The 72,089-nt window shown below is 38.4% G+C and overlaps 4 protein-coding genes across 4 annotated transcripts in view; 1 reads left to right on the top strand and 3 right to left on the bottom strand.

The window, feature by feature from the left end:
- Nucleotides 1-3,540, bottom strand: part of LOC146467235 (uncharacterized) — a 7,693-nt gene extending 4,153 nt beyond the window's left edge. The window contains exon 1 of the mRNA XM_085126290.1: nucleotides 3,489-3,540. The gene's annotated coding sequence lies outside the window, so the exon portion shown is untranslated. The remainder of the gene's footprint in view (nucleotides 1-3,488) is intronic.
- Nucleotides 3,541-18,154: 14,614 nt separating this feature from the next.
- On the bottom strand, nucleotides 18,155-42,894 carry LOC146467234 (uncharacterized). The gene is made up of 3 exons (XM_085126330.1): nucleotides 42,818-42,894; nucleotides 35,174-36,213; nucleotides 18,155-20,275 (listed from the first exon to the last, which is right to left on the bottom strand). Exons 2-3 carry the CDS (start codon nucleotides 36,203-36,205, stop codon nucleotides 19,379-19,381), a joined length of 1,929 nt encoding a protein of 642 aa, XP_084982456.1. The 5' UTR covers nucleotides 36,206-36,213; nucleotides 42,818-42,894; the 3' UTR covers nucleotides 18,155-19,378.
- A 623-nt stretch (nucleotides 42,895-43,517) lies between these two features.
- LOC146467233 (protein NDRG3-like) lies at nucleotides 43,518-48,466 on the bottom strand. Its single transcript, XM_085126291.1, has 3 exons — nucleotides 47,879-48,466; nucleotides 46,198-46,636; nucleotides 43,518-45,358 (listed from the first exon to the last, which is right to left on the bottom strand). The coding sequence occupies exons 1-3, from the start codon at nucleotides 48,407-48,409 to the stop codon at nucleotides 45,291-45,293; spliced, it is 1,038 nt and encodes a 345-aa protein (XP_084982417.1). The 5' UTR covers nucleotides 48,410-48,466; the 3' UTR covers nucleotides 43,518-45,290.
- Nucleotides 48,467-48,667: 201 nt separating this feature from the next.
- On the top strand, nucleotides 48,668-66,954 carry LOC146467232 (uncharacterized). Its single transcript, XM_085126331.1, has 11 exons — nucleotides 48,668-49,199; nucleotides 50,672-50,678; nucleotides 50,805-50,906; nucleotides 54,409-54,439; nucleotides 55,141-55,239; nucleotides 56,177-56,244; nucleotides 56,957-57,051; nucleotides 57,514-57,544; nucleotides 57,996-58,104; nucleotides 63,832-64,032; nucleotides 64,910-66,954. The coding sequence occupies exons 1-11, from the start codon at nucleotides 49,027-49,029 to the stop codon at nucleotides 65,110-65,112; spliced, it is 1,119 nt and encodes a 372-aa protein (XP_084982457.1). The 5' UTR covers nucleotides 48,668-49,026; the 3' UTR covers nucleotides 65,113-66,954.
- The last annotated feature ends 5,135 nt before the right edge of the window (nucleotides 66,955-72,089 follow it).

The raw sequence follows: 72,089 nt of genomic DNA, 5'->3' as shown, positions 1-72,089 counted from the left end.
CCTCATATCTATCCCCTGTCAGGAGTTGGACAATTTGCCTTTGTAACATTATCACATGAATATTCTTGGGTAGTTTAGGGGACATAAATGTCACAATATTATTGGAGACACTGGGTGTCCCGAAATAGACTTGTCCCATTAGTGGCATTAGGTAATTTATCACAGGCAAACCATCACCTGGAATACTGAAATTCTTTGACAATATAATTTTGGAAGTTGAAGAACGTTTTTGGGCTACAAAACCTCTGGAGTCACCTTATGCTAATTAATGAATTTAAAATTTAGACCTCTCATGGTCTGACCTCTCGTAAGCAACGACCTTCGGTAAGCGACCACCTAGGCTTGACATTTTAGGCGGTCGCTTATGGGAAGTTTGACTGTATGTTGATGTCTTGACTAATTCTAGACCGTCTTACATGTAGCTCTGCTGAACAATTAAGGAAGAATCTGAAAACGTGAGCTGAATTTCTGTTTTCAAAATGGGTTACCATGTTGTGAAATTTAAGCCAGGGACATTCCATTCTACATGTATTAATTTTGTTACAAATAACTTGGGATTCTCACATGCAATTTTCTTCATGAATGATCATAATTATTTGATTCAGTATTTGTGATTTTCGAGTCTGCAATCAGTCAACATCGTGGAATTTTCAGGTAAAAACTGATTTCAGCCAATCAGAATACCCAATTTTGATCAGTCAAACCAATTATCTGTGGTTAAAAAAGACACCATTCCATACATTTTTTCCTGTTCAAGCTTATACCAGGCTGCATTTTATGTAGGTTACATCAAAGATCTTTGACGTGGGTTTCCAAATCACTCAAGTGGCGTATTGGGGTACGATCATGATATTTGGTGTAAGATTACCTAGGATTTTGTAAACTTCCACCGTTCAAATTAACTGTTGTTATTCAAAAATATCCAGGAGCCGTCTCCTAGGGTAGGATTTAGAGTCTACTAGGCGGTTGGCAGCCACTTGGCATAGAACTTCGAAACTCGTGGCGTATCTTTGGCCTGGGATGTACACAGAATGCACCCTGGTCATGCTATATCGCTCTCAAATGTCTATTCGGAGCTCTTTTGTCAGCAGTTACAAGTGGCCCTGGATTCTGCAGTAACTTAGCCCTTAGTTATTTAAGACTTGAGGATACAGTAGTATACCTGCGAACTCTCATGCATTATGCGTGAGTCTCACGCCTGCTGACTAAATACATCAATGCATCAAGGCCAATTTCTCACGCCTGACGCACAAATCCGGACGAGTTGTTCGCAAAAGACTTCATTTCATTTCAGATTTGTTATGTATTTCTTTGGTCTTTATAACAATCGCAAAAGCAAGTTCAAATGTCTACAAATTATCCGTTTGAATCTGAAGTGTTCAAAGGTCGTCGGAATATCTTCGGACATTTTCGGCAATGTTCGGAAGTCTTCGGGAATCTTAGCAGGGCTCGAAATAATTTCCGGAGAGTCTCCGGACACGATGACCGGCCCAATTCATTTTAGCTCGGTCACGTACCGTTTCTGGCCGGTAAAATTATATAAAATAAATAACTCTTAAAACAGGGGCCCATGAACCAAAACTGGCGTTATATATTTCCAAAAAAGTTAGAGCACTTTAAAGCACTCATTGTCAACAACAAAAGTAAATTACAGCAGCAAAATGAAAATAAGCTTACAGTGTATGTGTATTAATACGTACTGTACGTTAAATATCGTTATCGTATACATTAAATTTGTAAATAAGTAAATGCACAGTAAATGCCTCCAAATATAATGATTTCTGGCGTACGTATCACGGTGTGAGATCTTGATCCTGAAACTCCGCCAGTAATCCATGTTTATACTCCTCATTAGAAGAGATTCGTCGAGAAAAGCTTAGTAACCAGGCATTTTAACTTGGGTGTGCCGGAACCGGAAGACACATCAAGTGTTCAAGAAATATGGTAAAATTTGAAAGTCTGGAAATGTTATTTATTGACAACTGCCAAGAAATTTCTCAGGAAAGTTATAAAATATCTCCCTTTAAGCAACGCAAACATCTCAAGCTTTTGTGTGTGGCACACAACCGAGAAGCTCTTTCCGTACATTGTGTTGTTGAGCTGTTGAAGTACACTAACAGTAAAGTACCTTTAGATATTCGAGGGCATTACTTCACACAAGAAGACTTTGATTACATCACTCGGGAACATTACAATACACAGGATAGAATCAAAGAAGTTGGCAATTATCAACATATGATCACATGCCTGCTGCGCGGGTTCCCGTGACGTGACGTACTGTACGCACATCCGGCTTTTATTTAACTCGCAAATCTTTAGATGTATGTATATTTTTCTGTAACACGTTCCATGACGATCACAACCAGTTTTTCCTTGAATGTTCTTCATTTTGTGTTATCTCTATAGGCCAATAATATCTGGCAAACGTTAAAATGTTTGTATGTTGATTCAGGTTCACGGATGTTTATCATTGTATAACCTTTTATGTTTATATTACGCACGCCAAAGATAAACACACAGATAAACTTGCGAAGATTGGAATAACTATTGGTTTTATAAAGTATAGTTCCTTTGCTTTTGTACTTTGATTATATTTATTCTGGGCTGAGGAATTACTTTATATGCAGGGAGAAATGCAAAACTTGAAAATCAACTAATAAAAGTGAATTAGAAAATAAATTATTTTTAACTTTGTGACCGGAGGTGCGTGAACCCCGATGTCTGTTTTCAATGCCCGGATTGTAAACAACGGTTCTTGTTGCATTTCACCCAGGATTTCAGATTAAAGTTCCGCAAATGACAATACACAGCGACTTGCCACAACTAAATTAACTGAACAGCATGGAAATTTTAATTTATTTCATTTTCAAAAGGATCAAATGTGACCGGTCAACATGACCGGCAAGACAAAAGGTTGACCGGTCAACTCCCAAATCAGTCCGGACATTGTCCGTTGACCGGCCGTTATTTCGAGCCCTGCTTAGGAAGTGGCTCGGACGTTTTCAGAAATACCAATCATGACGAGACAAATCTCACGCGTTTGACTCGGAAAAAGTTGGCAGGTATACAGTAGAGTCCCGTTAATTCAAACTCCCAAAGGAAACCAAATATTTTACAAAGGCCAAGATCGCCGTTTCCAGGAATTACACACGTCATCAATAAGGCAGAATAAAGATTTCTCGTGTTTTAAGAACATAGAGTTCGAGTTATCGGTGCAAATTTAAACTAAGGGAAAGTAAAACTACTTCGAGTTAGCGGGGAATTCGATGCCACTATCCCACACAGCCAAACACTGTTCAGAAGGATAAGCTTTATCTTATAGGTGCTGCCAGGTGCCTTAAAAAATTAACATGGCGGTCAGGTCACAACCTCGAAACCTTCATTTGTATCCGAAAATCACTCTTTGCTCGTCTCTGTCGACTAATGGTATCACCCAAAGACGTCTAAAGTGGCCGAAAGGCGAAAATACACTGAAAGGTTTGTCTTACCTTCAATAAAAGAATTCTTGATGCTCAGCCGCGATCATGCACAAACGACAAACACTCTCTCCTCCGCAGACAGGAGGGAGTGATAAACTCGTGAGCGCGGCTGATTCGAGGTCTCGGGCCATCGTGACGTCACGGCAAAGCGAGCGTGTGAATGCGAAGAATTCTCGAAAATGGCGGCCGGGTCGCTGACTGTGTCACTACTTAAAGCTTATTTTTCTTGATTATATAAGCTTGAAAATGGCTTGTCATTTGGTTAAGGAGACTTAAAATCTTGTTCTGTTGCTGGAGAGGTGAGTGAATATTTATTGTTATTTCAAAATCCTGCGGAAAGGCTTTTCGAAGCGTTTCGGCTTGTCCCCCTGTGTGAAAAATTGTGCCAGAAAGATTTGTTTGTTCGCCCGGAGAAATTGGGTTTTTTTCGACATAGATAGTATCAGTCAACTTGACACTCGACTCCAGAGTAGCTTATAATTCTAGCAAAATATCCAGTGTGTTAATAATGTCGAAGAATAAACGATTAAAATGATCAGTGGAATTCGTCGAGTCAGTTTGCAGTTAAGTTTGAATTAATCAGTGCGGTGCTAAAAGATTTCCTTTACTTCTACATTTACGTACCCAAGTAAAGACCCCAGTTAAAAGACACTTTTATCTCTTTGAAGAAACTGTGTCCTCTAATTGTTCGCTTTTGCGCTTCAAGTAACCAGTGTCATGGCTCATGCTCTTTTTTGTTGTAGTACTGTTGAGTTAGTTAAGAATACTTTTTCATTTTCCAAGAGTTCAGACCTAAGTTACTTCACATAATTTAAGCTGTTTTATTAATAGTTACCCCTTAAAAACTAAATTCTTGACCACTGAACACTTACTGCCAACCACTGTCTAGCAAGTAAAAGTAACTTTTAAAACAACAGTAAATACAGTTGTAATCTTGTTTCTATTTTCTTTCCTAGTAGTATTGATTCAAGTGAAGAGAAAAGCAATGATAAACAAGTCTCCTGTTGCACTCACAGGGAGTACATGAAACTTTTCTGAGGCACTAACATCATCTTTGTGGCATGTGTACAGCAGAGGAGAGTCTACTGGCAGGCACTGCTTCTTGACACATTTTTTTACCAGCCTCTGTATCGTCATCCAGTATATCAACTATGGTCACAAGGAATGCTCAAATTATGTTATGTCAATAATGTCACGAACGTCTTGCTGCTTGGGCATTTTTAAAAGTTGGGACTGGTGCAGGTGCAAGGTAGCTACATCAAAAAGGGAGTAGGCCATGCAATATTTAGCCAGACAGAGGGGCTGGGTCATGATATTTATAATTAAATGGTTATTTTAGAAATAAAAGTGCACAAAAGCTCACTGTGTCTGTTTTACATTATTAATACCTGTCAAGAGCAGATCCTACCCCCCCCCCCCCCCCCTCTTGAGGGAAGGGGCCTAGTATCAAACAAGAACACAATTTCCAGTAAAATGCTGTAGGCTGAATCGTAGAGTGCTATTATTTATAAAAATTAAAATATTGTGTTATGAAGACCATATTCCTTCATTACTCATAGCACTTGTTGTTGTTCACCCAGGCCCCTCCCTCTCAATATCTGTTGTGAAAAATTTAGTCTGTTCAGTAAAATTTGCATGTTACAGTACATATCAAAAGCACTTATAATAATAAACATAAACAACTATGAACATAATGAAATACCTTTGACTGTATCCTATAGACAAGTGCCTTTTGCTGGCAGAACTTTTCTGTCCTTAACAACACTTTCTGACCTTTCAGTATATGATTTTTCTTTATCTTGTTTAGTTTGATGAGTTTTTTCCATTTCCTTCTCAGTGCTTGTTTTCTTTACAGTTAACGAGTTGGGATTTTAATTATTTGTAAGTGCATTAACAATGTTCATACAGAAAGTGTAAAAATTCTGAATGTGTTCAAAGCATGGCCAGGTGCAAGGACAATGTGAAGATTTGTAAGGAGCTTTATAACCAGTGTACACGAGAAATGTTTGATGGTTGTTTAGTTCCAACCACCAGTGATGAATTGGTTTATCAGAATACCAGCCTTGACATCATTACTATTTGGCACAGGTAGTCTCTTCAGTTGATTGACCAGTCTATGTTTCTTTCTATTGATTTCGTTGCTGTGTTTATTTCTATTTTATTTATTTATTATTGTTTTTAGAGCAGTCTGAAATGCTCAGTATTGAGTGACAGACCTACTCGGTAAATAAATAAAGATAACATTGCAGAATTGCCTGGGGAATACCAAATGAACATCATTAATTCACTTATGAACGATGCACATAGTGTGTTGATGAGGAGATGCATTTTTTGACAAAAGCATGTAGAAAGAATTAAATCCAAGTTTAGGACAGTGCTGGAACATTTCTTAGTGTATCCATATCTGTCTTCAATGAGCTTATTGTAGTCAAACAAATCAGTAAGCTGCTACCTGGCTGCTACAAAAAGATCAATAATAAGTGGATGAATTATGCGGACGCCCGAGGAAACAACCATCTCGGACTTTCCTCGCTATTTTATCGCAATATTTCTATCAAATCGTGCCCGTATGCCAACGGTTCCTGGAAAATATGAACTTCATCTCTTTCTCAATGTTAGTTCGAAAAGCCCTTTGTAAGAAATGTTTTTGGTCTTTCAAAGAATTCGCGTTTCAATCCGATCATGTTGACTTGAACGAGGACACATACTGCGGCTAGTTCTGTTTATATGTAAGCTAACATTACAAAATAAATTGGTCAGATCACTTACCAGGCTACAATATTGATCCTGAATGTCGGCTCCGAATCTTCGAATAGTTTTTACTTCCTTCTGTAAAGTCGATAGTTTCCATAAATTGTTAATTGTTTGTATGTTTTTTTTAGAGGGAAGCTCGAAGCCCGCGTCAGTTCATTTTGCTCGCCGATTATTGATATACCATTTTTTGGCATTTTTATGTGGTTTAAACTACAATCATACAATTATCTACTTAAGATATGAATTAGGCCAGTAGTATTCGACTTCATGGTCCTAACCGGTTTACGACGGGAGCTTTTTTTTCGCATTAGTTGATGTTTTTCTCGCTAGTTTTAGCGGCTGTCACGCAATTAACCTCCAAAGAACGGTGTTTAAAGCCACTGATCATTTTTATAAAATTGTTACATGATATAATTTTTCTGAAATTAGGAAGATGTCATACCAGTTAAGCTTATGTTTTTGTCTCTACGCTATACATTTTTGGGTTCGTGAGATACACTTCATGAAAGGTCGCAACCTGCCACAATTTGATGTTGACATCTGATCGATCGATCGCAGCATTTGGGTATTTTTCTCCTTTACTTTCAAGTTTTTTGGACAGCATGGCATTCAGAATACTTTACATTGAATAGCATGTAGCATAGCTTGAGTTCTTTCATAGTGTTGTTATGGACTACTTGAAATATTGGGCTTTAGGTAAACAAACGGCTTCCAAAAAATTGTGTCTCTTTGAAATTCCCGGGCTGGCGTTCGTGTGACGTCACGATGGCCGGACACCTTGAATTTTTTCAACGCCGATATCTACATTGGCGCCCAGGCCTAAGTTTATCACTCCCTCCTGTCCGCAGAGCTTCGATGGGGTGTTATGTGTATCCGCTGAACGAAGTGAGTGCAGGCGCAAAAGCTGAGCGGGTTGACTTTTGAACCTCTGCCAGGAGCATGTCGTTTTCTTGTACACCCTTGTCGTTTTCTTGTACATCGATTGATTTCTCGCTCATCGCTAAATTTGACAGTTTCATTCTTGGCGGAAGTCAGCATTTACTTTGTCTCTACAGTTTGCAGTCGTTAATGTTAAGGCGAGATCTCACAATTTCTAGAAAAAAGCAAAATCGTTTGTATTCGAAGCCCCCCTTGAAACCCGTGGAGAGTGGACTTAGTACATTTTGCTTCGTAAAAGTGAACAATAGTCACGAACAAATAATTGCTTTTCCTGGGCTTGAAAGGCCTTTTAGCCTTTTATAATCTTATTTTAAAAGACAGTTGTTTCATCGCAGTAAATAACAAGCTTCCCGTGAGAACTAAATGCTAATTAAATCACCGAAAGATCATTATAACTTCTTCTGATAAAACTTGTTTACAAGATAAAAATATCAAGTTTGGTCGTTTCGGAGTATAGAAAAAAATACGCTCTGATTAAAACATTAAGCTTACTTGCTCAAGTCTCTTTTAAGACTGAATTGACAGTTTTTGTTTGGTCTCAGCTGGCAGACGTTTCCTCGATAAATCATTCCTTTGCATGCACTCTTTTATCTCCACACGATCGCCGCTCGTGTAACTTGAATTTCATTCTTGTAGTGATGATTCAAGGCATCCAGTCACAGCAAAATAAAAGCGTTTTCTAAACAGTCATCATGAAAGGAACAAACTTTCCCCAATTTCTAAGCATGTAGGTAAGTTTTCGTGAATAAATCTCCCACATCGCGCGACATGACAATTTCAAAAACACCCGCCATTTTTATGACATAAGTACGCACACCACCCTACTTACAAAATGACTCCCCCGGATCGCAGCCATATTGGGCGTGGTTTCTGGCAGAGGCTCTTCCACGGAATTTTACGCCTGCACTCACTTTTCTCAGCGGAGCCTCTGCGGAGGAGAGAGCGACAAACAATTCGACGCATGTACTGTGAGCTGTTACCGTAAAACGGCTTACTCATCTTCGGACTGGACTGGACTTGAGGGAGACGGATTTTATTGATGCAACCTGCAGTTGAGCAAATTTTAATAGTTCGATATTCTAAATTCAGATTATGAAGGTACGAAGGTTCCTCGTGAGCAAATTTTACTGTTTACTTTGGAATTACCAGGGTCTTTTTCTTGTGTGCAAAGAGGACTAGTCTAGTACTCAAAAGGCCAAGGGTCATATTAAACCACAGGCAGGCCAAGTTCGCACATTAGAGAGCGTGTAATAATATAATTAATTACTGGTGGGATGATGACTTTTGAGTGCAAGCGGTATTAGGTTACAAGCGCTAGCAGCCGCTGAGAATTTAAACATGTTTTAAGACTTGTATGGGGAATAAAATATTGTTGATTTCGAGCTGCTGGTGTATGTATTCTTAGGCATTGGGGGGTTATTTCACCGTTTCGGGCATTTTTGAAATCACTGTTATTCCTTTCATCAGACAGACTCTGTCTTATGAAAGAAATAACAGGACTTCCAACTGCATGATGGTCCATGTCAATCCAACAGTATTGAAGAATTGGCTGAAGGTGAAGATAACTGCCCTCACCCGCCCTTGTGTACACACACGCCAAGAGCTAACTGGTGAAATTGCTACAGCTAAATTTATTAACTATTAAGTTAACACAGAAATTCTTACAACCAAGTTAATTAACAAATTTGTTCCATGGAACACACAGTGACTAGCAAGTTACTAATGTCATCATTTCATACACCCATCACAGATCAAGACTACTTAATATGCTTTGTATTTGTCTAAAAGTAATTGACTGCAAATATCATTAATTTTATTGTTGCTATCCTTGTACCCTGTATTGATCATCTATTTCTTATCAAACACGCAGGTCATGATTCTCATAATAAAAGATATATTTGTGAGTGACTAAAGGCAAATTGCCTTGATGTTTACATAACGTCTCACAACTACTAACATACATGTAAGAGCTTAAATTATGGGGACAACTTCAAAGAATTATTTGTATGTTGATACTGTATTGACACAATCTGGGAGCATCTAGTTATAAGTTTGCTCAGCTGTCATCGGTTACATAAAACTTTTATACTTGTACTAGCTTGTAACAATCTGCAGTGGTTGGTTTTACATGTGCACAAAGAAAGATGACGAAGAGTTTAAAAATGGGTCCAATAATCCTTCGTTGAAAGGACAACATGCATGTCATCCCAGGTGCATGCGCGTGCTGATGAGAACCACTTTGAAATCATTGGCCCAACTTTTTCAAATACCATCGCAGAGTTCAGGAAGCTATTTTCATCTGTTGGAATTGCATTGATCTTCAGAAAGTTAGCTGATTTTTTTTATTTACAAAAGTTCTTAGTACCTGTAATTACAGAAACTTTTTGTTGCAATATTTTTGAAAGCTTTTGCAAAGGTGGAAAACCGAAAATCCTGCAACAAGTTGTATGCAAATTAGTCTCAATCGGACTGAGCATGTGCAGCAGTGGACATAGTCCCTTAAAAGACTTCTAACCAGGTTTGTTGGACTCATTGTCTGCATGCGCATGTAATAACTAAGGGCCAACATTATTAGCTACAAGTATAGACGTTTTATATTGCCCCCTGGTTGGAAGTTCAAACGCAAAAACACTTGGAAAACTTTTGAAAACTAAAGGGTACCTTTTAATTAGATTTTACGGACAGATCAGTAACATATTGTTAATGGAACGTGACTCGCGTGCGTTTAATACTTGTCTCAGAGAGCCATTCATGGCGGGTTGTTTTCAATGGAGCTACTGTGTAGTCATCTGAGTCATGCTTCCAAGGTCAGCAAAATCAATAGTTTCGTTGTAGCTTAGCTCACAACATTATGGCTTTGTTGTCCTTAGCTTATTGTAACATTTATTTGCATTGGCCGAAAGTATTAAGGCCTCATTCATAACTTGTTAAGTACACGCGTAAAGCTAAGCTGCTGTATATATAGTACAGCTTAAACTACTGGCTAAGTAAGCAGACACTGTCTAGCTATAAAAGCCCAAGCAAACTGTTCAAGGTTCAATTTGTAGTTCTGTTGTGCAGTGTACTCACGATTTGCTGTCCATTTGTCAAACGTATTTTCCCTCCCACCCTCCCATTTGCGGATGGGTTGTTTGCGTTCCTTGCTTTAATAAACTAGGGTCACTCCCGCGTGGTGCAGTTAAGTCTGCGCAGCGACTTCCCCCAAGCTTGTTCGTGTCTTTGCTTTTGTTTATCGCCTGCTAACCAATACTCTTGTCCGATCCAGCACGTGCTGTCTACCATTCAGCTCGTAGTGCTGGGGAGATAAGTGAGGTTGTTACTGTCACGCAAACCGGAAGTCGCATTGACTAACCTACCGCAAGGCAGGGTCTGCGAAATCTGCGAGCGCGAGCCACCGTGCGAGCAATCTCGTACCCAGAGTCTTCAGGCTTTTTGGTCAGCGGGGCAACGCCGGGAAGACTCTGGGGACATCGAAAAAATTCAATTTTTTTGATTGGCTGTTCCGTAACGGTTTCCATTGTTTTACCGCAGAAAACCTGCGGTGATAAAATTTGATGTCCCCAGAGTCTTCCCGGCGTTGCCCCGCTGACCAAAAAGCCTGAAGACTCTGGGTACGAGATTGCCGTGCGAGCCATGCGAGTCACGCGAGTCATGCGAGCCACAGTGCAAATGTTAAGAATTTTTATTTGTTTTATTTACATTCGCATGAGAAAATTTTGGACGAATTTTTTCTTTTTTTTTTTTTCGTTTTTGTTGTAATTTTGGAGATAATTTTGCCTATTCAAAATCGCCCAAGATGCGCAAAAAACTAAAAACAATACGCAAAAATTTATTAAGGTTCAAGACTTCAGAAAAAAAAAATCCGAGAAAAACATACGGCTGCACCGCTACTCGAATAGGTATCTATAGCCTGCGTGGCAGGCGCTAGAAAGGGGAAGGGAGAGGGGAAAATTTGGCGCGCGAGAAAAGGCTAAGGTATCTATTGACACACGTCATTTATTGATATCCACGTGGAACTTCATTCAAGAAAAAAAAAAGAAAAGAACAGCACTTCGATCTCCGTGTGTTGGCGTCAAGAATGGTGAGTAAATCGCGCCATTTTAACAGGTTTGGTCTTTAGTCGAGAATCACATTTATCAGAACAGTCTGTCGGTTGGCTGACTGATGCGTGTGGTTGTCCTTTCCCTTAGACAAGTCTTTCTTCAAAACTCGCCACTAGAGTGGCAGAGGCCGGTTTCGAGATAGCATTCGACCCACCAGCTGACGGCAAATGCTTCTGTTACGCTGCTTCTTTTCAAATTTAGTGCGACAATATTGACTCGCAGTCGCTCATCTTTGAGTACTCATTTATCATACCTTACAAGACTGGAATGACAATGACAATCAGTCGTGACGTGTCAATTATAAACAAAAAAACTGAAATATGATGGTTTGCGTTGTCCTACTGTAAGAATTAAATATTGCGATGTTATTCATCTTGTTGCGATGCTCTTGCTCTTGTTCTTTTGTGAATGTAAATACAACAAATAAAAATTCTTAACATTTATACTGTGGTTCGCATGACTCGCGTGACTCGCATGGCTCGCACGGCTCGCATGGCTCACACTTTGGCTCGCATGGCTCGCTGACTCGCAGATTTTTATCACTCGCCTTCCACTCCATAACGCCATCTTGAGTCGTTATCTTTGTTTGTTAAGTATTTCGCGCATACCTTTAGTGCATATCGCTTTTGCGCTACGTTCCTCGGGAACAGTGACATTAAGTGTTTTTTTTTTAAAAGGACATAACTGTGTGCAATTTTAAATGAAGTGCAGATATTTAAAACTTCTTAGCTACGTTAGGTTACATCTTACAATCTGTCTCTTTAAATTATGGTTTGGGTCCAATATAATCATTTGATATGCTTGATATTGCAGATTAATAATTAAAAAAAATTATTGATCTAGCCAATTGAGTGCCAACAGTGACCAATCTTTAATCTCCCATTACAACATCACTACCTGATTAACTGAACCCTTATATCAAATTAAAGCTTATAGAGCTGGCTATCCAACTAAACCAAGAATTTTGAAATAAAATGAATTGCCGAATTTTTAGCGCTGTTTTCTCGAATAAATTTTTTTCACTTGGAGAAGCCACTTCAAAGAGCTAAAACTCAAAAGGAATTTGTTCGTTTGCCTTCAAATTTGGACAGCAGCTAGTTTAACATATAAACAACAAAAACGTGTCTCGAATTTTTTCTTTACAAATATTTTTTCTCCGAGAGCGATTTTTGTACGATTACTCAACATTTTTTTCATCCTATTTCGAAAATGCTCCATAACTTTTCACTGCGATTGAATATGGCAAAACGCAGACACTGTTTTTTAGCGCTTTGGGTCCGGAAACTGAGGAGCAAATTAAATTAGCAAAAAACAAAATTCACTTTGACTTGTAGCTTTAAAAAGGTGATTCGGACGCTCGCAATAAGAGGTCGTGAAAAATTCGACAATTTATTTTATTTCAAAATTCTTGGTATGGTTTGATAGTCAGCTCTATAAGCTTTAATTTGATATAGGGGTTTAGGTATCTACAGTTTTATAAACTGGACGCGCTACATCGCTTAAACGCGAGACACCTCTGAAGGTCCCGGGTAACCTCAGAGGTGTCTCGCGTTTCGGACCCAAAGCGCTAAAAAAACGTGTTTGCGTTTTGCCATATTCAATCGCAGTGAAAAGTTATAGAGCATTTTCGAAATAGGATGAAAAAAATGTTGAGTAATCGCACAAAAATCGCTCTCGGAGAAAAAATATTTCGAAAGAAAAAATTCGCAGACACGTTTTCGTTGTTTATATGTTAAACTAGCTACTGTCCAAATTTGAAGGCAAACGAACAAATTCCTTTTGAGTTTTAGCTCTTTGAAGTGGCTCCTCGCAAGTGAAAAAAATTTATTCGAGAAAACAGCGCTAAAAATTCGGCAATTCATTTTATTTCAAAATTCTTGGTTTAGTTGGATAGCCAGCTCTATAAGCTTTAATTTGATGTAGGGTTCAGGTATCTACAGTTTAAACCGGACGCGCTACATCGCTTGGACGCGAGGCACCTCTGAAGACACCTCTGAAGGTACCGGGTAACCTTAAACATTGAGATGTAGCAGGATAAAGGAAATGATCATGACAGAAGTTTAACACTTCAGATATTTTAACACATTCTCCCAACTAGTAGCATAGGAAATATGTTAAGAACAGTAAGGAGAACTTTTTATGTTGATTCTGGGGCTTTAAAATTAGACTTGTACCAACATTCTCTGTTCCTTCTTCTTCAGGAGAAGGAAGGACAGAGAACTGGGAAAAAAGCAGTATTTAAAAATAGTTTTTAAATTAGATACCTAATATCACACTTTGCACTCTCACTAAATCATTTTTTTTTTCACCAAAAAAAAATATATATATATTAAACTCAACCCTCTTGGGTGATCAGTGATCAACATCCAATTTTTCATCAGAAACTTGTGACAAAAGTTCAGTTTTGCAGGTTATGACAATTGAAATTATTATAATAGCTGATCATCAGGGGCAAGTTGTCTTAACACGAAACTTCACTTTCTTTAAAGTGTTCCAGTGACAGCAGTTTGTTGCTTGACATAACATGTCACTGAGACTTGAATGTCGCACCAATCAAGGTAAGAAAATACTAATCAAAAAGATCTGACAGTGTGTTGGTTCTTATCACAGAATTATTCTGGATTTGTGAGGCATTCAATCGAAAAAAATGTTATGGTTATTTTACGTACATGTATGCAATTGTCATAGGTGATCACGACGCTATGCAGAGATTTATTACTGATACACAGGCTTATACTGCAACTTAATCACAAGGGGTCAGATTCAGTTGTGTGAAATCCCCAACTATGTACTTGCAGACTATGATTATTTTAGTATCAATACTATCTGCGCTTATGTGCAGTTTGAGGATACTCCTTAACTATGGCGTGATTCTTGTAAAGAAGTACACTTTCCCTGACTTTAGCAAACGCTTGGTTCTCTTGAGGCTGGAGGAGGGACCTTTGGTGGTTGAGTGTGGAGACGAGTCACTAGAAAGGACAAAAAATTACTCCTGATTAGGAATTCTTACAGAGTACACTGACTCCAGTGCCGGCCAAAACTGGCCGCGATTTTCTGCATGATCGCATTCGGTTTCTGTCTCCCCTAGAAGGGATTTTTTGCCCCCTATTGTTCTCATTGTCTTCAGAAAGGACTGACTAATCAGAATACACTTTCTGCGCATATATTTATAGTTCGTAGGTGGACTTAGACAAAAGAGTTTTTTGTCTACACAGGGCGATCTCAAATTTCAGTTTTTGTTCACACGTGGGGTGGATGGCTTGTAACATAAAAGTGATTGTCGATATGCTCAAGAACAAAAACACCTGTAGTCTGTTTTAACTCTTTTAATGATCATTTAATAAATGACACTGATTAGCAAGGGTTTTTTAAAAAGAGGAACATTTAAGCTACAGTGTAAACAGTCTTCAACATTATTTGTTTACTTCACCGTGCCATCCTGTAGAATTCTTTCCCAAGCCATTCCCGGCCTACTATCCCCGCCAGTTAGCAGCCTACCACAACCATAGGCCATCCTTTCCATCTGAGAAAATTTAATACTCTTTCACCCAATAATAACAATATAAGTTTTCTAGGGGATAATCTGGAACAGAATTACCTTTCTGACAAGGCTCATTCCCCCCCCCCCCCCCCCCCCTTCCTACCCCTTTTATTGGGTGTGGTCTTTTCCTGTGGAGGTTTGATCATGAGCTACTTTCCCCAGGCTGGAAATCAAATCTATGCATAGAAGTAAACTGGAAAAACTCAAAGAACTACAATTTTCAGCTCTCGAAAACAATGCCCGAAATTATCGAAGTCTTGCTGATGTGCCAATGAATACTAGAATTTCTTTTTGTTATTATCAAGGACCGCAGGACGGGACACGTCTATGCACTGGAACTTGGCAATGCCTATAATTTTAGCGACTTAGGCCCACTTCAGACGCCGAAGTTTTCATGAGCCGAACTTAATTCAAATTAAGGTCGGCCAAAATCACGAAAATCTCGCCTTTTGATTGAGAGGCCGAACTTAATTAGCAGAACTTAATTTACTTGAAGCAAAACCAATCGAAATGTTAGCGTTTTCTTTTTCTTTTTAATTGTTTTATTTGAAATACGTTATAATAATTTATGCATTAGGTTCGGCTCATGAAAAGTTCGACGTCTGAATCAAAGCCGTTCCAAAGCCAAAATTCCCGGCTGAGCCAGACGGGAGCAACGGCTGAGCCGTTCCGAATTGAAACAGCCGTTCTCAACTGATTCAGACGCCGAACTTTTCATGTACTTAATTCGAGGTATTAGGTTCGGCTCATGAAAAGTTCGGCGTCTGAACCGGGCCTTAGCGACTTTTCAACCATTTGGAAAAAAAAAAACAACAACAACAACAACAACAACAACAACTAAAAAACAAGAAAAAATGCAAAGAATTGCCTATGAAACTCATGCAAACCTTATCGTGCTTTAGCTATAAATTACCACGAGCTTCGCCTTTAATAATATTTGATCGCCAACGAAGTAAGTGATAAGAGTGGATAAAACACAGGTTATATTAATCATAGTTTTCAAACAGCAAGGTGTCAGCATTGTCAAAGAATTGGACAGCCAAGTTGCAAGAGGGTAACCGCGGTGATTTTAGAAAAAAAAACTATAGCGTACAAACAAACAGATACAAATCAAATTTCAGCGCAATCGTTCAAGTTCGTTTTTTGGCTTAATTCGAAACTAGTGTATTTTATTCGATAATTAGAAACACTAACTATTCAAGACTGACCCAGGGAGTGCAGTTTTTTGGTCCTGTAAGTTGTGTCAGTCAGTATTCTTATATCTTCTAGAAGCGATTTTCTGCAACAATCGCTCGAATTCCGCTCAACGTCCATCACATAACCTGAGATCATACCTCCCTTCCTACATCTCTATAAAAGAAAAACTGATCGTGGGTTATCCGTCACAAGCAATTGCATATTCTTAAGCTCCCAAATGATTGTATGACCAAGTTACGTTTGTAAGGCGTACTAAAGCCCACTACGTACCTATAGACCTTCTAAGGGACTATCTCTCCCCATGATCAAAATTAACGATTAAACGCCAAAAACGCCACTGTAAGCCTTTAGTCAACCACTATCTGTACCGAATTTCTATTATGCAGGTCTCATAAAATAAATAATTAAGTAATTAACAGAGGTTTAACTTAAAGAATATTTGATAAAAATATTGCCTCGTTAAACAGCCCTTGTACACTCAACTGTCAAGTTACCTAGTTACCTCACCTAGTAATTTAATTTGTCTTTTTCTCCGCCCCAACAGGGACTTGAACTCGTGACCACAGGATCGCCATTTTTTGACCGAGGGACGTCTGGAGGTCTAGGGTGGGTGGCCGACACGAAAAGGCATCAGAAACGGCCATTCCTTGAAAAGATAACATCGGCTAAGGGAGGTGTGAATCGGCGGACAAGCCTCTATGTGACGGCCGCTTAAAAAAACGGGCATTTTATTGAATCGGCGGTCACGCTAATGCGTTCCCTTGGGCTCACTTCTGGAACAGCGGCTGGTAAGGGAAGGTACGTTCCTTTTTTTATTGGAGGGGTCTGGGCGTGCTGGGGCTTCGGAGGAGAGGGTCACTAGTAAAATTTTTACAAATTGGGAAGGGTCTTACCTGTTTTGTTCGCAACTGGAGGAGGGTCACACTTTTTTTGGCAAGGAAAAAATTACTCTGTGTCCAAGATGTCGCTTCTATTCTCTTACTAACTAAACAATCTACAAAAAAATCCGGTCACTTCAAATCACATTTATAGGTTGCCTTAGGAAAGTGTTTCTTGCTTGGCACCCTAGTAAATACCATCTTCAAATCATTTGCCCATTGACCTATCAAATGGTCGATAATACATCACGTCCTGTGATATCGATATATATCGATAAACCTCCTCCTCATTAGTACAGTGCGGTGTTTTTATTAGCTGATTAAACACTCCTCATTAGTATGCGGTGTTTTTCTCGTATGCTAATTTCCAACGTTCACAAAAGCATAGATTGTTATGAACTCTATTGACACACGCTTTTCCAGGAATGTTTTTAAAGCCGTTCAAAAAACTCGCAGCACGTGTTTTATCGGGTCTAAAACCACTCGTCGTTTTTTTAACATTACTTAATTTCAACAGGGGTTAGTGCACTAATGTTACTGATGACTTTATGGTCCTCAACTTACCTTACTAATTGTCATGTGAAGAGGTTTGCACTTATCTTCGCTTTCACAATGAGGTTCAAAGAAACTCGGAAATGGCCTGTTGTCTTGGGTTTTACGCATGAGGTTTTCGCCAATTTCTCAGAAATAAAATGAACTTATTGGGACTTGCTCTCTACTAGTTTGATATGTCGGAAGGCTTACGCGTCAAGACCACGAGATGATATAAGTAATTTACTTATACATTTGTCAGACTCAGCTATGGCTTTCCCTCAGATTACATGGTAAATGTTTGTGGTATTTTTTCCCCGATTTATTGTAGTGACAACCCTTAAAATAAAGCTGAACTTACAAAATGATCGTACAACTACAGCTGCTTGCTGCCTTTCGATCTTGTGGCATAAGCTCGATGTTTGAAAAATCCGACGTTATCAGGCCATTTTCACGATGGCGTTTTTTTACTGCAACTACCAGAAGCCTGTAGTTTGATGTTTTGTCTTGCAAATTAGGGATATTGTCATCAAACCTCACTGGAGTTACCAAATTTAAATAACACAGGACAAACGAAAAGGGTTCTGGTAGTTGTGGTAAACTAACGTCACATTGAAAATCGCCTATTGAAATACTCATTTTTTTTTAATAAGAACCTTTTTTAGATAACAACGTTAAGGCTGAGATAAACTAAAATTTAAGAACATAATAAGAACATTACCCAGACTGAGAGTCAGTTAAGAACATTTTTATTACGATCAAATGTTTTTAAAAAGAACAGTATAAATACGGATAAAATAATACAGGTAAAAAGTCTATATTGTACAATTAACCCAAATAATAGGTGTCTTGGTCACGTCCGCATATAGTTTTATTGAAATACTATAACAGATAACTAAGAACATCTTAAGAACTTTTCAGTCTCAAATTTCCAAAAATAATAAGAACGTTCAGCCTCACCCCGAAAATAAGAAGTTAGAATATAAGTAAAAGAGTGTATCGCTAGAAACTAAAGTAATTATTTACCTCATAGTCGGTAGTCTCCTTCGCAGCCGTTCTGTGTCTCGTCACACAACTCTCCTCCCTACGAGAAAGAACGGCTGCGAGGGAGACTATAAAGTCAGTGAAATAGTGGTAAATATTTACCCCGTGTATCTCCACTAATCTCACGTAGTTACTTGTAAGGGCCTTTTTGATGTGCCGACGTTGAAGACGCTTTACTGCTTTACTGTTAGATCCCAGCCGGAGTACAGCTCAATAGTTTGGTCACCACATACTAAGAGGAACATCCATTTGATTAAGTGCATACAGAGGAGGGCCACAAGGCTCATCTACTAAAATATACATATATAATATTAATATCATGTTTAAGGAAATGTGAAGTAAAGTATTGTTGTTGTTGTTGTTGTTGAAATGTGCAGTGACTGAAACTCGTCTAATGGAATTGAACTCTTAGCTCCCACGAGTCTCCGGTAGCTCAGTGGCAGAGCATCCGAACTAATAATCGCAAGGTCTTAGGTTGGACTCCTGATAGGAGCACTCGGATTTTTTTCCGAGTATGCCTGTGTCATTTACTGATTAATACATCATTCTCATTTATTCACCAGGCTTAACATATTCCATCACATTATTTCCAAGGTTTTATTAATAATTAATTATCTAAATTTGGATTGTAGTAGTTATTGAAATGTTCATTCTCTGGTTCATTCTTAGGACCTCTAATTTTAAATTTTCATTTTTTTAAAATGTTATTGGTAATCACTGTAATAAAAAAGTTGATGCCTGTACAACTGGATTCAACTGTATGTCTGCAGCTAGAAGTTGAATACTGAATACTTTTCCTTGACTTACCGAACAGGGTTAACATCTCACCAACCATTGTTCTGTTTCTGCCAAATGTTTTAACTTATGGTCAGATAAACATGTAAATATGTATCATAACAAATTGAAATGTATTCACCCGTTCATATGATTCTCATAATGTTCAACAAGTAGAGCCTCAGTACTAAGCTCCTCTTGACAAATCCAGCAGATGTGTTTTTCAACGTGTTCTGACTGAGTGTATCGCAAAGAGGAAGTTTGTACTGACTGGGCATCCTTAACACAATTTTTTCTTTCATGTTTCCTTAGCGTTCCTGCTACCCTAAAACACTTGCCACACTGTTTGCATTGGTAAGGCTTCTCTCCAGTATGGACTCTTTCGTGTTTCCTTAGCATTCCTGCTACCCTAAAACACTTGCCACACTGTTTGCATTCGTAAGGCTTCTTTCCAGTATGGACTCTTTCATGTTTCCTTAGCGTTCTTGCTACCCTAAAACACTTGCCACACTGTTTGCATTCGTAAGGCTTCTCTCCAGTATGGACTCTTTCATGTTTCCTTAGCATTCCTGCTACCCTAAAACACTTGCCACACTGTTTGCATTCGTAAGGCTTCTCTCCAGTATGGACTCTTTTATGTTTCCTTAGCGTTCCTGCTACCCTAAAACACTTGCCACACTGTTTACATTCGTAAGGCTTCTCTCCAGTATGGACTCTTTCATGTTTCCTTAGCTTTCCTGCTACCCTAAAACATTTGCCACACTGTTTGCATTCATAAGGCTCCCCTCCAGTATGGACTCTTTCATGATTCCTTAGATCCGTTGGTTGACTAAAACACTTGGCACATTGTTTGCATTCATAAGGCTTCTCTCCAGTATGGACTCTTTCATGATTCCTTAGATCCGTTGGTTGACTAAAACACTTGGCACATTGTTTGCATTCATAAGGTTTCTCTCCAGTATGGAGTTTTTCATGATTTTTTAGATCCCTTGGATGACTAAAACACTTGGCACATTGTTTGCATTCGTATCTCTTCTTTACTCTGCGAGTTCTCAAAGAACGTGTGCCACAGGTTCTCTTCAAGTGCCCTGTTTTGTGCTGTAATGATTTTGACATCGTCTTTCCTGTTTAATTCACATTAATATAATAAAATTAAGTTTCAGAATATTACTAACAACTAATTTTCAAAGACTGAAGTATTTTAACTTCGTATCAGAATGTTTGCTAAAAAAAATAAAATAAAATTTTGCCTTCAGGCTTTAGAGCAGCAAAAAATGCAATCAATTAGGTTATTGTCAGATGCTTTATATTAATTTTGATAGACCCCATCATACACATTTCAATATGAAGTATAAGGAATACTTAGGTAACACATGGGAAACTACATGTATTATTGGGAGTTATCACTTAAACTTGGGATTAACACTTAGAAAACAGGAAGAACGTGGAAATGGCTCAATGTTCAGGTACAGGTATAGAATGCTTTGTAAACTAATATTACAAACTATCTAGTCACATCAAAGTGTTCACAGTTCACATTTTTTCACTTTTGCATTTGAAATTTCCACAAATCCTTCAAATTTGGATGTTAACAGCTGATAACTGGGTGCAAGATTAAGGGTCAGTCCACTAGAAATTCAAGAAATTTTGGGGCAATTGGCCAGAAACAACTCTATTTCAAACATTGCCCAGTAAAAGGTACTCATAAGAAATCAATGAAAATGACATTAACATGACTTCTCTAACCAAATTCCACCCTCCCCTCTCCCCCAGAGAGCTATTTGTGGTCACAAATTAAGAAATTTCAATTTCTCCCATCACAGCATGAGAAACTAGTCATTGTTGTCATTAACAAGGACAACAACAACAAAAAATTAAAATCGCATTTTTACTTAATTTCACTGAAGGGAATGTTAGCCATGAAGGATTCAAAATGTACCATCGATCTATAACCTCAAAAGCAGTTGAAGTGTTGTATTTCAATGGTATACATGTAGCAAAACTTCAAATATTGCATGAACATGATAACAAACACAACATTCAAGAGAGGCTGTTAGTGTACATACTATCATGAACTGAGACAACCCCAGGTAAACCTAGCTAAAATGTCTCAACCAGCATAAGATTTATAGCTGCTAAAACTAATCAATAAGACGTAAATAAACAGGCGAAAGCCAAAGAACTCATGACAGAGAAACGACTTATGAGATCAAATCATCAAAATGTAACACACAAGTCCTCCAAATCATCATATTAACCTGTCACAATGTTCAAAATAATGTACCAGAAGCCTTGAAATTATTGGTAAAAAGACTGAGATGAGAAGTGGCAAAAATGTTGGTAAGAGTTGCGTAGGCCTAAAACTGCCAATTAAATCATTTTACATGAGTCCTAGCTTCCTTCTTTGGGAAGGATATGATCCTTGGTTCCTGGGTTGATGTACCCATTCTCCTCTTGTATTTTCGAAACTTCCCCCAAGGCCCACAGAAAATGGTAGATTCAAGCAAATCCCCCTTTTTTTTGTTTGCAAAAGTGCTTGTAATTTTAAGTAAAATAAGTTAATTATCAAAAAATTGGTATCACTTATGATTGTATGTCCACTTTAAACAATTTTGGCCACTGTCTGTACCTTGTTAGTGCATACTGTTAGATTCTAATACTATCCTTCACAGTTCTTGAGCAAACAATAAGGAAACTAACCGCAGAGAACAGCTCCCCCCCCCCCCCAAAAAAAAAAAATCTATATATACATTCATTCTTAATTCAGACAAAGTTGCTTGTACCAAAGTTATGATCATGGATGAAATCACCTTTCAACTGTGCATGAGTTATACACAGTCAGGTAGTAATGTAGTTTAAAGGCAGTGACAAACCACACCTCCAACTTAATCTCTATGAAGGTAACAGACCTACATGCAAAATAAATTTTCCTCCCTAATAAATAACATGAGCTTATAAGTGCAACAAAACAAATATTTCCTGGGAATATTATCAGAAAATCTGGAGTGTGCGCTGACTGAAGGTCTTATTTCCTTGGCTTTGATAATAATAAATAAGGAATTTATTGGTACAAGATTGGAGATTTTTTACTCTTTTCAAGACAGCTTCTGTACTCCCACAGCAGAAACAATACCACCAGTGCATAGATCATCCAAGAATACTCCGAAATGCATATTTGCAATTGAATCTCATTTGCAATTTTTACAACTACAGTCAAACCACCCCTTATGACCATCTCTCATAAGCGACCATCTCTCTTGAGCGGCAACTTCCAGTCAAATCACAATAGTTGGAAAGTGATGACAGTTTGCAATTTTCTATTGTTTTTAATCTCCTGTAAGCAACCACTTGTCACATTTGGTCATACCTCCTCATATCTATCCCCTGTCAGGAGTTGGACAATTTGCCTTTGTAACATTATCACATGAATATTCTTGGGTAGTTTAGGGGACATAAATGTCACAATATTATTGGAGACACTGGGTGTCCCGAAATAGACTTGTCCCATTAGTGGCATTAGGTAATTTATCACAGGCAAACCATCAACTCGAATACTGAAATTCTTTGACAATATAATTTTGGAAAGTTGAAGAACATTTTTGGGCTACAAAACCTCTGGAGTTACCTTATGCTAATTAATGAATTTAAAATTTAGACCTCTCATGGTCTGACCTCTTGTAAGCAACCACCTCCGGTAAGCGACCACCTAGGCTTGACATTTTGGGTGGTCGCTTATGGGAAGTTTGACTGTATGTTGATGTCTTGACTAATTCTAGACTGTCTTACATGTAGCTCTGCTGAACAATTAAGGAAGCATCTGAAAACGTGAGCTGAATTTCTGTTTTCAAGATGGGTAACCATGTTGTAAAATTTAAGCCAGGGACATTGCATTCTACATGTATTAATTTTGTTACAAATAACTTGGGATTCTCACATGCAATTTTCTTCATGAAATATGATCATAATAATTATTTGATTCAGTATTTGTGATTTTCGAGTCTGCAATCAGTCAACATCGTGGAATTTTCAGGTAAAAACTGATTTCAGCCAATCAGAAGACCCAATTTTGATCAGTCAAACCAATTATCTGTGGTTAAAAAAGACACCATTCCATACATTTTTTCCTGTTCAAGCTTATACCAGGCTGCATTTTATGTAGGTTACATCAAAGATCTTTGACGTGGGTTTCCAAATCACTCAAGTGGCATATTGGGGTATGATCATGATATTTGGTGTAAGATTACCTAGGATTTTGTAAACTTCCACCGTTCAAATTAACTGTTGTTATTCAAAAATATCTAGGAGCCGTCTCCCAGGGTAGGATTTAGAGTTTACCAGGCAGTTGGCAGCCACTTGGCATAAAACTTTGAAACTCGTGGCGTATCTTTGGCCTGGGATGTACACAGAATGCACCCTGGTCATGCTATATCGCTCTCAAATGTCTATTCGGAGCTCTTTTGTCAGCAGTTACAAGTGGCCCTGTATTCTGCAGTAACTTAGCCCTTAGTTATTTAAGACTTGAGGATACAGTAGTATACCTGCCAACTCTCATGCATTATGCGTGAGTCTCACGCCTGCTGACTAAATACATCAATCTCATGCATCAAGGCCAATTTCTCACGCCTGACGCACAAATCCGGACGAGTTGTTCGAAAAAAACTTCATTTCATTTCAGATTTGTTATGTATTTCTTTGCTCTTTATAACAATCGCAAAAGCAAGTTCAAATGTCTACAAATTATCCGTTAGAATCTGAAGTGTTCAAAGGTCGTCGGAATATCTTCGGACGTTTTTGGCAATGTTCGGAAGTCTTCGGGAATCTTAGGAAGTGGCTCGGACGTTTTCAGAAATACCAATCATGACGAGACAAATCTCACGCGTTTCACTCGGAAAAAGTTGGCAGGTATACAGTAGAGTCCCGTTAATTCAAACTCCCAAAGGAAACCAAATATTTTACAAAGGCCAAGATCGCCGTTTCCAGGAATTACACACGTCATCAATAAGGCAGAATAAAGATTTCTCGTGTTTTAAGAACATAGAGTTCGAGTTATCGGTGCAAATTTAAACTAAGGGAAAGTAAAACTACTTCGAGTTAGCGGGGAGTTCGATGCCACTATCCCACACAGCCAAACACTGTTCAGAAGGATAAGCTTTATATTATAGATGCCTTAAAAAAGGTGCCTTAAAAAATTAACATGGCGGTCAGGTCATAACCTCGAAACCTTCATTTGTATCCGAAAATCACTCTTTGCTCGTCTCTGTCGACTAATGGTATCACCCAAAGACGTCTAAAGTGGCCGAAAGGCGAAAATACACTGAAAGGTTTGTCTTACCTTCAATAAAAGAAATCTTAATGCTCACGCCGCGATCATGCACAAACGACAAACAATTCGACGCATGTACTGTGAGCTATTACCGTAAAACGGCTTACTCATCTTCGGACTGGACTGGACTTGAGGGAGACGGATTTTATGGATGCAACCTGCAAATTGAGCAAATTTTAATAGTTCGATATTCTAAATTCAGATTATGAAGGTACGAAGGTTCCTCGTGAGCAAATTTTACTGTTTACTTTGGAATTACCAGGGTCTTTTTCTTGTGTGCAAAGAGGACTAGTCTAGTACTCAAAAGGCCAAGGGTCATATTAAACCACAGGCAGGCCAAGTTCGCACATTAGAGAGCGTGTAATAATAATTAATTACTGGTGGGATGATGACTTTTGAGTGCAAGCGGTATTAGGTTACAAGCAGCTGCTGAGAATTTAAACATGTTTTAAGACTTGTATGGGGAATAAAATATTGTTGGTGTATGTATTCTTAGGCATGTGGGGGGTTATTTCACCGTTTCGGGCATTTTTGAAATAACTGTTATTCCTTTCATCAGTCAGACTCTGTCTTATGAATGAAATAACAGGACTTCCAACTGCATGATATTGGTCCATGTCAATCCAACAGTATTGAAGAATTGGCTGAAGGTGAAGATAACTGCCCTCACCCGCCCTTGTGTACACACACGCCAAGAGTTGACTGGTGAAATTGCTACAGCTAAATTTATTAACTATTAAGTTAACACAGAAATTCTTACAACCAAGTTAATTAACAAATTTGTTCCATGGCGGCGGAACACGCAGTGACTAGCTAGCAAGTTACTGATGTCATCATTTCATACACCCATCACTGCTCAAGACTACTTAATATGCTTTGTATTTGTCTAAATTAGTAATTGACTTCACATATCATTAATTTTATTGTTGTTATCTTTGTACCCTGTATTGATCATCTATTTCTTATCAAACACGCAGGTCATGATTCTCATAATAAAAGATATATTTGTGAGTGACCAAACGCAAATTGCCTTGATGTTTACATAACGTCTCACAACTACTAACATACATGTAAGAGCTTAAATTATGGGGACAACTTCAAAGAATTATTTGTATCTTGATACTGTATTGACACAATCTGGGAGCATCTAGTTATAAGTTTGCTCAGCTGTCATCGATTACATAAAACTTTTACACTTGTACTAGCTTACAATCTGCAGTGGTTGGTTTTACATGTGCACAAAGAAAGATGACGAAGAGTTTAAAAATGGGTCCAATAATCCTTCGTTGAAAGGACTACATGCATGTCATCCCAGGTGCATGTGCGTGCTGATGAGAAGCACTTTGAAATCATTGGCCCAACTTTTTCAAATACCATCGCAGAGTTCAGGAAGCTGTTTTCATCTGTTGGAATCGCATTGATCTTCAGAAAGTTAGCTGATTTTTTTTATTTACAAAAGTTCTTAGTACCTGTAATTACAGAAGCTTTTTGTTGCAATATTTTTGAAAGCTTTTGCAAAGGTGGAAAACCGAAAATCCTGCAACAAGTTGTATGCAAATTAGTCTCAATCGGACTCTACTGAGCATGTGCAGCAGTGGACATAGTCCCTTAAAAGACTTCTAACCAGGTTTGTTAAACTCATTGTCTGCATGCGCATGTAATAACTAAGGGCCAACATTATTAGCTGCAAGTATAGACGTTTTAATATATTGCCCCCTGGTTGGAAGTTCAAACGCAAAAACACTTGGAAAGCTTTTGAAAACTAAAGGGTACTTTTTAATTAGATTTTACGGACAGATCAGTAACATATTGTTAATGGAACGTGACTCGCGTGCGTTACTCGTTCTCAGTGAGCCATTCATGGCGGGTTGTTTTCAATGGAGCTACTGTGTAGTCATCTGAGTCATGCTTCCAAGGTCAGCAAATTTTTTTTTTTCGTTTTTGTTGTAATTTTGGAGATAATTTTGCCTATTCAAAATCGCCCAAGATGCGCAAAAAACTAAAAACAATACGCAAAAATTTATTAAGGTTCAAGACTTCAGAAAAAAAAACCGAGAAAAACATACGGCTGCACCGCTACTCGAATAGGTATCTATAGCCTGCGTGGCAGGCGCTAGAAAGGGGAAGGGAGAGGGGAAAATTTGGCGCGCGAGAAAAGGCTAAGGTATCTATTGACACACGTCATTCATTGATATCCACGTGGAACTTCATTCAAGAAAAAAAAATGAAAAGAACAGCACTTCGATCTCCGTGTGTTGGCGTCAAGAATGGTGAGTAAATCGCGCCATTTTAACAGGTTTGGTCTTAAGTCGAGAATCAGATTTATCAGAACTCTGTCGGTTGGCTGACTGCTGCGTGTGGTTGTCCTTTCCCTTAGACAAGTCTTTCTTCAAAACTCGCCACTATAGAGTGGCAGAGGCCGGTTTCGAGATAGCATTCGACCCACCAGCTGACGGCAAATGCTTCTGTTACGCTGCTTCTTTTCAAATTTAGTGCGACAATATTGACTCGCAGTCGCTCATCTTTGAGTACTCATTTATCATACCTTACAAGACTGGAATGACACTGACAATCAGTCGTGACGTGTCAATTATAAACAAAAAACTGAAATATGATGGTTTGCGTTGTCCCACTGTAAGAATTAAATATTGCGATGTTATTCATCTTGTTGCGATGCTCTTGTCCTTGTTCTTTTGTGAATGTAAATACAACAAATAAAAATTCTTAACATTTATACTGTGGTTCGCATGACTCGCATGGCTCGCACGGCTCGCATGGCTCACACCTTGGCTCGCATGGCTCGCATGGCTCGCTGACTCGCAGATTTTTATCACTCGCCTTCCACTCAATAACGCCATCTTGAGTCGTTATCCGTTGTTTAGTATTTTGCAATACCTTTAGTGCATATCGCTGTTGCGCTACGTTCCTCGGGAACAGTGACATTAAGTGTTTTTTTTAAGGACATAACTGTGTGCAATTTTAAATGAAGTGCAGATATTTAAAACTTCTTAGCTACGTTAGGTTACATCTTACAATCTGTCTCTTTAAATTATGTTTGGGTCCAATATAATCATTTGATATGCTTGATATTGCAGATTAATAATTAAAATAATTTATTGATCTAGCCAATTGAGTGCCAACAGTGACCAATCTTTAATTTCCCATTACAAAATCACTACCTGATTAACTGAACCCTTATATCAAATTAAAGCTTATAGAGCTGGCTATCCAACTAAACCAAGAATTTTGAAATAAAATGAATTGCCGAATTTTTAGCGCTGTTTTCTCGAATAAATTTTTTTCACTTGGAGGAGCCACTTCAAAAAGCTAAAACTCAAAACGAATTTGTTCGTTTGCCTTCAAATTTGGACAGCAGCTAGTTTAACAAATAAACAACAAAAACGTGTCTCGAATTTTTTCTTTCGAAATATTTTTTCTCCGAGAGCGATTTTTGTACGATTACTCGACATTTTTGTCATCCTATTTCGAAAATGCTCTATAACTTTTCACTGCGATTGAATATGGCAAAATGCAGACACGGTTTTTTAGCGCTTTGGGTCCGGAAACTGAGGAGCAAATTAAATTAGCAAAAAACAAAATTCACTTTGACTTGTAGCTTTAAAAAGGTGATTCGGACGCTCGCAATTAGAGGTCGTGAAAAATTCGACAATTTATTTTATTTCAAAATTTTTGGTATGGTTTGATAGTCAGCTCTATAAGCTTTAATTTGATATAGGGGTTTAGGTCTCTACAGTTTAAACTGGACGCGCTACATCGCTTAAACGCGAGACACCTCTGAAGGTCTCGGGTAACCTCAGAGGTGTCTCGCGTTTCGGACCCAAAGCGCTAAAAAAACGTGTTTGCGTTTTGCCATATTCAATCGCAGTGAAAAGTTATAGAGCATTTTCGAAATAGGATGAAAAAAATGTTGAGTAATCGCACAAAAATCGCTCTCGGAGAAAAAATATGTCGAAAGAAAAACTTCGCAGACACGTTTTCGTTGTTTATATGTTAAACTAGCTACTGTCCAAATTTGAAGGCAAACGAACAAATTCCTTTTGAGTTTTAGCTCTTTGAAGTGGCTCCTCCCAAGTGAAAAAAATTTATTCGAGAAAACAGCGCTAAAAATTCGGCAATTCATTTTATTTCAAAATTCTTGGTTTAGTTGGATAGCCAGCTCTATAAGCTTTAATTTGATATAAGGGTTCAGGTATCTACAGTTTAAACCGGACGCGCTACATCGCTTGGACGCGAGACACCTCTGAAGACACCTCTGAAGGTACCGGGTAACCTTAAACATTGAGATGTAGCAGGATAAAGGAAATGATCATGACAGAAGTTTAACACTTCAGATATTTTAACACATTCTCCCAACTAGTAGCATAGGAAATATGTTAAGAACAGTAAGGAGAACTTTTTATGTTGATTCTGGGGCTTAAAAATTAGACTTGTACCAACATTCTCTGTTCCTTCTTCTTCAGGAGAAGGAAGGACAGAGAACTGGGAAAAAAGCAGTATTTAAAAATAGTTTTTAAATTAGATACCTAATATCACACTTTGCACTCTCACTAAATCATTTTTTTTTTTCAAAAAAAAAAAAAATATATATATTAAACTCAACCCTCTTGGGTGATCAGTGATCAACATCCAATTTTTCATCAGAAACTTGTGACAAAAGTTCAGTTTTGCAGGTTATGACAATTGAAATTATTATAATAGCTGATCATCAGGGGCAAGTTGTCTTAACACGAAACTTCACTTTCTTTAAAGTGTTCCAGTGACAGCAGTTTGTTGCTTGACATAACATGTCACTGAGACTTGAATGTCGCACCAATCAAGGTAAGAAAATACTAATCAAAAAGATCTGACAGTGTGTTGGTTCTTATCACAGAATTATTCTGGATTTGTGAGGCATTCAATCGAAAAAAATGTTATGGTTATTTTACGTACATGTATGCAATTGTCATAGGTGATCACGATGCTATGCAGAGATTTATTACTGATACACAGGCTTATACTGCAACTTAATCACAAGGGGTCAGATTCAGTTGTGTGAAATCCCCAACTATGTACTTGCGGACTATGATTATTTTAGTATCAATACTATCTGCGCTTATGTGCAGTTTGAGGATACTCCTTAACTATGGCGTGATTCTTGTAAAGAAGTACACTTTCCCTGACTTTAGCAGACGCTTGGTTCTCTTGAGGCTGGAGGAGGGACCTTTGGTGGTTGAGTGTGGAGACGAGTCACTAGAAAGGACAAAAGAATTACTCCTGATTAGGAATTCTTACAGAGTACACTGACTCCAGTGCCGGCCAAAACTGGCCGCGATTTTCTGCATGATCGCATTCGGTTTCTGTCTCCCCTAGAAGGGATTTTTTGCCCCCTATTGTTCTCATTTTCTTCAGAAAGGACTGACTAATCAGAATACACTTTCTGCGCATATATTTATAGTTCGTAGGTGGACTTAGACAAAAGAGTTTTTTGTCTACACAGGGCGATCTCAAATTTCAGTTTTTGTTCACACGTGGGGTGGATGGCTTGTAACATAAAAGTGATTGTCGATATGCTCAAGAACAAAAACACCTGTAGTCTGTTTTAACTCTTTTAATGATCATTTAATAAATGACACTGATTAGCAAGGGTTTTTTAAAAAGAGGAACATTTAAGCTACAGTGTAAACAGTCTTCAACATTATTTGTTTACTTCACCGTGCCATCCTGTAGAATTCTTTCCTAAGCCATTCCCGGCCTACTATCCCCGCCAGTTAGCAGCCTACCACAACCATAGGCCATCCTTTCCATCTGAGAAAATTTAATACTCTTTCACCCAATAATAACAATATAAGTTTTCTAGGGGATAATCTGGAACAGAATTACCTTTCTGACAAGGCTCATTCCCCCCCCCCCCCCCCCTTCCTCCCCCTTTTATTGGGTGTGGTCTTTTCCTGTGGAGGTTTGACCATGAGCTACTTTCCCCAGGCTGGAAATCAAATCTATGCATAGAAGTAAACTGGAAAAACTCAAAGAACTACAATTTTCAGCTCTTCTTTCAGCTCAGAAGTCTTGCTGATGTGCCAATGAATACTAGAATTTCGTTTTGTTATTATCAAGGACCGCAGGACGGGACACGTCTATGCACTGGAACTTGGCAATGCCTATAATTTTAGCGACTTAGGCCCAGTTGAGACGCCGAAGTTTTCATGAGCCGAACTTAATTCAAATTAAGGTCGGCCAAAATCACGAAAATCTCGCCTTTTGATTCAGAGGCCGAACTTAATTAGCAGAACTTAATTTACTTGAAGCAAAACCAATCGAAATGTTAGCGTTTTCTTTTTCTTTTTAATTGTTTTATTTGAAATACGTTATAATAATTTATGCATTAGGTTCGGCTCATGAAAAGTTTGACGTCTGAATCAAAGCCGCTCCAAAGCCAAAATTCCCGGCTGAGCCAGACGGGAGCAACGGCTGAGCCGTTCCGAATTGAAACAGCCGTTCTCAACTGATTCAGACGCCGGACTTTTCATGTACTTAATTCGAGGTATTAGGTTCGGCTCATGAAAAGTTCGGCGTCTGAACCGGGCCTTAGCGACTTTTCAACCATTTGGAAAAAAAAAAAAAAAAAAACAACAACAACAACAACAACAACTAAAAAACAAGAAAAAATGCAAAGAATTGCCTGTGAAACTCATGCAAACCTTATCGTGCTTTAGTTATAAATTACCACGAGCTTCGCCTTTAATAATATTTGATCGCCAACGAAGTGAGTGATAAGAGTGGATAAAACACAGGTTATATAAATCATAGTTTTCAAACAGCAAGGTGTCAGCATTGTCAAAGAATTGGACAGCCAAGTTGCAAGAGGGTAACCGCGGTGATTTTAGAAAAAAAACTATAGCGTACAAACAAACAGATACAAATCAAATTTCAGCGCAATCGTTCAAGTTCGTTTTTTGGCTTAATTCGAAACTAGTGTATTTTATTCGATAATTAGAAACACTAACTATTCAAGACTGACCCAGGGAGTGCAGTTTTTTGGTCCTGTAAGTTGTGTCAGTCAGTATTCTTATATCTTCTAGAAGCGATTTTCTGCAACAATCGCTCGAATTCCGCTCAACGTCCATCACATAACCTGAGATCATACCTCCCTCCCTACATCTCTATAAAAGAAAAACTGATCGTGGGTTATCCGTCACAAGCAATTGCATATTCTTAAGCTCCCAAATGATTGTATGACCAAGTTACGTTTGTAAGGCGTACTAAAGCCCACTACGTACCTATAGAACTTCTAAGGGACTATCTCTCCCCATGATCAAAATTAACGATTTTAAAAACGCCAAAAACGCCACTGTGAGCCTTTAGTCAACCACTATCTGTACCGAATTTCTATTATGCAGGTCTCATAAAATAAATAATTAAGTAATTAACAGAGGTTTAACTTAAAGAATATTTGATAAAAATATTGCCTCGTTAAACAGCCCTTGTACACTCAACTGTCAAGTTATCTAGCTACCTCACCTAGTAATTTAATTTGTCTTCTTCTCCGCCCCAACAGGGACTTGAACTCGTGACCACAGGATCGCCATTTTTTGACCGAGGGACGTCTGGAGGTCTAGGGTGGGTGGCCGACACGAAAAGGCATCAGAAACGGCCATTCCTTGAAAAGATAACATCGGCTAAGGGAGGTGTGAATCGGCGGACACGCCTCCACGTGACGGCCGCTTAAAAAAACGGGCATTTTATTGAATCGGCGGTCACGCTAATGCGTTCCCTTGGGCTCACTTCTGGAACAGCGGCTGGTAAGGGAAGGTACGTTACTTCTTTTATTGGAGGGGTCTGGGTGTGCTGGGGCTTCGGAGGAGAGGGTCACTAGTAAAATTTTTAGAAATTGGGAAGTCTTACCTGTTTTGTTCGCAACTGGAGGAGGGTCACACTTTTTTTGGCAAGGAAAAAATTACTCTGTGTCCAAGATGTCGCTTCTATTCTCTTACTAACTAAACAATCTACAAAAAAATTCGGTCACTTCAAATCACATTTATAGGTTGCCTTAGGAAAGTGTTTCTTGCTTGGCACCCTAGTAAATACCAGCTTCAAATCATTTGCTGTGAACAAAAAACCTCAATAATAATTCATCAGCCCATTGACCTATCAAATGGTCGATAATACATCACGTCCAGTGATATCGATATATATCGATAAACCTCCTCCTCATTAGTACAGTGCGGTGTTTTTATTAGCTGATTAAACACTCCTCATTAGTATGCGGTGTTTTTCTCGTATGCTAATTTCCAACGTTCACAAAAGCATAGATTGTTATGAACTCTATTGACACACGCTTTTCCAGGAATGTTTTTAAAGCCGTTCAAAAAACTCGCAGCACGTGTTTTATCGGGTCTAAAACCACTCGTCGTTTTTTAAACATTACTTAATTTCAACAGGGGTTAGTGCACTAATGTTACTGATGACTTTATGGTCCTCAACTTACCTTACTAATTGTCATGTGAAGAGGTTTGCACTTATCTTCGCTTTCACAATGAGGTTCAAAGAAACTCGGAAATGGCCTGTTGTCTTGGGTTTTACGCATGAGATTTTCGCCAATTTCTCAGAAATAAAATGAACTTACTGGGACTTGCTCTCTACTAGTTTGATATGTCGGAAGGCTTACGCGTCAAGACCACGAGATGATATAAGTAATTTACTTATACATTTGTCAGACTCAGCTATGGCTTTCCCTCAGATTACATGGTAAATGTTTGTGGTATTTTTTCCCCGATTTATTGTAGTGACAACCCTTAAAATAAAGCTGAACTTACAAAATGATCGTACAACTACAGCTGCTTGCTGCCTTTCGATCTTGTGGCATAAGCTCGATGTTTGAAAAATCCGACGTTATCAGGCCATTTTCACGATGGCGTTTTTTTACTGCAACTACCAGAAGCCTGTAGTTTGATGTTTTGTCTTGCAAATTAGGGATGTTGTCATCAAAACCTCACTGGAGTTACCAAATTTAAATAACACAGGACAAACGAAAAGGGTTCTGGTAGTTGTGGTAAACTAACGTCACATTGAAAATCGCCTATTGAAATACTATTTTTTTTTTTTTAATAAGAACCTTTTTTAGATAACAACGTTAAGGCTGAGATAAACTAAAATTTAAGAACATACTAAGAACATTACCCAGACTGAGAGTCAGTTAAGAACATTTTTATTACGATCATATGTTTTTAAAAAGAACAGTATAAATACGGATAAAATAATATAGGTAAAAAGTGTATATTGTACAATAAACCCAAATAATAGGTGTCTTGGTCACGTCCGCATATAGTTTTATTGAAATACTATAACAGATAACTAAGAACATCTTAAGAACTTTTCAGGCTCAAATTTCCAAAAATAATAAGAACGTTCAGCCTCACCCCGAAAATTAGAAGTTCGAATATAACTAAAAGAGTGTATCGCTAGAAACTAAAGTAATTATTTACCTCATAGTCGGTAGTCTCCCTCGCAGCCGTTCTGTGTCTCGTCACACAACTCTCCTCCCTACGAGAAAGAACGGCTGCGAGGGAGACTATAAAGTCGGTGAAATAGTGGTAAATATTTACCCCGTGTATCTCCACTAATCTCACGTAGTTACTTGTAAGGGCATTTTTGATGTGCCGACGTTGAAGACGCTTTACTGCTTTACTGTTAGATCCCAGCCGGAGTATAGCTCAATAGTTTGGTCACCACATACTAAGAGGAACATCCATTTGATTAAGTGCATACAGAGGAAGGCCACAAGGCTCATCTACTAACATATACATATATAATATAAATATCATGTTTAAGGGAATGTGAGGTAAAGTATTGTTGTTGTTGTTGTTGTTGAAATGTGACAGGGACTCAAACTCGCCTAATGGAATTGAACTCTTAGCTCCCACGAGTCTCCGGTAGCTCAGTGACAGAGCATCCGAACTAATAATCGCAAGGTCTTAGGTCGGACTCCTGATAGGAGCACTCAGATTTTTTTCCGAGTATGCCTGTGTTATTTACTGATTAATACATCATTCTCATTTATTCACCAGGCTTAACATATTCCATCACATTATTTCCAAGGTTTTACTAATAATTATCTAAATTTGGATTTTAGTAGTTATTTAAATGTTCATTCTCTGGATGATCAGCACACTCTCAGAGATTATGACTGCCTGAAGCTGAGGAAAAACTATGTTAGGACCTCTCATTTTAAATTTTCATTTTTTTAATGTTATTGGTAATCACTGCAATAAAAAAGTGGATGCCTGTACAACTGGATTCAATTGTATGTCTGCAGCTAGAAATGGAATACTGAATACTTTTTCTTGACTTACCGAACATGGTAAACATCTCACCAACCATTGTTCTGTTTCTGCCAAATGTTTTAACTTACGGTCAGATAAACATGTAAATATGTATCATAACAAATTGAAATGTATTCACCCGTTCATATGATTCTCATAATGTTCAACAAGTAGGGCCTCAGTACTAAGCTCCTCTTGACAAAGCCAGCAGATGTGTTTTTCAACGTATTCTGACTGAGTGTATCGCAAAGAGGAAGTTTCTGTTAACTGCGCATCCTCAACACAATTTGCAGTACCTTTGTGGGATCTGTTATGTTTTCTTAAACTTCCTGCAAGTTTGAAACACTTGCCGCACTGCTTACATTCATAACGCTTCCCTCCAGTATGGACTCTTTCATGTCTCCTTAGCGTTCCTGCTATCCTAAAACACTTGCCACACTGTTTGCATTCATAAGGTTTCTCTCCAGTATGGACTCTTTCATGATTCCTTAGACTTCCTCGTTGACTAAAACACTTGCCACACTGTTTGCATTCATAGGGCTTCTCTCCAGTATGGACTCTTTCATGTTTCCTTAGCATTCCTGCTACCCTAAAACACTTGCCACACTGTTTGCATTCATAAGGTTTCTCTCCAGTATGGACTCTTTCATGATTCCTTAGACTTTCTAGTCGACTAAAACACTTGCCACACTGTTTGCATTCATAAGGCTTCTCTCCAGTATGGACTCTTTCATGTCTCCTTAGCGATCTTGCTTCCATAAAACACTTGCCACATTGTTTGCATTCATAAGGCTTCTCTCCAGTATGGACTCTTTCATGTCTCCTTAGATTCTTTAGTTGACTAAAATACTTGCCACACTTTTTGCATTCATAAGGCTTCTCTCCAGTATGAACTCTTTCATGTCTCCCTAGATTCCCTGGCATACTAAAACACTTGCCACACTGTTTGCATTCATAAGGCTTCTCTCCAGTATGGACTCTTTCATGTTGCCTTAGCGTTCCTGCTTGCATAAAACACTTGCCACACTGTTTGCATTTATAAGGCTTCTCTCCAGTATGGACTCTTTCATGATTCCTTAGACTCCCTAGTTGACTAAAACACTTGGCACATTGTTTGCATTCATAACGCTTCTCTCCAGTATGGACTCTTTCATGATTCCTTAGATCCCCTGGTTGACTAAAACACTTGGCACATTGTTTGCATTCATATCCCTTCTTTCCTCTGTGAGTTCTCACATGATTGCTTAAATCTCCAGAGCAGTCAGAACATTTGCCACAGGATCTCTTCAAGTGCCCTGTTCTGTGCTGTAATGATCTTGACATCCTCTTTCCTGTTTAATTCACATTAATATAATAAAATTAAGTTTCAGAAATTACTGACAACTAATTTTTAAAGACTGAAGTATTTTGACTTCTTATCAGAATGTTTGCTAAAAAAAATAAAATAAAATTTTGCCTTCAGGCTTTAGAGCAGTGAAATATGCAATCAATAAGGTTATTGTCAGATGCTTTGTAGATCCCATCATACACATTTCAATATGAAGTATAAGGAAGGAGGAGGATGTAGGTAACAAAATTAATGGGAAACTACAATAATTATTGAGATCTTAAAATATAAAAATTCTGTACTCAGAGCACAATTGACAAAGAACTTTGTCAGCTACAAGTTCGGTGGATCCAAACGAAACGTCCCACTTTTAAGTTTTAATTGCGCTCTAATTACAGAATTTTTATATTTTAAAATCATGATTCCAGAGCAGGAAAACACTATTTTTGATTCTACAATAATTGGGAAGGGAAGGAAGAATGTGGAAATTGCTCAATGTTCAGGTACAGGTATAGAATGCTTTGTAAACTACTATTACAAACTATCTAGTCACATCAAAGTGTTTACAGTTCACATGTTTTCACTTTTGCATTTGAAATTTCCACAAATCCTTCAAATTTGGATGTTAACAGCTGATAACTGGGTACAAGATTAAGGGTCAGTCCACTAGAAATTCAAGAAATTTTGGGGCATGGCCAGTAAAAGGTACTCATAAGAAATCAATGAAAATGACATTACCATGACTTCTCAAACCAAATTTCACCCTTCCCACTCCCCTCTCTCTCTCTTAAGCTTGTGTGGTCACAAATTAAGAACTTCCAATTTTCCCCCGTCACAGCATGAGAAACTAGTCGTTATTCTCATTAACAACAACAACAACAAATAAAATTGCATTTTTTTTTAATTTCACTGAAGGGAATGTTGGCCATGAAGGATTCAAAATGTACCATCGATCTATAGCCTCAAAAGCAGTTGAAGTGTTGTACTTCAATGGTATACATGTAGCAAAACTTCAAATATTGCATCAACATGATAACAAACACGACATTCAAGAGAGGCTGTTAGTGTACATACTATCATGACCTGAGACAACCCCAGGTAAACCTAGCTAAAATGTCTCAACCAGCATAAGATTTACAGCTGCTAAAACTAATCAACAGGACGTAAATAAACAGGCATAAGCCAAAGAACTCATAACAGAGAAATGACCTATGAGATCAAAATGTACCACACAAGTCCTCCAAATCATCACATTAACCTGTTACAATGTTCAAAATAATGTACCAGAAGCCTTTAATTGGTTTAAAGACTGAGATGAGAAGTGGCAAAAATGTTGGTAAGAGTTGCATAGGCTTAAAACTGCCAATTAAATCGTTTTACACGTGTCCTTCCTTCTTTGGAAAGGATATGATCCTTGGTTCCTGGGTTGATGTGAGACCCATTCTCCTCTTGTATTTTCGAAATTTCACCCGAGGCCCACAGAAAATGGTAGATTCAAGCAAATCCCTTTTATTTTTTTTTGCAAAAGTGCTTGTAATTTTAGGTAAAATAAGTTAATAATTTATCCAAAAAATTGGTACAACTTATTGATTGTACGTGCACTTAAAACAATTTTGGCCACTGTCTGTACCTTGTTAGTGTATACTGTAAGATTCTAATACTATCCTTCACGGTTCTTGAGCAAACAATAAGGAAACTAACTGCAATGATCAGCTCATCCCTCTCCCCCCCCACCCCCTGAAAATTTTTTTTTCTTAATTCAGGCAAAGCTGCTTGTAACAAAGTTGTGGTCATGGATGAAATCACCTTTCAACTGCGCATGAGTTATACACAGTCAGGTAGTAATGTAGTTTAAAGGCAGTGACAAACCACACATCCAACTTAGTCTCTATGAAGGTAACAGACCTACATGCAAAATATATTTTGCTAATAAATATGGCGCTTATAAGTGCAACAAAACAAATATTTCCTGGTAATATTATCAGAACATCTGGAGTGTGTGCTGACTGAAGGTCTTATTTCCTTGGCTTTGATAATAATAAATTATAAAAAGTCAAAGGAATTTATTGGTACAAGATTGGAGATTTCTTACTCTTTTCAAGACACATTCTGTACTCCCCACAGCAGAAACAATACCAGCAGTGCATAGATCATCCAAGAATACTCCGAAATGCATATTTGCAATTGAATCTCATTTGCAATTTTTACAACTATAGTCAAACCACCCCTTATGACCATCTCTCATAAGCAACCACCTCTCTTGAGCGACCACTTTCAGTCAAATCACTATAGTTGGAACCTCTCGTAGCCGACTGCAAGCACTTTAACTGATGACAGTTTGCAATTTTCTATTGTTTTTAATCTCCTGTAAGCGACCACTTGTCATATTTGGTCATACCTCCTCATATCTATCCCCTATCAGGAGTTGGACAATTTGCCTTTGTAACATTATCACATGTATATTCTTGGGTAGTTCATGGGACATGAATGTCACAATATTATTGGAGACACTGGGTGTCCTGAAATAGACTTGTCCCATTAGCGGCATTACTTAATTTATCACAGGCAAACCATCAACTTGGATACTGAAATTCTTTGACAATATAATTTTGGAAAGTTGAAGAACATTTTTGGGCTACAAAACCTCTGGAGTCGCCTTATGCTAATGAGTTCAAAATTTAGACCTCTGATGATCTGACATCTCATAAGCAACCACCTCCAGTAAGCGACCACCTAGGCTTGACATTTTGGGTGGTCGCTTATGGGAAGTTTGACTGTATGTTGATGTCTTGACTAATTCTAGACCGTCTTACATGTTGCTCTGCTGAACAATTAAGGAAGCATCTGAAAACGTGAGCTGAATTTCTGTTTTCAAAATGGGTTACCATGTTGTGAAATTTGAGCCAGGGACATTCCATTCTACATGTAAATTTCGTTACAAATAACTGGGGATTCTCACATGCAATTTTCTTCATGAATGATCATAATAATTTGATACAGTATTTGTGATTTTCGAGTCTGCAACCAGCCAACATCGTGGAAGTTTCAGGTAAAAACTGATTTCAGCCAATCAGAATACCCAATTTTGATCAGTCAAACCAATTATCTGTGGTTAAAAAAGACATCATTCCATACATTTTTTCCTGTTCAAGCTTATACCAGGTTGCATTTTATGTAGGTTACACCGAAGATCTTTGACTTGGGTTTCCAAATCACTCAAGTGGCGTACTGGGGTACGATTGTGATCTTTGGTGTAAGATTACCTAGGATTTTGTAAACTTCCAACATTCAAATTGACTGTTGTTATTCAAAAATATCCAGGAGCTGTCTCCCAGGGTAGGATTTAGAGTTTACTAGGCGGTTGGCAGCCACTTGGCATAGAACTTCGAAACTCGTGGCGTATCTTTGGCCTGGGATGTACACAGAATGCACCCTGGTCGTGCTATATTGCTCTCAAATGTCTATTCGGAGCTCTTTTGTCAGCAGTTACAAGTGGCCCTGTATTCCGCAGTAACTTGGCCCTTAGTTATTTAAGACTTGAGGATACTGTAGTACACCTGCCAACTCTCATGCATTATGCGTGAGTCTCACGCCTGCTGACTAACTACATTGATCTCACGCATCAAGGCCAATTTCTCAAGCCTGACGCACAAATCCGGACGAGTTGTTCTAAAAAAACTTCATTTCATTTCAGATTTGTTATGTATTTCTTTGCTCTTTATAACAATCGCAAAAGCAAGTTCAAATGTCTACAAATTATCCGTTTGAATCTGAAGTGTTCAAAGGTCGTCGGAATATCTTCGGACATTTTCGGCAATGTTCGGAAGTCTTCGGGAATCTTAGGAAGTGGCTCGGAGGTTTTCGGAAATACCGATCATGACGAGACAAATCTCACGCGTTTGGCTCGGAAAAAGTTGGCAGGTATACAGTAGAGTCCCGTTAATTCAAACTCCCAAAGAAAACCAAAAATGTGTGGTTCCAGAAAATATCCATACCCCCACCACGGAGGGAATTGGAAATTCCAGAGGGGTGGGGGGGGTCAATGGCCCAGGAAATTCCAGAGGGGAGGAGGGGTGAATGGTTGGATAAGTTTCCAGAGGGTCAACTTCACGTTCATGTCAGACGTAAATGTTCAAAATTGTAACTTACCAACTTTGAAACTTTGTAGATCTTTCTTGAAGACATAACTTTGTTTAACTGTTTTAAAGAAACCCTTGCTACATTAAAAACATGTTCCCCTTCTCCGAAAAGCCTTTGTAAGCGAAGTACTCCAACTAAAACAAGAAGTCTATGTCTGCGTTGTGTGACTCAGTTATCATAAAACTGTCGTTTGTGAAACTTTCTTGCGTAGAAAATATTGTTTACAATACTGGCAACAATTGAATTTGTATCAATGTTAAAAAGGGAAAATTTTGTATGGCTATAAAGTGAAAGCCCCAATTTTACATAAAACATTGAAATATTTGTTTGTTGTTTTTGTATGCTGTGTAGAGTTACGGGCAAAGGTCAATTCCCGGGGTCAATTATAACTGGTTTGTCAAAACTGACCCGTGTTAAAACTTATTTTGTCCAAAGTATTTCAACTTAAAGTCCAAAACTATTAACTTAATTTCTATGCCAAAATTCAACAAAATAGAGCCAATTCAACATTCTTTTAATGCGTTATTGGTCTCATACAAAATTTGCATAAGAACGTGAACATGCTAATTTCATTTTGCGGCTCCATTTCGTCTGCGGTTTCAAGTTACGATCTGAAAGCTCTATTTGTCTCCCTGGCCTGCTAATGCTTATTTTTTCCATGCTATTCCGATTCAATAGGAAAACTATTGACTAAAATAACTAGACTGAATGATTACCAGGAGAAAAATCATCAACTGAGTAGAACTAAAGCGATAATCTTTTTGATCTCCTAAAATTTGCATAGGAACGTAAACATGACATATGCAAATTATATGAAAACACATTTTTGCATTGCCTGACTTATTCCAACAATTTAGATTTAAAATCTTCAGTGAAGCTAATGGTAAAGTTTGATGTCAATGACCACAGGTAAATATAAAACACAACAATTATTTCAGTATCAAGAGCTTTTTGGCAAACTCTACTGGTGAAATTGAACGGCGCGCGTGCTCTTCGATAACGCATATTTTCTCCTCGTGTAGGCAGTTCTTGATATTTCTGAAATGTTCACATCAAACTGATTTTTGAGGCATTCTTTTGAAACAAAACTTTTCCAGAGGGGGGTGGGGGTGTATTCTCTATTAAAGGAATTTCCGAAGGGGTGGGGAGGTTAAAAAAATACCTCAAAAATGGAAAATCCTGCATGGGGGGTGGGGGGGTCCTATGTGAAATTCCCTCCATGGTGGGGGTATGGATATTTTCTGGAACCACACAATTATACAAAGGCCAAGATCGCCGTTTCCAGGAAAAGGCCTTATCACGGTTTTCGACGCCATTTTGACGAGTAGGCAAACACGTCTGAAATAACAGTGTTTGTATGGAAATCCGATGTCAAACTACTTTCATAAAACATTGCTTCTGAAAAATTCATGAATTAGGAACTTTTAGCACTAGTGAAAGGATTTTAAGAAAAAAATTGGAGGGATGTAGCTGTGCTAGAAAGCGTCCAGTTATGTTTTGAATTTTCCATACATTTGTCTGTATAGCGAACCAGCCGTGAACTGCTACTAAAAATAGTTCGCAGGAAAAAAATACAGACAAATGTATGGAAAGTTCAAAACAGGACTGGACGCTTTCTGGCACAGCTACATCCCTCCAAATTTTTTTCTTAAAATCCTTTTACTAGTGCTAAAAGTTTCCAATTCATGAGTTTTTCAGAAGCGATGTTTTATGAAAATTATTTGACATCAGATTTCCATACAAACACTGTTATTTCAGACGTGTTTGCATACTCGTCAAAATGGCGTTGAAAACCATGATAAGGCCTATTACACACGTCATCAATAAGGCAGCATAAACATTAAAAAGACTTCGACAAGTCAGTCAGCTATGTTCTGACATTTTGACGTTTACTGACCGACGCTTTCTCGTGTTTTAAGACTTTTAACATAGAGTTCGAGTTATCGGTGCAAATTTAAACTAAGGGAAAGTAAAATTATTTCGAGTTAGCGGGGAATTCGATGCCACTATCCCACACAGCCAAACACTGTTCAGGCCCTAGTTGTTCAAAGGCCGGATAACTTTATCCTCTGGATAAGGCACTATTCAGGGTTTAAAATATACTTCACGTTAAACGTTGTCCAAGGTTTTCTTACACCCCCACACTTAACTGTGGTTGGAGTGTGCATATTCGCTTGTGCAAGGGGAAATACTGAAATATTTGCACAGATTGAAACTGTCGGATAGTGACTTATCCACAGGATAAAGTTATCCGGCCTTTGAACAACTGGAGCCAGAAGGATAAGCTTTTCAATGTAGGTGCCGGCCGACAGGTGCCTTAAAAAATCAACATGGCGGTCAGGTCACAACCTCAAAACCTTCATTTGTACCCGAAAATCACTCTTTGCTCGTCTCTGTCGACTAATGGTATCACCCAAAGACGTCTAAAGTGGCCGAAAGGCGAAAATACACTGAAAGGTTTGTCTTACCTTCAATAAAAGAAATCTCAATGCTCACGCCGCGATCAAAAACGACAAACAATTCGACGCATGTACTGTGAGCTATTACCGTAAAACGGGGTTACTCATCTTCGGACTGGACTGGACTTGAGGGAGACGGATTTTATGGATGTAACCTGCAGTTGAGCAAATTTTAATAGTTCGATATTCTAAATTTAGATTATGAAGGTATAAGGGTTCCTCGTGAGCAAATTTTACCATTTACTTTGGAATTACCAGGGTTTTTTTCTTGTATGCAAAGAGGACTAGTCTAGTACTCAAAAGCCTAAGGGTCATATTAAACCACAGGCAGCCCAAGTTCGCACATTAGAGAGCGTGTAATAATTAATTACTGGGGGGACGATGACTTTTGAGTGCAAGCAATATTAGGTTACAGGCAGCCGTTGAGAATTTAAACGTGTTTTAAGACTTTGTATGGGGAATAAAATATTGTTGATTTCAAGCTGCTGGTGTATGTATTCTTAGGCATTTGGGGGTTATATCACTGTTTCGGGCATTTTGGAAATGACTGTTATTCCTTTCATCAGACAGACTCTGTCTTATGAAAAGAAATAACAGGACTTCCACTGATGATCCATGTTAATCCAACAGTATTGAAGATGGCCGAAGGGAAAGATTATTGCCCCCACCCGCCCTTGTGTATACACAGGCCAAGAGTTAACTCATGAAATTGCTACAGCTCACTTTATTAACTATTAAGTTAACACAGAAGTTCTTACAACCAACTTATCTAACAAATTTGTTCCATGAAACACACAGTGACTAGTAAGTTACTCATTTCATACACCCATCACTGCTCAAGACTACTTAATATGCTTTGTAATTGACTAAAAGTAATTGCCTGTGAATATCATTAATTTGATTGTTGCTATCTTTGTACCCTGTAGTGATCGTCTATTTCTCATGAAACATGTAGGTCGTGATTCTCGTAATGAAATTTATGGTGAGTGACCAAAGGCAAATTGCTTTGATGTTTACATAATTTCTCACAACTACTAACATACATGTAAGAGCTTAAATTATGGGGACAACTTCAAAGAATTTGTGTGTTGATATTGACACAACCTGAGAGCATCTAGTTATAAGTTTGCTGTCATCAATGTAATAAAACTTTTACACTTGTAGCTTACAATCTGGGCCGATGGTTTTACATGCGCGCACACCCTATGAAGAGTTTAAAAATGGGTCCAATAATCCTCGGTTAAAAGGACTATGTCATCCGAGGTGCATGCCTGTGCTGATGAGAAGCACTTTGAAATAATTGGCCCAACTTTTCCAAATACCATCGCAGAGTCCAGGAAGTTGTTTTCATCTGTTGGAATTGCTTTCATCTTCAGAAAGTTTGCTGATTTTTTTTTATTTACAAAAGTTCCTTGTAATTACAGAAGCTGTTTGTTGCAATATTTTTGCAAGCTTTTGCAAAGGTGGAAAACCGAAAATCCTGCGACCAGTTGTATGCAAATTAGTCTCAATTGGAAGTGACCAACAGTGACCAAAATCTTATTTCCCATTACAACATTACTACCTGATTAAACATTGAGATGCAGGAGGATAAAGGAAATGATCATGAGAGAAGTGTAACATTTCAGATATTTTAACACAATCTCCCAACTAGTAGCATGGGAAATATGTTAAGAACAGTAAGGTGAATTTTTATTTTGATTCTGGGGCTTAAAAATTAGACTTGTACCAACATTCTCTGTTCCTTCTTCTTCAGGAGGAGGAAGAACAGAGAACTGGGAAAAAAGCCGAACTTGAAAATAGGTTTTACATTAGACACCTAATATCACTCTTTGCACTCTCACTAAATCATTTTTTTTCATCAAAAAAAGAAAAAAAAATCAAACTCAACCCTCTGGGGTGATCAGTGATCAACATCCAATTTTTCATCAGAAACTTGTGACAAAAGTTCAGTTTTGCAGGTTATGACAATTGCAATAATAGCTGATCATCAGGGGCAAGTTGTCTTAACACGAAACTTCACTTTCTTTAAAGTGTTCCAGTGACAGCAGTTTGTTGCTTGACATAACATGTAGATGCTGTTATTGTCACTGAGACTTAAATGTCGCACCAACCAAGGTAAGAAAATACTAATCAAAAAGATCTGACAGTGTGTTGGTTCTTATCACAGAATTATTCTGGATTTGTGAGGTATTCAATCGAAAAAAATGTTATAGTTATTTTACATACATGTATGCAATTGTGATAGGTGATCACGATGCTATGCAGAGATTTATTACTGATACACAGGCTGATGCTTACAAAGTCCTGTTAAAATACTGCAACTTAATCACAAGAGGTCAGATTCAGTTGTGTGAAATCCCCAACTTTGTACTTGCAGACTGTGATTATTTTAGTATGAATACTATCTGTGCTATGTGCAGTTTGAGGATGCTCCTTAACTATAGCGTGATTCTTGTGAAGAAGTACACTTTCCCTGACTTTAGCAGACGCTTGGTTCTCTTGAGGCTGGAGGAGGGACCTTTGGTGGTTGAGTGTGGAGACGAGTCACTAGAAAGGACAAAAAAATTACTCCTGATTAGGAATTCTTACAGTGTACACTGACTCCAGTGCCGGCCAAAACTGGCTGCGATTTTCTGCATGATCGCATTCGGTTTCTGCCTCCCCTAGAAGGGATTTTTTGCCCCCTATTGTTCTCATTGTCTTCAGAAAGGACTGACTAACCAGAATACACTTTCTGCGCATATATTTATAGGTATTAGATGGGCCAAGACAAAAGAGTTTTTTGTCTACGCAGGATGATCTCAAATTTCAGTTTTTGTTGCCGCGTGGGGTGGTCACAGTTTGTAACATAAAAGTGATTGTCAATATGCTCAAGAACAAAAACAACTGTAGTCCATTTTAACTCTTTTAATGATTAACGAAACTGATTAGCAAGGGTTTTTTAAAAAGAGGAACATTTAAGCTACAGTGTAAACAGTCTTCAGCATTATTTGTTTACTTCACTGTGTCATCCTGTAGAATTCTTTTCTAAGCCATTCCCGGCCTACTATCCCTGCCAGTTAGCAGCCTACCACAACCATAGGCCATCCTTTCCATCTGAGAAAATTTAATACTCTTTCACCCAATAATAACAATATAAGTTCCTAGGGGATAATCTGGAACAGAATTTCCTTTCTGACAAGGCTCTTTCCCCCCCCCCCCCCCTTCCGCCATTATTGGGTGTGGTCTTTTCCTGTGGAGGTTTGATCATGAGCCACTTTCCCCTGGCTGGAAATCAAATCTATGCATAGAAGTAAACAGTCATCATTTTCAGGAAATGGATCACTGTTTGTTTTAAACAGTGAAGAGACAAAGCAAAATTAAAGGTTAGATAATTTTGCACTTACAATAACCAAGGCCTTGAAGGAAGAGGATAACTGAGGTTGCCACTTTATGCGGCTGCTCTTCCAATGGCATTCCTCCACTGTCTGACACCTTGAAGTAACTGGATATCTCAGGATCTAATCTGGCATTGGTATCCACAACATCATCTTGGTGCGGTGAGTCGGCTCCTGTTATTAACAAAGTTGGACACTTCAAGGAGGGTATGTGTACTCTCTTGGTGCTTGTTTTATCGGGCCGCTTTATCTGAAGGTCTGTGCGATGCAGGTAAGAGTTAATCAACAAAGAAAGGTTGCGAGGATTTAAGACATTGTGGATGCTCTGCTTGAAAGCATAGACAAGATCCATGTTTTCTTCCTTTGTCTTTTTGCCAAAATGATGCCAGAGAAGGTAATCTTCCACAAATGTCGTCAGGCCTTTGCTTTGCAGTTGTCTGACACACAACTGTATGAAAATGAAAGAATCCAATTTTGTCATTACATGCTAAATAGTATGACTCAGCGATATAAGGTACGTATGCAGAGCTGCTTGCAAAATTGAGAAGAAAAGCTGCAATTACTGGCAAAGATTTCAAATTAATAACAGGTGGGATTACCGGTCAGGTGATATTAGCCACCAAGCTATTATAGCTATATTTATACAAATATTTTTGTTATGTTATTTGTGCCTATGAAAGATGTAACTAGTATGTATACCCTTCATTCATAACTATTGGGCGAGAAAAAAAATGTTAGTTGTGAAGAATGCAGGTAGAATGAAACTCATGAGCTTCTGCACACTTGTTATTTAACTATCAAGATGACCTTTCTGTATTATAAATCGCTTTTAAATTTCTTCATCACAGCAGAAAAAAAAGCAGTTAACAACTGCAGTACAATAATAACAGTCAGGTTTCTCAGTGTACAAGTATATAACTGGAATTATCAATATAACTCTAAGAATACAGTATTGGCTTTTATTACTTTTATTTGTGCGACTACCACACTATATGAATACAACAGCTTTCTTAATGTGCACGCCTTAAATGGCAAATGACATTTGAATGTTATTTTTTATTTTTTTATCTTCTCACTGCAAAATGAATCTCTGAGTTAATTGCAGTAAATTATTTGCATTCTCATTCCTTTAAAAGAGTCTTAATATTTTTCTTGTTTAAAATAGTTGTTATCTAATATATTTGTCTATTTTTTCTACCCTTTGTCTTGCAATAGAATTGGTCTTCTGTAATGAATTTGTCATTTAGCGCTCACATTTACATGTAGACAGCTGTTTGTTCTATAGAGTATGGCATCACTAAAAGTAACAAAAGTGAGAAGATCATGCCAATAGGATGTTTACACAGTGTACTTCTTAGCTGTACAAAGTTAAGTGCATGGACTTAGATAAAAAAAATGCATATATGCAGTGTTGCTGCTATCTACTTTAAATAATTTGGCACTACACCACTAAATGGGAATTTTGATCACTTTTCTCCCTGGCAATATTTTGTGGTATATTTCAAGCTAGATTTTATCAGGAAAACGAACTAATGGAGTTATTGTTTGGGCACAAAAACAGTATTAATGCATTACGCGCTTTTATGAATAATTAACATCTTTCCCAGACTAATATTTAATTTGTCCATGTACAAACACGGGAGCATGCTAAATGGCTATATTTTCTGCATGTGGACTTTTTGGCGCATACCTTCTGATACCCCCACTCAATCCATCCTCCATTAGAAGCCACTAACTCCACCAGCAATAGTGCTTCAACTCTTGTAGGATGCCAAAGCGCATATCGGCTTAGGATGTTAGCTCCTGCACCGACACCGAAGCCAATAAAACGCTTGATGTCGAAAAAATCTACAACTTCCCCAACCATGTCCGATAGCTCATCCATCGTGGGGTAAAGGTATTCCTCTGGCAGCTCATCGCTGTTTTCTTCCTGACCTGGAGCATCGATGTGGTAGATGCAGAAATGATCAAGAAGAGGCCGCGTTTCGTTAAAGTTGAAAAAACCAAGAAATGCTGATGTGTGATTCTGTCCAATATCGTGAAAGGTGACGATGGCTGGTTTTCCATCCTTTCCTTGCCGACTCACACGCAATTTTCCCCGAGAAGTTTCCACATCGTGTTCAGAGAGGAGAGAAATGAACGCCTCGTGGTCGTCGAAGACCTTTGCTTCGGATTCGTGAACGTCTATCGACGTTAGACTTACGAGAGGGGCAGCCTCCATATTTCCGTGATTCGAGTGTTTTTCTTCCAAGACGTGATTAGCTGATTGCAAAGATTGTCGGGATAGTTTCGAATCTTGTGGGACTTTTCAGTGTACTCTACATGACAAGTTAACCTTATTGCCCGTTTTCGGTGTAACACATGAAAGAATTTCGACCTTCCATCTCGCTAAAACATAAAATTTCCGCAGTAACTACCCTAAAACACACAAATATAATTCATATGGCCTCAAAACTACATGTATAATGAGCTGAATGCCTGGGACGGGGCCTAATTTGTTGTTCAAATATTAGTCAAACTTTTCAGTGAATGTTACATGATGAACAATCCTGATTGGTTTGCTGTCAAGCGCGGAATGTAGTTTCAATCGTTTTTATCTAGAGCAAAAATTTCCGCGTTTAACTACCTTCAAATATAAAAACTGCAAAACTCTGAAGACTGGAAAACCTTTTAGCGAGCGCAATATCTTCACTTCATGTTGCATGAAATGAAAAACCGATTGTTTGCCCGGGGATTGTAAAATGGTGTGCAGGTAGCTGCTTACCATAAACATTTGATCGATCGAATTTTTGTTAGATTAAAACAAGATTACCGGAGTTTAACTAGCTGGATTTCAGGATGGAAAGCAGTGCGTCTGCAAACGAGCAGGACGAGGAAAAGAGAGCTGAAGTCGGCCTTGATCCTATAAATGCACCTGATGACGAACAAACCGATGTTAAGCCTGAAGAGAAGCTTCCTGAGGGACCACTCACAGATCAGGAGCGTCAGTTAATCTATGAGAAGGGAATCAAGTAAGCTTTTATTGTTAAGGTGTTGAGTAAAAGTTTAGAAAGGAGATATTCGCAGTAGTAAAGTTTCAACCGCTGCCATACTGCAGAGTGCAGACTAACTGAAAGAGCTCTACATGTACTACTGAAAACCTTGGAAACCAAATAAGACTTTCTTTATGGGGCTAATAATTATTTAAGGACGGTGCCTACTATTGTTACTGCGCATACGTTCTGCGCATCTCTTGATACTCGGTTTCCTATGGATGGGGGCTACTAATACAAAGATATTTTTGTGCGGTTTAAAACTATTTGGGGAAAGCAAAACTTAGCAAGTGCTTCTGGTATCCAAAAAGAAAATAAGGGTAACCATGCATTTTTCAGAGATAATAAAGCTTCAATTTGGAAAAACGCGCCATACATTATCTCTAAAAAATGCGTGGTTACCCCCAGTTTTCTTTTTGGATTTCCACAGCCCTAGCTTTTCCCACATAGCCAAAAACCACGCAAAAATACTTCGCCATTAGTAGGCACCGTCCTTAAGTCTGATTAATGCTTGCTGTGCCTTTGAATAACATGCAGACACTGAAGTTCAAGATTCAAGCAGCGGTGACAGTTTTTCACTGCTGTCAATCAGCTCTGCGGACCTCTTAAAAAAACAAAGCTGTTTGGCTCAAAGAGGTCAATCTCATACCCAGCGTCCTCAAGCTCGTTGGCCAGTGGTTGGTCACCAGGAGAGGCTCTGGGGAACTGGACTTTTAGTATCGCAGGATTTCTGGGGTAAAACAATGCAAGCTGTTACGAGGCAGCCAAATAAGGAAAATTAGTTTTATTTTTTTCAAATTCCCCAATCCATACCCAGAGTTCTTGGGCTTTTTGGCCAGTGGTTGGTTGCCAGGAGAGACTCTGGAGAATTCGAAAAAAATAAAATTTTTCCATTGGCTGCCCCAAATTTAACAGCTTGCACTGTTTTACTGCAGAAATCGGTAATAAAATTCCAGTACCCCAGAGTCTCTCTGGGTGCGAGATTGCAAAGGGGTCAAAATGTCACCTTCTTGAAAATGATGTGATTAGCTCATTTCAATCCACTTTGTCAGCCGGATTCTGTATTTTGTTCAGTCAGTTGTCACCATAATAATGATTGACGGCAGAATGGCCCCTACCCTACCCCTCTAACCCCAATTTTTGCCAGATGGCTAATCAGCTAAGGCAATGGAAATGTTATGTACATCTGAATGGCTAAATATTTAATTACAAGAGATAGGAAATGAGTGCTTTGTGCTGAGTTAAATTAATTGATGTAAACTCTTTTAAATAATTCTAAGAGAAACCAAAAAATATGTACAATGTACGTGCAAACTTTCAAACTCTCCCAGTGTTCCATCTTATTAGCACCAGGCTTAAGAGCAGCTTTGAGGTTTTCTATTTGTGTATTCACTGATTTAGTTTGAAATTTATGCTAATTTACTTTTGTCATTCTCTGTTACCTCTTGCAGATTCAAGGTAAGAAGATGATTTTGCTGGCCAGGTTATTATGCCCTGTAAACAGAGTGTTGCAGGACATTTTCATTTGTTCTTACATGTAATTCCTACAAGCTGGACAAATTGGCATCTTGATTTGATTTGCAGAAGAAAGGCAACTGTCAGCATGCTTTGTATTGTTTGTTGGCTTGTGTACGAGGACTGAAAGAAGGGTCTGACTTTCCACAGCTTCCAGAGTGTCTTCACAATGTAAGTATCTCTTGGATCTTATGAAGGTGCAGTGGTGTAGTGTTTAGCAGGTCAGACTTTCGGTCAGATGATTAGGAGATCAGAGGGTTAGTATAGTGATTGGAGGTTAGGCATTACCGTCTTTTCCTTAGACAAGAAACTTTGCTCCACGTTGTCTATCTTCCCCCAGGCCCCAGTTGTTCAAAGAGCGGGTAATTTTATCCACTGGATAGGTCACTATGCGGCAACTGAATGTGTGCAAGAATTTCCCTATAACCGTATAATTTGTGTATAAAGTAGAAGTGTCTGTCTAATTTAAGTATGGGATTGTGTGAAAAACTTGCCATAAGCCAGGGTCCTAAAGGGGTTTAGGGCTCCAGGGCTCCGGCCTTAAAAATGCAGGGCTCCAGGGCTCCAAGGCGAAAATTTCAGGGCTCTAGGGCTCCACGTCATACGCTTTAGGGCTCCGGGCTCCACTCTGGTGTACAATCTTGATATGTAAAAATTCTATTTTTAGCGCTAAATCGAATTCGCAAATAAAAAAGTCACCTATTCCGATCAATTTTTTAAACCCAAGCAGCCAGTTGTATTACCTCCTATCATTTAAAAGTGGATTAAATATTAAACTTGTTTAAATGGGGTTGACTACTCCGCTGTGTGCCCATTGTGTTGATAAAAGCCTTTATAGTTTTGCTTTAACAAGTATGTCTTTAAGCGACTTCCCCTTTCTATAAGACATCAAGGGAGATTCCTTGTATATCTCTCTTAGTAGCGGCTGGTTTTGTATTAAATGCCATTTGTCCATTAGAATATTTTTCAAACGTGGCAGTGATGGTTGAAATTGTGTCACGAAGGGTAGAATCAGATTTTCTTGTGCGCTTTCTGTGTGTAAGAGCGTTCTTTCTTTCTTCGAAGTTAACTTCGGAGAGGATTTTGTCCATCAGGTTACTAGGATAACCTCTCGATGCCAGGCATGTTTTAAATTTTTTAATGTTTTCCTCAAACACTACTTTAGAAGAGTTTGTCCTCAGAAGCCTAAAGGGCTTCTCCTTTAGCGAAGCCTTTTTTGACGCCTGCTGGGTGTTAGTTTGTAGTTTGTATACTGAAATGTTTCAGTAGGTTTGTAATGTGTGCGCATGTCGAGAATCGATTCTTTTTCGAATCTCTCTTTCTTATGGACTGTTCTATCCAAGAATGTTGTTTCTAATTGTGAGACTTCAGCGGCAAACTTTATGGTAGGGTGGTACAAATTTGCTTGCTCAATGAAATGTTCTATTTCTTCTTTGTTTGTATTGTATCCCACAAGCAAAATACATCGTCAACGAACCTTTTCCACGTTAGTGGTTTGTTAACGCTCTGCCTTAAGATCTCCTTTTCTATAGATGCCATAAAGATCTTGACAAAAGCTACTGCCATTTTAGTGCCCATGGCAGTTCCGTGTGTTTGGAGATAGTCTTTCCCGTTAAATTGGAAGGAGTTCTCCTTCAGTATAAGGCTGAGCATTTCTCTCAGGAAATTTGTAGCTATAGGAGGGTTATTGGCATGAAAGTTCTCATATGCGTTGCATACTATAGTGATTCCTTCCTCCTGTGGGATATTCGTTTAAAGGCTAGTGACATCCATTGAGACTAGAAAAGCGTTTCTAGGCCCCCAGTGCTTTCAATAAACCTTATGAAATGTGTCGTATCTTTAAGGTACGAGTCCTGTATTTGTGCTATTGGCTGAAGTAGTTTGTCTACGAATGATGATAGGCGTTCTGTTGGGCCATCACACCCAGATATGATAGGTCTTTTGACTAATGCCGGTTTTTGAATTTTTGTGAGGGTATAAAACACTGGGATTCGAGACGGATTTGGTGTTAGGTTTAACCATTTAACTGTCATTTCGTCTATGCACCGTGCTGGGTGAAGACCCGAAAGTCAGGATGGAAAGGGTCATGAATCAGATGAACAGTAAACAATATAATCTATTAAGGACTGGGTAAGCATTGAAATCTATTAATCTTTATCAATTATTATTTGTATCTTCAAAATGATCGGTCAAGTTTTTTTTTTTTATTTGTTGTAACTGATACCTGCGAGCAAACTGCCAATTCAAAGGAACGGCCCGTTACTATAAAGTTGTTTTTATCGCTCTCACTATGATTATAACAAAGTTTTCATTAAATTCCTAAATAAGTTGTTGCATATCATTGTAAACTGAGATAACCGCGTATACTTGTATTATGTACTGTCCTCTCTTCAGATTCTGTTTCTTTATGCCCGTTAACACGCACAAACAAACACAAAAAGGCAGTAATCAAGAATCAATGCAATCTGGGAACTCGAATGATCAAACTTGAAAATGCTGGGCTCTGGGCTCTGCGAAAAATGTCTTTGGGCTCCGGGCTCCACACCCAAAAAATGATCAGGGCTCCAGTCAGTAAAATGATAGGGCTCCGGGCTCCACAGCAGAAATTTCAGGGCTCCAGGGCTCCGGGGACCCCCCCCCCCCCCCCCTATGGGACCCTGATAAGCTTTGGTTGGAGTACATTTTATCCGCTGGATAGCAACTTATCCACTGGATAAAGTTATCCGCTCTTTGAACAACTGGGACCAGGTGTATAAATGGGTACTGGTGACATACTGCTGGGGGTATCCCTGTGATCAGACTAGCATCCCATTCAAGGGAAAGTAGCTACAATTCACCTAGCTACTCCTTACAAGCCAACACTTGGCCTGAGAATAAGGGATAAAAAAAGGCAAGGCCTTTTGCTGTTGTACTAGATCTGGAATGTTTCATATTGATTTGTAAACCTATTGGTTTGTATTATCATATACAGGTTCATCTATCCAATTTTTTGAAAAGTTGGCTGAGGAAAACTTGATCACTTTTTGTGAAACGATCCTGAAACATGGGTTTTAGGGTTCTGAGAAGGTGCAAAATGATGCAAAGAGTGAAAAAAGGAGAAAGAAGAGAGAGGAGAGGGAAAGAAGACTATGCAACCTTTTGTTTTTAATTTGCAAGTTTTTACAGTGCAACGCGCCTTACCGTGGTCACCCAACAAACTTTTTTTTACAAGTTAGCCAATCAGGATATGCAAATTTGATTAACAGGCACGCCTCCTTGTAAAGTCCAACAGGCAAGTGACGCAACAACCAATTATTGAAAACATGTCATTTTGTATTTTATGGCTAACTTGTTACAAAAAAAGTTTGTTGGATGCCATAACAACCTGCATCTCTGTGTATCGAACACCCTCAATATTATGTGTTTGGTTGTGGGTCAGGTGGGGCCCTGATATGGAATCGTTACAGATTTCTGGCTTTTTAGAGGAGGCTCCCAATATAAGCTGATGTCTTACAAGCTGATTTCATTCAACTGTTACAGGCTGGTTACCAGTAGTGTTAACTGCTGGCACCCATGAATGCTCCACTGACACAGACAATTATGAGATGTCTGACCATGTCTGTTATAACAGGATTATTGCCAAAAAGTTGCCAATTAATTTAGTGGATTTGATGGATTTTTTTTCACTTGGTAGATAGCAGAGATTTACAGCCAGCTTGAAGATTGTATCCTTTTAATTTCCAACAGACACAAATTATTACTACTGAAATGTTCACCATGCAAACATTCCCACACTCAACCAGTATCATACAATAATTATTATGGTATGATTTCACTTCCCCATCTCACCAAAACAAATACCACTCATTGAGAGACTTCATATAGCTGATCTTTCCTAATTTCCAAATAAACCAATAAAAAACTGATACAAATAATTTGTATGTGGTAAAGGGGATTGGGAACCTCAAAAGGATAACGGGATGGTAACTGGGAGATAAAAGGGTAGAAATTGATTGAAAAGCATAATCTTATGGTATTTGCAAGGACTGAAAGAACATAAAGGTAAAGGAATCAATTTTGGAATATTGCATGACATTTTGTGAGGGCACAAAGAGTTGAAAGTAAGCCATGCAAGGGAGTAGATGGAAAGTTCTTAATTCCCCACCCCCCACCACCCACACAACTCTGTAACTATTAGGTACCCACCCTCCCCTCCCCTCCAAGCAATTGTACTTACTACATTGTCTTTTGTATTCTTTGAATCCAGTAGGATTAGGTGTTAAAACTGAATCCATGAAGTTTTCTAAATTCAGATTAAAGTTTTGGATTGAATGTATTAAATTTTCTGTTTTTTGATCTGTAAATTAAAACAGTCTGATTATTTGTAGGGTAATCAATGTTCAAGTCCTTAACTGACTTTTTCTAGATGAAAATGCTGTTTCATTTGCTCAGGCCGAAAAATTGTATTATGAAACATCCCTGATTAATGTTAGCAATGAAGCTCAGCGAGAGCAAGGTGAACCTGGTAGGTGCATTAACATGAGAATAAGTGGCTTGTATTGAGAATGAACCCAGGGAGTCAATTCTTTGGGGTTGGATGTTTGGTGGATAGTAGGGTTCCCAGTTGTGTACCCCTCAGAATGTTTTGTTTGTCTGTTCACTTAGATCTCATTTTTATTTATGACACATGTAACTTTCCTTTCGTCAGGTCTAAATTGCAGACTGAAGTCTATTACTGTACATTGTATTTTAGGCCTCGCAGTAGTCTAGTAGGCAAAACACACCTTGTCTAATAGTGTAAGGATTTTTTCTTTTGCTGGGAATTTATAACAAAATTTTCAGATTCTTAAACACCAGCAAAACAAAGCACAGTTGTAGAAACTCAAACAGACATATTGCAAGTCCTTCTTTTAGTGATGTAAAAATTAATGAACACAGATTCCAGTTGGCAGTATTTTGTCATGGTTCATATAAGACTGGTGTTGTTGAATATGAATCACCTCTCTTATCTTGGTGTCTTCAGGACATCTTGTTGTATACACTGACTGTCCAGAAAAATATGAGAGGAAATTTTCATCTGGCAACACCACCCTTCCACAGACTGTGAGTGAGCTTCATTACCAAAACAAGTGTTCATTTTTACATCATTGAAATAGAAATTAGACACGTTCTAGAAGCTGCTGAAGTTTCCATTTTCTTTGTGTTTATTAAGAAACAGTCCGTTACCCAATTTTCAGAGCAGCATTTTGAGTTTCTATACAAGTAGCCATCACCAACCAAATTGGTAAAGACTAAACCATTTGCTCTAACTTGTAAAATAGTTATTTCAGATAAGTTTCCATCCACACCAAAATGTTTTTGCTATTAGAACATTTGATTCACTCTTGACTTGTCTTCCTGCTCAGCTAAATGACTTTGTTTCGGTGAAGATAAATAACACCATTTTTACTCTCTCTTCTGAGCAGGGTTGAAAGGTAGCACTAATACCTCCTCAGCAACTGACAAGGGTACAGAAAGTAAAGTTACTCAGGTTAGATTAATTATTTTTATGGCATTTATAAATAAAGGAGAAGAATTTAATTGTGGGATAAACAATGGAAGCAGCTGCATCCAGGTTGTTATAATCAACTTGCATTCATAATACCAGGCTAGTTACATGTATACTTACATTCATTTCACAAGTGGTTGTACAAGCTCAATTAGGATGGGCTATTATATTTTGAAAGGGAGGGTCGCAAGTACCCCAAAAATCTACAAATCTGTTGCAGAAGAAAAGGCAAAAACAAGGCAAAGAATTTTGAATTTGTGCAAACTTTAACTGAAAGAAAATGGCAGAAAAATGTTGTTCTGGACTCCCACCCACCCCTCCCCCCTCAAAATTGTAATGATCCGTGCATGTGCATGTAGTAGCATTTCTACCCCAACCCCTGGTGGGGTGAGGGGAGGAACTGTGATGGTTCACAGTACTGGTTTCCACGACATCACAGGCAAAGCATTTTGGCCATAATTTCCCACTAGTAATTACCAGTAGAGACATGACTTGTACCGGGTAAAGCATCTTTAAGCAAATGATACTGACACAATGTAAGGTGGAGATCAACAACTTTCAACTGGTCTTCAATCTTCAAGTTCGAATTCTGACATGGTAACAGCTTTACAACCACCCTTGATCAAATAATTCTTTTGTATGGTGGAGAAGTTTCATTAAGCTAAATTTAACCTTTTCTCTCATTCTTTTCAAGCCTGAGACAAACGATGACCCACAGGGCAATTCAGCTGAAGCTCGCTCAGCTAACGAATATGAAAAACTGGCACACATGTGCTTGAAGCAGAAAAAGTAAGTCAAACACCTGTACCTAGGTAGAACTCCCTCTACCTCCCTTCCCCCCCCCCCCCCCCCTAACAAGAAAAATAGAAAATGATTGGGAGGGGGGGTATTTTCAAGAATTTCCACTAAAATACAAACTGTAAAACAGACGTGGCACCCCCGGTCAGCTCAGTTGCTTTCACTTCATTTCAGTGGTCATCTTTCAAGATTTCATCCACAGACTCAAAAGTTTGAACCACACTGTACTGCATTGTAAACATCATCAGAAACAAGTACTGCTTAACAGCTTTCGCTTGAATGGTAACACTTTAGGATTTTATCTACAGACTCAAAGTCAGAACCACCCCCGACAGCCTGTTTTTTTACTGATTGCATCAACTAGTTCAAATGTTTTGGCACCCACTCCCTTTGAAGTTGCTGATAGCTTTAATTTCAACAACATTCTCATTCAGTTTCCTTTCTACCTTTCAGTGCCCAACTTGCACTAGAGTATTGTGGCAAGGTAAGGTGGACAGAGTTTGGCAGAATTTGAAGCTACATGTACATACTTAACATAGAAGTGACGAAAGGAAAATTCGACACTACGGGTATTACATTTGTTTTCCCTTGTAGATACCAAGGCTTTCTAAGCTTCCCCAAAGAAATCCAGACTTCGAAAAAAGTTCGCGACAACAACTCTTGGTTGCGAGACCCGTAAAATTTTACGGTAACCATAATTTTGCGTGAGATCAAACGCGATTTTTTGGTAAGGCCATTCACCACCTTTGAATGCATCGTATTTAAACCGTCAAATTTTCCCAAATCTCGCTGGTGATTGCATCAGGTTATTTAACTACGTGCGTTCTTTTTTCTTCTGTTACTAAGGGCCAATTTAGCAGTCAATCAAAAGTCATTCCGTCCACTTGATATGAAGTTTTTAATCTTTTTTTTTTTCTTCTCAAACCGTTTACCAGGCCGTAAAGCTGCGTCAGTCCATTTACGGAGAGGGACATCCTGTTACCAAGCGTACACTGGATCTGTTCACCGTCATATATGCAGAGATGGGAAAGGAACAGTATTCGGGTAAGAGTATACACGTAGCCATTGGAATAGCTGGTATATTTTGCCATTTTTTCTTGTACCCTTGGTGGTACAGTACATAGATCTGTAAGGCCCCGCAATATCTTCTTCCAGTATTTTCAGCTTCTTTCCATGAAAGAACATCGCCATGTTTAAAGCCCTCGGACCTCTCATTTATGACATAATTTACAAATCTCTCTGCAATAGGAACATTAAGCATTCGTGGATGGAATTTGTGCTTGAAGAATTTGGCGCACTTCTGTAAATAGACCGTGTTCGTATCCCTCGTAAGAGTAGGAATTTTTCACATGCAAATATTTTTAATACATTCCCCCGGAAGAGCTCCAGCTACTCTTCCGGTGTAAAGGGAATATTGCCTATAAAGGGAATACAGTAGAACCTCTACATAACGAAGTCCTCGGTATAATTAACAATTATTCCACGAGCGCGCGTTGGATATGAGATGATAGATAGCCAACGAGGCGCGTAGCGCCTTGTTGGCTATAATCATCTCATATCCAACAAGCGCAAGTGGAATAATTGTTTTATTGAAAACAACCGAGAAATATTGCTAGATTTTACTGATTTCGCTGTGCAAGAACGACCAGAAGGCAATTTAATGGTCGCCATTTCTCGGCCATGGTATAATTGCTCATATACCATGGCCGCTAAGCCAATCAAATCCCTCGAATTGCATTATAGAATGACGCAGTTTTTAATAACAAACGATATTCTCCAGCGCGGCATTTAAGAGTGCCTGACTGTAACTTTCGAGAATCGCTGGCCAAGCTTGAAAAATCGAAACTCTTGATATTTCGTCTAAAGTTTACTTCTGGGGAACTATCTTCGAAAATATTATTTGAATGTTCTGGAAATTTTTAGTTTTCGAGAATTTTGGAGAAAACGAAATAACGGGTTTTGCCTCATTAGTTATGCAAAAATCTCAATCAAAATTAGCCAAATTCAATTCGCTCTTTTTGAACCAGTACGCAACGCTAGAAAGCGAGATCGGTTTTGAATAAGAGCATAACTCACCTACTTTCTATCAATGGGACCTATGTAAGCTTTTGTAGAACTTTGAAGGGTTTTATGGCTCTTTGAAAAATTGACATTTTGAGGACTTTGCGATGAGGCGAAAATTGAATAAGTTTGAAGGTTTAAAATGCATCTTGGTATGTCAGGTATCGACTCGAGAGGAACATTGTGATGAAGCTTAGATCTTCGTCTTTAATAATACGAAATAAAAAATCTGGGCAATCAATGCACGCGCTGACGAAAACCAAAGTTAGCGAGGCTTCGTTAACAAATTTGCATAATTCGCAACTGTTGAGAAATTAAAATGCTATGTTGTGGTGACTCAGTGAAAACATTGACCCAGGCTATCTTCAAATGGTCATTTTACCTCATATTGCATTTGTCTGTTTCTCTTTTTTGTTTAATAACGTGGTAGAAAAGGCCTGAACAAAAAAGTGCGTAATCGGAAAAGAAAATATTTGCCAAATTCTGGTGGGAAATTTGCATAATGCAAATCTCCCAATAAATCTTTCTGCAAAGGAATCTGATTGGGAAGATTTCGTTAAGAGACCATTTGACCGAAACACTCCATATAAAAGGAGTCAAAACAACGTTTAATAATTCGATTTCAACCAATTATTGTCGAATCTTAACCTTTAAAGTAATAGTGCCACACTGTTACTCGCTGTTGCGTTACCTGCGTCACGTCAGTAGCTGTCGATATGTCTTACAATATAATGCCCACAAACCAACTTGTGCTGCGAAATTGCCATATACAACAACTAGAAAAAAGACCTTTATTTACTGGCATATGAGTGGTTTTGATAAAAATAAAACGTTCACATGACACTTGAATCACGTTTAAAAGATACATGCTTGTCAAGTGAGATGAGATAGGGTCGGTTAAAGTGAATATTTTTAATTAAATCAAGTTTGTTTACTGGAATGCTTTTTCAAATAGCTAGTCCAACCTTCTTCAGTGGCCTTCCAAATAATGATCACCCAGAAGTGGGTCAGTCAAAGAAACTCTCTGTTCGTGTTGTTTGATACTGTACCTTCGCAAGTGACTGAAAAACAATGTCAGCCGGCACGCCATATTTTAACGTAATTACTGGTATGAAACATCACACATGCACGGATACACGCTTCAAAACCTGTGTACCAATTTCCGTTTAACAAACTAATAACTTAGTTTCTACCTACAGTCCACATTGGCTGTAGGGCATGCATTTATCTTTGTCGAATGTCAACAACAGAAACACGGGTATCTCAGTGACACTGCAGACGCGCAATATCTACTCCATACATTACAGGTAGCCGAAGCTCTATGACCTTTGTTTGACCTCTATATTTTCATGTGACGATGAGTGTTACGCAATGGCGTAAATTATAAGGGTTTGTATGGGAATTTACGAACGTGTTTAGGAGTCGAAAGTAAAGGGCATGAATTGACCAAAAATTGCTTACCTTGTCTCCTTGATGTCTTGCCAGGGTTTGTGTGCCATATTTTGGCCATAATTCAGTACGATTCCAGTGGGTTTTCGGTTCGCTGAAAATTTTCCTCTATATGTACGGTATCCTACTATAGATATATATCCCCCAAATCGTGGTTACTTCGTTAGCAATAGTATTCTTTGAAATAAATTGCAACGTTAACAACGCGGTCATTATAAAACACGAGTCGCAGAGGAAGAACTGCGGACCACGGAATAGGAATAAAGTTAGTACCAGGATGGGAGGACTATGGACTACGGACTATGGACTGACTGCACGCCCTACAGTTTACATTGGCTGTAGGGCATGACGTATTTATCTTTGTCGAATGTCAACAACAGAAACACGGTTATCTCAGTGATACGCAATGTCTACTGCATACATGTCTATGTATGACATCTACATGATTGTGCACGTGGGCTCATTGGCTGATCACGATCAATGATCATCAATCCTTTTGCGCATTTAATCACGCCAGTTTTCACCATATCGAACCCTGAGGTGTATGCTAAAAACTAAAATGACGGCTCTCTTCAGCGCGTATTAAAAATCCAGCTGTTTCGCTGAGATAAAGCAAGATTTTATGTTTGCACTGTCGATCCTCACTATTTTATTACCAGTCCTTGTTTGTTTCTAAAAAAAAAAACAATAAAGGGACAAAAACAACTACCGAAACTTGATTTGATACATCTTAAACTTACTGAGAATGAATACAAGAAAGATATGATTTTCAGACTTCAGTTCTCCTTTAAACCCAGTCCGTAGTCCGTAGTCCGTAGTCCGTAGTCCGTAGTCCACAACTTACCTTAGTTTTTCTTTTATACCCAGTCCGTGGTCCGCAGTCCTTTGTCCGCGACTCAGATTTTATAATGACCGCATTGTATTGACGTTGCAACGAAAACTATTGCTACTGAAGTGACCAACCTTTTGGGGACATATATAGCAGGATATAGAGCAAGGAAAATGTTCAGCAAACCTTTAAAACCCCACTGGAATCGTACTGAAATGGCCAAAATATGGCGCACAAACACTGGCAAGAGATCAAGGAGACAAGGTAAGCCATTTTTGTTCAATTTATGCCCTTTACTTTCGACTCCAAAACACGTTCGTAAATTCCCATACAAACCCTAATAATTTACGCCATTGCGAAACACTCATCGTGACATGACAATACAAAGGTCAAACAAAGGTCATAGAGCTTCGGCTACCCGTGATGTATGCAGTAGACAGGGTCACTGAGATACCTGTGTTTCTGTTGTTGACATTCGACAAAGATAAATGCATGCCCTACAGCCAATGTGGACTGTAGATAGGTTATCATTTTGTTAAACGGAAATTGGCACACAGGTTTTAAAGCATGTATCCGTGTATGTGTGAAATTTCATACCAGTATTACGTTAAAATATGGCGTGCCGGCTTACATTGTTTTTCAGTCACTTGCGAAGGTACAGTATCAAACAACACGAACAGAGAGGGGTTTTGTTTAATGACCCGCTTCTGGGTGATCATTATTTGGAAGGCCACTGAAAAAGGTTGGACTAGCTATTTGAAAAAGCATTCCAGTAAACAAACTTTATTTAATTAATAATATTCACTTTGATGACTCTGATCTATGTCTAACTTTCCCACTCAATGACAAGCGTGTATTCCAGTGTCATGTGAACGTTTTATTTCTATCAAAACCGCTCAAATGCCAGTAAATAAAGGTCTTTTTTCTAGTTGTTGTAAATGGCGATTTTGCAGCACAAGTTGGTTTTTGGGCATCTTTTAAGACATATCGACAGCTAATGACGTGACGCAGGTAACGCAATAGCGAGTATCAGTTTGACAATATAATTTAAAGGTTATAAAGATTCGACAATTATTTGTTGAAATGTTGAAATCAGATTATTAAACGTTGTTTTGACTCCTTTTATATGGAGTGTTTCGGTCAAATAGTCTCTAAACGAAACCTTCCCAATCAGATTCCTTTGCAGAAAGATTTATTGGGGATTTGCATTATGCAAATTTCCCACCAGAATTTGGCAAATATTTTCTTTTCCGATTACGCACTTTTTTTTGTCCAGGCCTTTTCTACCACGTTATTAAACAAGAAAGAGAAACAGACAAATGTAATATGAGGTAAAATGACCATTTGAAGATAGCCTGGGTCAATGTTTTCACCGAGTCGCCACAACATAGCATTTTCTCAACAGTTGTGAATTATGCAAATTTGTTAACGAAGCCTCGCTAACTTTGGTTTTCGTCAGCGCGTGCATCGATTGCCCAGATTTTTCATTTCGTATTATTAAAGACGAAGACCCAAGCTTCATCACAATGTTCCTCTCGAGTCGATACCTGACATACCAAGATGCATTTTAAACCTTCAAACTTACTCAATTTTCGCCTCATCGCGAAGTCTTCAAAATGTCAATTTTTCAAAGAGCCATAAAACCCTTCAAAGTTCTACAAAAGTTTACATAGGTCCCATTGATAGAAAGTAGGTGAGTTATGCTCTTATTCAAAACCGATCTCGCTTTCTAGCGTTGCGTACTGTTTCAATAAGAGCGAATTGAATTTGGCTAATTTTGAGTGAGATTTTTGCATAACTAATGAGGCAAAACCCGTTATTTCGTTTTCTCCAAAATTCTCGAAAACTAAAAATATCCAGAACATTCAAATAATATTTTCGAAGATAGTTCCCCAAAAGTAAACTTCAGGCAAATTATCAGGAGTTTCAATTTTTCAAGCTTGGCCAGCGATTCTCGAAAGTTACAGTCAGGCACTCTTAAAAATGTATGTAACAGAACCTCGATATAACGAACGAATTTCCCTAGTCTCTTGGCACTTCGTTAAATCGAGGTTCCATTGTAGAACTCTTCTCAGACACTCTTCTCAGACACCTTATCGAGAAAGTTTGAAACGGTCGAGCTTGCTGCTATCTTCCTCTTTAATTCTTTAGATTTCCCAGTTGATAGGAGCACTAGCATGAGACTGCTTTCAAGCAATCTCAGCTTTGAATTGTTACCAACCTTAGTCGGTTTCCATATTGGATTGTTGCGCACCCAATTCTTCCTTTGATATCATTGGAGGCATCTCCTTCCTGAATCACTACTTCATAAAGTTAAACAAACGTGTTCACTTGTCCAAGGGGTTTCCCATTCAAACAAATTGCTTGCACTGCCCGGCTGTGTACTCATTAATTTGGAGAGTAGACTTTTAAAACGTCATGTTTTCCCCAAGCTGCCATGCAGAAATTCAACGAAACCAAGCAGTCGGAAGAGACAGATGCTGAAAAGACTTCAAAACCTCCCAAAAGTGCAGAGCCTGTCAGCGAAAACACCGATGAGAAGGAGGAGCCGGCAGTCTATTCAAGACAAAGTCCTGTTGGGGAGTCACAGAGGGATGCACAGAATACGGCAACACCTACTCCAACGGATAACAGTACGTACTGGCGTTTTGTAATATATCAAACACGAGAAAGTGGGTTGAAAAAAACAAGGCGTAGCCGAGCCATTTTCAACCAACTTCGTAGGTTTTTGGAAATAGAAAGAAACACTCTTTCGAGTGTTTGTTATAGCCTAACAATTCTTGGTGAATGCAAAGCAAAAGTGCTCCAAATTTTATGATAATTAAGATGAAAATATCAAAACCTCCTTCACATTAGTGATTTCCGTTGTTTTCTCTTCATGAATTATTAATGAGTTTGAGAAGTTCTGTTAGAGTTTACCCCCAGATACCCGAAGGCTGGGAAAATAAACAGAGAAAAATTGTGCCATAAACACTGTTGCTCAATAATGTTATCTCGACTACGCACACAAAATCAACTGTTGCAGGGTCAAGAGAATATTTTAGAATATCAATCTTGGTGAAAACGAAAATATTTCGTAGAACGGTAAAATTTGTAAACATTTCCAGAGCATTTATTTGTTTGCTTGCTTGTTTTGAGGAAGCCATAAATTTGTTCTCTGTTTTGTTGGAGGAAATGCATTTTAAAAAATGTTTGATGTTACTTGGGGGTTTTTGCGGGCCCATTTAACATTCGTCTAGGTACAGCTATTCGGTTCCTTGAAACGTTTGACTGAAATAAGACGCGACTCAACTATATCAGTGGAAGGCGAGCCAAAAACAAGGGAGACACAGAAAAGAAGTGATCCTATTCACCAGGCCTTAACGTTCAGGCTGGCTTGCAACTAGGTGGCTCCACCGTCGAGATACTCCCGCAAAGCCCAATGCACTGACCCTGTGTACAGGCGAAAACGCGCCAGGCCATAGCAGGATGTAGCCCCTTTAATTTCTTCCTTGATTTTCTTTCCTGTAGATTACAGAATAGGCCTCACTCCTGGTCAAGCTATGTTGTGGTTTTTCCTTCTTACTGCTGCAGTTGCAGTTGGTGTGACGATACTTTGCTGCCGCGTAACTGGCAAAGATCCCGTTACCACCTTCAAGTACATATCGACACGGATCAAATACTACTATTATTACTATATGAAACGAGCTCCTCCAGGCAACAAATATTTCTGATGTTGCGTGACATTTCCTCCTTGCGCGACGATCATCTGACGGTTCGTCACGCGGGTTAACTTTCTCAAGCTTCGGCAATTAACCAAATGTTTCTGATCTTGCGTGACACTAAATCGTCTTCCAAATCAGCGTGGAGTACAGCATGTCGTGACGTAACTCTTGAAAGATTTACTGTCACGAGCTCCTGTACAGAGCTGTTGAGATATAGATGTAGCGTGACATGCCTGTCTTACATGACTTTGATCAGGTCAGACAACTTCAGATACAACACATCGTGACGCAACTCTTGCAAGACTTACTATGAGAAGATCTTGCGGTTAACAAGCATTTGAACGGCAAACAGAGCTAGCGTGACACTCCTCACCTGAGTGGCATTGTTTCCTTTACAAATGTGGCAATGCAACTGTTGGCTCCCCGTTGCAACGACCTCAGGTTTGATCTGGGCGAATAATAGAGGTGCGAAACTACTTCGGGGCGAACTAATTATTGCAATTCGTCGTAACAAGAAAGAGAAGCCAAACCAATCGAGAGTGGGTCAGTTCATACGCTGTTGTCGCCTTTAGGATCTGTTTTATTGTGCTACTAGTTTAGTTTATGTCATTATTTTTTTTAATGGTTGAAGCTTTCATTACATTCTATTTAATATCGCTATTACGTCGTCATTCATAACTGAGAATATCATGGCAAGAACTTAGGCTAGGTTTATCTCCCTATTGTACATACTTTTAGCTTTTTTTAACTTTAGTGTTATTTAACTTTTATATTTACTTTGTTTTTTAAATTAAATCTTTGCTAATAGAAAAAAAACAAATGCCTTTACCAGAGAATTTAACATTTTGAACCAGTCGTCAATCGCAATAGTCTGTTTAAGACATAACGTAAAGTTTTATAGAAATAAAGCAAAAACTATCTTTTCTTGGTAATTCTTGATCCTTAGCCAATAGCGGCCTGCTAAGATGCGCTGATGTGATCTGCGATCTGGCATCAGCAAGTTAACTTGCACAAGCTTCGCAATTAACAAATGTTTCTGATCTTGCGTGACACTGAATCGTCAACCAAATCAACATGGAGTATAGCATGTCGTGACGCAATTCTTGAAAGATTTACTGTCACGAATTCCTGCACAGAGCTGTCGAGATATAGATGTAGCGTGACATGCCTGTCTTACGTGACTTTCATCAGGTCAGACAACTTCAGATACAGCACATCGTAACGCAACTCTTACAAGAATTACTATAAGAAGATCTTGCGGTTAACAAGCATTTGAATGGCAAACAGAGCTAGCGTGACACTCCTGAGTGACATTGTTTCCCTTACAAATGTGACAATGCAACTGTTGGCTCCTCGTTGCAACGACCTCAGGTTTGATCCGGGCGAATAATAGAGGGGCGAAACTACTTCAGGGCGAACTAATTGCAATTCGTCCCAACAAGAAAGAAAAGCTAAACCAATCGAATGTGGGTCAGTTCATACGCTGTTGTCGCCTTCAGGGTCTTGTTGTGCTACTAGTTTAGTTTATGTCATTATTTTTTATTGGTCAGCTTTTGTTACATTCTATTTAATATCGCTTTTATGTCGTCATTCATAACTGAGAATATCATGGCAAGAACTTAGGCTAGTTTTATCTCCCTATTGTACATACTTTTAGCTTTTTTTAACTTTAGTGTTATTTAACTTTTATATTTACTTTGTTTTTTAAATTAAATCTTTGCGAATAGAAAAGAAGAAATGGCTCTACCAGAGAATTCAACATTTTTTAACCAGTCGTCATTCGCAATAGTCTATTTAAGACATAGTGTAGAGTTTTATGAAAATAAAGCAAAAACTATATTTTCTTGGTAATTCTTGATCCTTGGCGGTCTGTTAAGATACGCTGACGTGATCTGCGATCAGGCATCCTTGCCTGGCTTCCTTTTCGGTGCGAACGAAAAACCGCTGAACAGGTCTCTTCGGCGGGAAAACGGACTGTGGCTCTGACAGGGATTCTTTCCATTTCTGCAAATTAGCAATAAATTGATAACTGTACACAGAAAAGTCAAACAGAAACCATACACGGAAAGTGGTCCAGCTGGTTTTTGCAAGAAGAAAATTTCCAAGCCGCAGTACAAGTGTCGAACCCAGATCGCAATGCAGTCTGCGAGCAGTTTCTTTGTTCTCCTAAGTTCTGTAGCGCGTCCTTGATGGATCTAGCAAGCGGCAAAGCCCTCCTCGTTTACTTTTCTAATTTGCATAATTTTACCGTCACTTTGCGCACGTGATCTGAGGACAAGGCACGACCATACTCGCAGTCTAATCGCAATGATTAAACGTGCATCTTCGAAAGTGGTGTGATAATCAATCTCTTGCTTTAGACAACTATAGTAGTAGTAATCAAAGATTATAGTGCGTCGACTGTACTTCTTTACGACTTTACTTCTTCTTTGTGCGTTACTTCTTTATTTTTCCGGTGCAGTTTATTAGTCATACAAGTGTGTATTTTTTGTTTCTTTATTTGTATGTTTAATGCAACTCTTATCAAATCAGACCTTGGTGATTACAATTTTAGAAAATCTTCTTCAAATTGAATGTAATGCAAATCATTCGGCTTCCGAATGAAGCTCCGTTTTCTGGTTCAACAATGAGTGTCAACGTGTCTAGTTCAACAGCATTAGTTTGGCGCAATTGCCACCGAGTATACCGACTCGGTCTATTTGCTTTGTGACCGCGATGGCTCAAAGAATAGTCAATACTTTCCTGATCAGGCTTTGATCTACGGAATATTTAGAAAAGATAAGGCCTCGGATTAGTCTACGAAATATTTCAGAAAGAAAAGGAGCTTACAGCTGTACCTTGTCTTGTACTTTTCGTGTTGTACTTTTCGTAGCGAAATCACGAGAAACGGTACGTAACGCGCGCGGGACGTCAAGATGCTATTGTGACGTTTTTATAATGAACGGTGAAAGAAAAGTTCCTCGGAGATGCATGACATGACCACACTGAAGAAACGTCTGTGTTTTTTTAAAACCATTTTTGACACTTTTTGATATTTATTTTTATATCAATCATATCTGATATACAACCTCTTTTCTCGATTTCTCGCGCTTAGAAACATGCATGTGCACAGAGGTAGGTTCTAGGTACGAAACGTGGTTTTCTCTACACTGAGGAAGGGTTATATACCCGAAACGCGTGTCTGTGTGTGTGTGTTTTTTTTTCAAAAAATTATTAATATCTATTTTTATATCAATCCTATCCGATATACAACCTCTTTTCTCGATTACTCGCGCTCAGGAACATTTACAGCGGTAGGCACTGGGTACGAAACGCGCTGGGCATGATGGACTGTCATATTCATAATGCTATTGTCACGGTGCGATTTTGCACCGACACACAACCTATTTTCTCGATTTCTCGCGCTAAGGAACACGCGCGCTGGGCATGATGGACAGTATTGGGACGACTCGATTAGGGAGCCTCTCCTTCGTCGACGCAATATATCAGTATTGATATTGTGTCCATCGTTATTCAAACCCTTTTGAACCAACAAGATTTCAGCGCGCGCGAAAGATTCCAATTGCTGGTAATTTGACGTCATAAAGGAAAATTTTACTCACTGGTCGACGGCGTAGATTTTTGCTGAGTATGATGACAGTGAAAATCGTTTAAGGTTTTCGCCTTAATCTACACGTTCCAAATCGTGATTTAAGCATTCTGTTATGGCGTCTGGCAGAATCAAAGGTAAATTGACTTGCTTTATGTAGAAGACCAGCTATTCCGGGGATTTGAACATTTGTATCGTGATTTTTTCAAAAACACTGAAAGTGAGGAAACCCCGGCCAATCAAAGAATTGAACTGCGATTGTTAATTAAATCGAAAGTTAAAAATTTTATTGGACATCCTGCAAGCAAAACTAAAATATCAATGACACAGCAGCCGTACACACTTATTCCCGCGCTGCAATCTCGGAGACAAATTTTTAGCAACGCACAAGAGATGACAAGATAATTGTGACAATTGCGATATTCCTGATAGTTACTTTCTCAAGTCTTAGTTTCTTTATATTCTAAATAAATCCTTTGGCTAGGTCATAGCTTATCCTGCATTTCTTTTGTCTCAACTGACCAAATAGGCGGGGACCTAGGTAGTTTGGGTAAGGGTTAAAACAGCTATCACACTAGTGCATGCGCACTACCAACCCAAAATTTGGAAAGAAAGCGGGTGGTTGTTTTTAAGTTGTTCGCCATTATCGTCGAATTCGACACAATCCGTGTTAATCCCGCGACATCGCGGTGTCCAAGACGTCTAAGGTGTTTCTCCCACCAAGATTAATTGTTTACCTTTAGTTTGGTGTGATTATTTTTCCAATTCGCCGATTCCAATTCTACGGTTATGTAACTCTCCGACCAGTGGTGGAATTTGGGGAGTATAATGTCTTAGTTACAGATACCATTTGTTCCGTATAATTGTGCTTATCAGGTTTTGCTTTTTGATCTTGAAGCGCTACCACGGTTTATACATGTATCTTTAGATACTGCTCAATTTGCATGTATTAGCAGGTTACTTTTTACACCCAGTTATGCGCTATACAGCTACTTCGAAATAAATAAATAAATAAATAAACAATGGCCTTTCTACCATTCAAAATGTTCGGAATCGTGAAAATATTGACGTGTTTTATTAGTTTCAGCCTGGAAATCCAACAATAAAGAAAGATAACGAATTTCGCAAAAAAGAGGTGAAGTTGTAACAGAATATATGGTAAAACGCTGAAATTATGAAAGAAATTACTAAATCACCTGGGGGCGGAATACTGACGCACTTTAAGCTGTGTATGTATGGCTATTTCTCTTGCAAAATGGCAGCTTGAGTCTAAAACCAACTCACTCAGTTACCGAGATCATATAAATTCTAGAAAAGTTGCGTCAAATTAATACGGAAACGTATGGTAAAACGCTGACACCGAAAGGGAATTTGAAATATTACTAAATTTTAAATTGTGTGGAATTCTCCCTTTGACCTTGACGTTAAAAGAAAGATCAATGAAATCCAAAAAACATCGATAACAAATGACCGAGATTATGTACAATGTGCGACAAATGTGGTAAAACGCTGAGATCGAAAGGGAATTCGCCATATGGAATCTTAATAAATTCCTTTTGGCAAACGCTCTCTCGGCCTTGTCGTTAAAACAAAGATACGTTAAATATGAAAAAAAGTAACAATGACCAAGATTATATACAATGTAATTTAGAGAAAAAACTAATCAACTTGTTACGGAACAGTTTTCAAAGGGCTGAAATCGAAAGGCACTTTGCCGTAATTGCAGTTAAAACAAACAAACAAAACTCCTGGGAAGCAAAAAGAGTAGTGCGACAAATTTGGTAAAACGCTGAGATCGAAAGGGAATTCGCCATATGTAATTTTAATTAATTACTTATGGCAAACTCGCCTCGACCTTGGCGTTAAAATAAAAGTACGTTAAATATGGAAAAAAAGGAACAATGACCGGATTATAAACAATGTAATTTAGAGAAGAAACTAATTAAATTGTTACGAAACAGTTTTTAAAGGGCTGAAATCGAAAGGCACTTTGCCACATGGAATATTGTCAAATTGCAAATTGCAGTTTAAACAAACAAAAGAAATAGGAAACAAAAAGAGTTAGTAATGGCTGAGATTATAAACAATTTAGATTAGAAAAACTACATCAAATTGTTTTGGGAAATATGGTAAAACGCTAAAATGGACAGAGAATTTGCTATATGGAATACTATTAAATTCCAAATGGATAATTCTTCTGCCGACCTTGCCATTAAAATATGGATAAATAAAATGCAAAAAAGTAACAATGACCGAGATTACATGTAAAGTCATTCAGAAAAACTGCGTCATATTGTTTCGGAAAATATAGTAGACCGCTAAGATGGACAGAGAATTCGCCATATGGAATATTATTATATAGCAGATGGAGAATTCTTCTGTCGACCTCGGCATTTAGATATGGATAAAATACAAAAAATATGTATTTAATGACAGAGATTATATACAATGTAATTTAGAAACAACTCATAAAATTATCACGAAGTAGTTGGTAAAACGCTAAGATCGTCATGGAGTTTGCCATATGGAATATTATTAAACGCCATGTGGCAAATTCCTCTGTCGACCTTGGCATTAAAATATGGATAAATAAAATGCCAAAAAAGTTATAATGACCGAGATTATATACAATAGAATTCAGGAAAAATGAGTCAAATTCGGAAAATATAGTGAAACTCTAACATCGTCAGGGAGTGTGCCATATGGAATATTATGAAATGCCAAATGGCAAATTTTTCTGTCGACCTAGGCATTAAAATATGGCCCAAAAAATGCCAAAAAGGTAAAAATGACCTAGGTTACAAACATTGTAATTCAGAAATCTGGTAATGCAAATGTTGGGATAACGATGTTCTTTTACGGTATCCATTCGTTTCACTCCTCATTAAGACGACCTCCGGTTCGATCGGTGCGAATCGTCGAGAGGCGAAACTATCGTCGGGGCTTAGGAATTTGTCGCACCAATTCAAAGCCAAGCCAATCAGTATTGGGTCTGTTCATACGCTGTTGTCGCCTTTAGCATCTGTTTTATTGTGCTACTAGTTTAGTTTATGTCATTATTTTTTGTTGGTTGAAGCTTTCATTACATTCTATTTAATATCGCTTTTACGTCGTCATTCATAACTGAGAATATCATGGAAAGAAGTTAGGCTAGTTTTATCTCCCTGTTGTACATACTATTAGCTTTTTTATCTTTAATGTTATTTAACTTTTATATTTACTTTGTTTTTTAAATTATATCTTTGCGAATAGCAAAGAACAAATGGCTCTAGAGAACATTAAGTAAAACGCTGAGATCAAAAGGGAAATGGAATCACATTGAACTACATAAGGACAATTCGTTGTCGACCTTGGTGTTAAAGTAAAGATACGTGGAATATGAAAAAGTAACAACGAC

This window comes from Pavona decussata, unplaced genomic scaffold (genome assembly GCF_977016875.1).
Source record: "Pavona decussata unplaced genomic scaffold, jaPavDecu1.1 SCAFFOLD_137, whole genome shotgun sequence".
In the NCBI taxonomy this organism is placed as follows: domain Eukaryota; kingdom Metazoa; phylum Cnidaria; class Anthozoa; order Scleractinia; family Agariciidae; genus Pavona; species Pavona decussata.
This window is presented reverse-complemented; position numbering and strand designations above follow the sequence as displayed.

What these genes read in the sequence shown, in the direction of transcription:
- LOC146467233 (XM_085126291.1), bottom strand. Translation starts at nt 48,409, where the DNA reads ATGGAGGCTGCCCCTCTCGTAAGTCTAACGTCGATAGACGTTCACGAA. An exon ending in TTGAGTGGGGGTATCAGAAG is followed by an intron (nt 46,637 to 47,878) that starts GTATGCGCCAAA and finishes ATTTTCATACAG; the next exon opens with TTGTGTGTCAGACAACTGCA. An exon ending in CCTTCAAGGCCTTGGTTATT is followed by an intron (nt 45,359 to 46,197) that starts GTAAGTGCAAAA and finishes TGTCCTTTCTAG; the next exon opens with TGACTCGTCTCCACACTCAA.
- LOC146467234 (XM_085126330.1), bottom strand. Translation starts at nt 36,205, where the DNA reads ATGTCAAGATCATTACAGCACAGAACAGGGCACTTGAAGAGATCCTGT. An exon ending in ACAGATCCCACAAAGGTACT is followed by an intron (nt 20,276 to 35,173) that starts GCAAATTGTGTT and finishes CGCAGAGTAAAG; the next exon opens with AAGAGATACGAATGCAAACA.
- LOC146467232 (XM_085126331.1), top strand. Translation starts at nt 49,027, where the DNA reads ATGGAAAGCAGTGCGTCTGCAAACGAGCAGGACGAGGAAAAGAGAGCT. An exon ending in TTACAGCCAGCTTGAAGATT is followed by an intron (nt 54,440 to 55,140) that starts GTATCCTTTTAA and finishes GACTTTTTCTAG; the next exon opens with ATGAAAATGCTGTTTCATTT. An exon ending in ACCTACTCCAACGGATAACA is followed by an intron (nt 64,033 to 64,909) that starts GTACGTACTGGC and finishes TCTTTCCTGTAG; the next exon opens with ATTACAGAATAGGCCTCACT.